The 72,089-nt window shown below is 36.2% G+C and overlaps 4 protein-coding genes across 6 annotated transcripts; 3 read left to right on the forward strand and 1 right to left on the reverse strand.

Moving 5' to 3' along the window:
- Positions 1-673: 673 nt before the first annotated feature.
- Positions 674-1,710, reverse strand: LOC147498019 (MDIS1-interacting receptor like kinase 2-like). Its single transcript, XM_086563101.1, has 3 exons — positions 1,531-1,710; positions 1,153-1,429; positions 674-1,038 (listed from the first exon to the last, which is right to left on the reverse strand). The coding sequence occupies exons 1-3, from the start codon at positions 1,708-1,710 to the stop codon at positions 674-676; spliced, it is 822 nt and encodes a 273-aa protein (XP_086419227.1).
- Positions 1,711-10,264: 8,554 nt separating this feature from the next.
- OVA2 (tRNA synthetase class I (I, L, M and V) family protein) lies at positions 10,265-24,958 on the forward strand. Of its 3 annotated transcripts, none has more exons than XR_015195355.1 (22): positions 10,265-10,425; positions 10,532-10,718; positions 10,802-10,956; positions 11,040-11,141; positions 12,082-12,151; positions 12,584-12,696; positions 12,810-12,878; positions 13,499-13,606; positions 14,314-14,464; positions 16,088-16,322; positions 16,479-16,765; positions 16,906-17,042; positions 17,542-17,689; positions 17,999-18,130; positions 19,087-19,215; positions 20,406-20,533; positions 20,608-20,772; positions 21,446-21,571; positions 22,490-22,563; positions 23,032-23,297; positions 23,992-24,171; positions 24,361-24,958. XR_015195355.1 is itself a non-coding variant. In XM_086560214.1 (22 exons), the coding sequence occupies exons 1-22, from the start codon at positions 10,309-10,311 to the stop codon at positions 24,598-24,600; spliced, it is 3,303 nt and encodes a 1,100-aa protein (XP_086416340.1). In that variant the 5' UTR covers positions 10,265-10,308; the 3' UTR covers positions 24,601-24,958. The 3 variants fall into 3 exon arrangements, 2 of the variants coding, with proteins under 2 accessions (XP_086416340.1, XP_086416341.1); XM_086560214.1 differs by having other exon boundaries at positions 23,048-23,297; XM_086560215.1 differs by lacking the exon at positions 10,265-10,425 and having other exon boundaries at positions 10,594-10,718; positions 10,794-10,956; positions 23,048-23,297.
- Positions 24,959-32,205: 7,247 nt separating this feature from the next.
- On the forward strand, positions 32,206-35,243 carry LOC147498021 (uncharacterized). Its single transcript, XM_086563102.1, has 3 exons — positions 32,206-32,548; positions 32,705-32,828; positions 34,865-35,243. The coding sequence occupies exons 1-3, from the start codon at positions 32,206-32,208 to the stop codon at positions 35,241-35,243; spliced, it is 846 nt and encodes a 281-aa protein (XP_086419228.1).
- Positions 35,244-62,732: 27,489 nt separating this feature from the next.
- On the forward strand, positions 62,733-63,302 carry LOC147498022 (uncharacterized). The gene has a single exon (XM_086563103.1). The coding sequence runs from the start codon at positions 62,733-62,735 to the stop codon at positions 63,300-63,302; it is 570 nt and encodes a 189-aa protein (XP_086419229.1).
- The last annotated feature ends 8,787 nt before the right edge of the window (positions 63,303-72,089 follow it).

Raw genomic sequence — 72,089 nt, forward strand, 5'->3', positions numbered from 1 at the left:
TAGGATGAACCTCACTCTTAAACAAACTTTTTGAAGTATACTCACCACAATCAAAAGCTCCAACGAGTTGACAAACAAACACAAACCATGCATAAGTCAATGGTATACAACACAATACTAGACCAGAAATGAACATATTTTGTAGTAATAACTGCTTATAAACTATCTTCCAAGTCGTCAGCTTACACCACTAAGAGTTAATACCAGAAATGAAGCTTTCTAGTTCAAAATTCATCTGTGAAATATATACTTACTTATATATTATATGCCTCAAGCAAATTATTCAAACCTGAAACTGTATGCAAATATGATCCTCTGGACACTGACAATTAAGCTACAGTGTGAAACACATACTCCATTCCAAAAGACGATAAATAGGATTTGTTAAGCTTCAATTGGCAATAGTGGTCTCAGTGGCCATATTAAGGTTGATGTGTTTATCGAACTGACTAAAGTCCCTTTAACTTTGAAGAGCTGGGTGTGGTGGTGCTTGTAATAGAGTTTGTGCTCATGTCTATGTAGTTGGATGGGCTAATCACAGAAGACAGTGTTGCATATGGTGCTTTCTTTATTAAACTAGGCAATTCACAAACCAAATATATATGAACATATGACCAAAGACAATGGCCACTTTGAGCAGGAAATTCGGTTGTAGTAAGTACTTCAAATACTATCAGACTTCTTCACCCAATAATTGTTCAACAGTTATCATATGGAACGGCTCCACAAGAGATAGCTCGCAACTTTCTAGTTTACGAGAAACATAGTCCATTGAGGGTCGAGATTTAGGACTACCATTTATGCATGAAAAAGCCAATTTTGCGTATACCACAACTTCCTTGACTAGCTCTGTAGTGGGAGTTTGAAGACGTTTGTCTAATATATCCATCAGTAAACACATTTGACCAACTTGTTGAAAATGATGTAGCAAGAGATAATAAAATTCTCTAGGATGATATCCCATTATCACTTCAAGTGCTAACACTCCAAAGATATACACATCACATTTTGCAGTCAACCTCATTGTGAAGGCCAACTCTACATGGAAAAAAAGTTATGCAAACTTGATCAGATCTTTTTAAAGAATTCAAATCGCAAGTTAGAAAACCATATCAAAAGTAAATAATGAAAAAGAGACAAATAAAGATTTACCTGGGGCCAAATAACCATATGTTCCGGCAAGTGCAGTCCAATTGGATGAATCAAGCATTATAACTCTAGCAATACCAAAATCAGCAACGCAAGCATCATATTCTGTATTCAACAAAATATTCTTACTCAAAATATCTCGATGAATCAATGGTGGTGTGCAACCATTCATGTAAGACAATGCATTAGCTACATTTTTTATGATGTCCACCCTCTTCTTCTTATCTAAACTAGTTGCTTCCTCTACATTGCTCAAAATTTGGGCCAAGCTACGCTCCCCCTTTCCAGAAACTCATATACCAAAACTGAGTGTCGAACATGTGAACAAAATCTGTAAAGTTTCACAATGTTTTGATTTCTCAATTCTGTTAATGTGCGTACCTCAATTTGAAATGATCTTAAATTGACCACTTCACCGTCCTGTGATGGGTGAATTTTCTTTACAGCCACTACTTGTCCTGTTGACAAAACCACTTTGTAGATGCTTCCATATCCTCCCACTCCAATGCAATACTTGTTGTCAAACCCTTCTGTTGCTTCAATAATGTCTTCGTATACCATTCCCCCGTTGTAATTACAAATGCAAAATAAATCATTACATCTTGCTTTTGTCTCTTCCTCTTGAACTCTTTTTTTTTCTTGTAAAACAAAGCACAAGTTCCAACGATTACAATAAAAAGAGAGAACAATCCCACAAGACAAAAAATAATGATCTTGATGAGTTTAACTCTTCCATTTACACCTTTGCTTATTTTGGAAGAACTGCAAGGAGGCAAAGCTTTTACTTGACCACACAAGCCTTTGTTCTGGAAAGCTTTGCTATTAGGAACCGGACCTTCTAATGTATTGTAAGATACGTCAATAGAAGTTAATGCAAGCTTTGCATTTCCACCAATGAATGTGGAATTGAACTAGATAACATATTGTGTGACAAATTCAAGTTCTCTAAGTTATGCATTTGAGCAAAGGAATGTGGAATGGAACCAGAAAACATATTCTGGCTCAAGTTTAGCAACTCTTGAATTTAAGCTAGATTGCCTAATTCAGATGGTATGCTTCCATTGAGTTTATTTTTTCTCAACTTCAGATGATACAAGTTGGAGCAATCGCCAATTTGTTTTGTTATTGGTTCACTCAGATTGTTGGTGGACAAATCTAAAGTTGCTAACCTACCCAAACTTTGAATTTCCAAAGGCAAATTGCCATAAAGGTGTCACTCAAGTTAAGATTCACTAACAAAGATAGATATCCTATTTCTTTTGGAATCTCACCATTTAGACGATTTGAAGAGAGATCAAACTTTTGTAGTTGAGTCAAGCTTCCAAACTCACGAGGTATGGTACCAGTGAGTTTGTTGTTAGTGATTTTAAAACTTGTTAGTTTTTTGCATTTGCTATAATTACTTGAAATTTTTCCATTTAAGTTGTTGTTCCTCAAATCAATGTAATCAAAAGTGGAAAGTATGTCAAATGAATCTGATATGTCTCATGTGAGTTGGTTTCCATCGAGTCAAAGTCGGGACAATCTTAGACAGTTTTTCAAGTTTGGGATGGACCAGTGAAATTATTGGAAGCAACATTGAAAACTTGAAGATGTCCACCATCACATAGTTTTTGTGGCAAATAACCAGATAAATTATTAAAAGATGAGCTAAGATTAGTCAGTTTCATTTTCATTAATTCTTGAGGTATAGAACAGAAAGGTTGTTAGACAAGAGGCCAAGATCAATAGTTAAGTTTTGTAAATTACCTAACGAAGAAGGGATGGGACCACTCATAAAATTTAGACTAATTTATAAGTTCTCAAGTGATTCCAAGTTTCCAATTTCCAAAGGAATGGATCCATAAGGTTGATTGTTATGAAGGATTAACCTGTTTAAATTGGTCAAAATACCTAATGAAGAAGGGATAAAACCAGTGAGATTGTTTATCTTTAGATTTAGGTCCACAAGAGATTTTAAGTTTCCAATTTCAAAAGGAATGAATCCATAAAGTTGATTGTTAGAGAGCTTCAATTTGTTTAGATTGGACAATTTACCTATAGAAGGTGGAATTGGACCAGTGAAATTGTTTTCATAAAGATATAGTTCCTCAAGGGACCTCAAGTTTCCTATTTCTAGTGGAATTAAACCTGAAAATTGATTTGAAATGAGGGCTAGAATTTTTTGGTTTCTCAAATCACACAAACTAGAAGGAATGGAGCCATAAATATGGTTTTGTGAGAAATCAAGGAATTGGAGACTTGTTAATTGGTTCATTTCCAATGGTATTTCTCCAGATAAATTATTGGTGTAAAAGTCGATGTAATTTGAACTGGAGTGATTCCATAGAGTGAATTAAAACGCATGGTACGTGATAGATGTGAAGTTAATGCTTTATATATGGTGCTGGATGTCACACCCCGAATTTCGACAGAATTCGGAAAAACATCTATTTGTTCCCGACTCTTCGATTTCCGAGGTCTGACGCACTCTCCACTTCCAAAAACCCATAAACAGTTTAAAATATGCGGATAATTAAAAACCAATAAAAATTTCCATTATACATAAGTCCTCTTCATTACAAAAATTCCCAATTAAGATTAGGTTACAAATCTCTTTTAAATAACTCTTTAATTAAAATATACAAATGAGAATACAAAAACATTGTCTAGACTGAAAAGCTATATCACCTCAAGGGAAAAACAAAACGTATCCGGAGATGTAACGTTAATGCAAACCACAAGCAGCAGCCAACCTTCTTCAACACTAAACCTGTCAAAACTTATCAACTATGTTCATTGAATGAACACACGTGTATACGCCAGTATACACATCTCAAAAAGAATACAAGTGTATACGCAAGTATACACGTCTCAAAAAGAATACACGTGTATACACATCTCAAAAAGAATACACGTATATTTTATTATTATATTCAATCTATTTCTAACTAATCACCTCTAACAGATTAATCTTTTACTTTAAAATATTATTCATCCATTAAAGTATACGAGTGAGGCGAGATAGTTCCTCCAACACTGAGGCAATTAGTTCCTTACTCAGTACGTCATAAAACCATCAGATAATACAACTCATTCAATATAGATCAAATATCTCATTATTTATTGAATAATAACATAACACTCAAATACAACGTTCACGCGGACATGTTCGCGACTTAATCCATAATCCATGTGAAAATGAACACAAACAATAAAACAACATTGTAACAGCACACATCATCTTGATCAAATCCATTAATAATTAACATATTACACATATAACCACTCATCATATGATAAGGAAAAATAAAAGCATTTCATATGCACTCCACAAGAGTAACTAATATAAATATACACATTACACGTACAAACAAATCAAGAAAAATATTGACTCTCTTTATTTCTATATCTCTTTCATTTTCTTTGTAAAAACAAAACAACTAGCGGAAATAGTTTTGAAAATAATACTTCTTAAACACTACCCATAAACCACGATCCGAGAATCACTTAGACTCACCTAAGTCTAAGCTAACCAAATCTTTCGATACCAAATCTGTCACACCGAATTTCGGCCGTAATTGGAAAAACATTATTTGTCCCCGACTCTTCGATCTCCGAGTTCGAGCCGTCGCGCTCCACCCTCCAGAAATCCAGCTTTCATCTCTGCCTCCATTTTCATTATTTTATTTTTCTCTAAACCCTATTTTCTAGAAAAATGTGTTTATATACTTGGGTCCGAAACCCAAGCCCAACACCGACTCGGGCCCAAAACCAGGCCCACGTATTCCGAGTCCAGTCCGACGAATTTTGAAAATAAATAATTAAATTAATTAATAAATGATAAAATACGTATTTAAAAATACGGACGTTACACTGGAGTAGCACTGATTGTGCATTATTCAGTGTATGGTCAGGTACATCAGAACATTCTCTTGTTAATCAACTGATCGTAAGACTTGTAGGTCAGTTAAAGCACCACTAGCTGGACTATGCATGCTTTCTGTGTGGGAAGGCTGTTCATTTTTTAGTGGGGCAAGTTCATTAAAATGTTTTGTTTTGTTTTTTTTTCCAAACATTTTGATTCATTAACAGATAACAAATAGTTCGTACAGACGGGACTGGACTTTAGAAAAACCAAGTTTCACAGGCATAAGAACTTGGTTAATACATACTAGAGGACTACGAAGGGTTGCTGAGGCTGCCATGAGATGGGCATGTCTAATCAACTCCCTCAGGCAAAAGACAATTTTGTAAAAACTAAAACTAGCTTTGAGATTAAGTCTCTCATGCAAAAGACCCTCACAACACCAAGACACTATAGCAGAATCTCCATTAAGCTCTTGAACAATACTCTTATTATTTGAACAGACCACCACCTTGCTAACACTTAGCTGACGAGCTTGTTCCAATCCTACTTTTACTGCTTGTATCTCTACCTCTTCTACTGAGCCTGTTGAGACGGGCCTGCTTCCTGCAAAACATAAATCAGAATCCCATTTATTTATTGTGTAGCCTACACCAGCTTGTGAGGAAATGGGGTCGAAACTGCCATCACATGCAAGCATAAAAAGGTCTGGAATATGTGATTCAGGTATCAGGTATTTTAAAGTCACTGGAGAATGAGCAGGAATAATACATTTTCGTGCTTGTTCCAGCACCTGAGATGGATTTGGGTTAACAGCTATATAACGAGGATAAAAAACCAGAAAATTTCTATCTACGACCCAAATTATGTAGGAAGTAGAGGCTAAGATAGATAAGTTAAATTTAGTACTATTCTTTAAGTGATAACTTTAGTAATCACATCACCAGCACTAAAATGTTGATTCCATTAATGAAATCGCATAGCAAGGGGGGAGGCAAACCAAATTTTATCGAGATGTGTACAACTGAAAAGGGCATGCTCAATGCTTTCAGTCGCAGAGTGACAACGAGGATAGGTAGACACAGGACAAACATGCATGCCGATCAAACAACACTTTCCTAGTTGGCAAAATGCCATTAAGAATTTTCCACATGAACATCTTGACTCGATGCGGGATATGAAGCTTCCAAATATAACACCAAGTAGTTTTAGCAACAGACAAAGGCCTGACAGGCCTACCAACCTTTGATTGATTGAGAAACCAACTATATGTCGATTTGACAGTTAAAATACCATTCTTTTCTAAGGTCAAAATAATTTTCTGAAAAAATACGAGTTTGCAAAATCTCATACCTAACATTTGTAGTGAACATCTCATTTAACAAGCTAATGTTCCAAGCATGTGTAATATTATCAATCAAATCAGAAACATACCTAACAGATCTCATAGGATTGGGTTTAGGTCCAAAAGGTTTCTTAAAAGGCAGAGAAGGGATCCAATTATCCTCCCAAATATCAATGTTTTGTCTGTCTGTTATCCTCCAACAGTGAAGAGAGGAGATGTCATTTCTTACCTTGATGATGTTTTTCCACCACTTCGAAGCAGAGTTACTTTTCTTGGCTTGCAGGAAAGAAACATGTCAAAAGTATTTATTCTTAATAATCTTAACCTATAACAAATCAATCTCAGTCATGAGCTTCTAACACAGCTTAGCTATAAGAGTTTTATTCTAATACATAGATTGTTTAAAACCTACCCCACCCATACTTTTCTTACTACAACATACATACCAATTTAACATATGCAACTTATTACTACCATGTTCATTATGCCCCCATAAAAAATTAACACTTATCATATCCAGGTTGTGACAAAAAGACAACAAGTTAGTTTGCATAAAGTAAATAGGGATAGCATACACTACACTTTTAATGAGAGTACTTCGACCAGCCATATACAAAAATTTTGTGTTCCAGTTTTGTATCCTAGATAACACATTTTTCATAATCCTAGGGGTAGTAATATGATTGAGTTTTGAAGGGTTAAAATCAATACCTAAATAAGAGTTGCTAGTATTAGTTAACAGAATTTTGAAAATCCTAGAGATGAGCTTCTTATGCTTATGGTGCAAGTTATGACTAAACAGCAGCGAAGACTTGTTAAAGTTGACCGATTGACCAGACATAGCACAATACTGGTTGATGCCATTTAAAATATGGTGAGCTTCAGCTATGTTAGCTCGCATGAAAATGAAACAGTCATCAGCAAACATGAGATGAGTTACTGGTACAGATGATCTAGAAATATGAATGCCATGAATATGCTTGGAAGTTAAAATGTTTTGTTGGTTAGTCTACTAACCAAGCTAAGTCTCGTCCGTTGCAGCGTTAAACACGTCAAGACTTGCAGTTAATTAGGATGCAAGACTTGGTTTGAGTGTTTGACACATCCTCCCAAAACAATTCTTACTTTCTTAGTCAAACTCGCATCAGAAGCGTCTTTCATGGGCCATTTGTTTTTGCCTCTTATAAGACATTGATGTCTTGTAACCTCTTATAAGATGTGGACCAGTGATTTTAGACATTTTTTTGGTTTGTTTTTTGCCTCTTATAAGAGGCATTCTATTAGAAATGTCTTATAAGAGGCATAATTTCTATAAGTACCAAAATTGGATCTACTACAATTCTGTAAGTCTTGTAAGTTGGAAAAAGACATAAACACCCCAAGCACACTACCCCTTGCCCTCGTTCTCTCTTTTGCCTTCTCTTTCTCATTTCTTCTTTGCCGCCATAACACTACCCCAAAGTCTGCTTGCCGTGACTTTTCTTTATCTTGTTGTTTGGCCGCTCCACTCGCGACTCGCTTTTCGACTTTTTATTTTGCCATCAAACAAAACCAACTTCCGAGAAGAAAATAGGTAACAACGATACAAATCTCTTCTTGTTTTTCTTTTTTCACTTATGATGAGATTCGCCAATAATTGATGTTATGTCCGAATTACTAAATTATTATTGTTTCTAATTAAAATAATTTTTGATAGATTGTGTTTAGGGTCATTTGAGGATAAACCCGAGAGCCAATATTCCTCTAATTACTGCCCTGGATCCTAACATGTAGTCATTGTTTCGATTTGGTGCTTAAGTTGATTAAAATCATGTGCTTTTGCAATAAAATATCATTATTTGATCATAATACCTGGAAGTAAGTCTGTCTCTATTGATTTGAAGCTCAGGGTGGGTATATCATTTGCATTTAAGGCATAACTAGTCTGAAAAGGCTTCTTATTGAAGAAGAACTCGGCCCCATATATTAGCTTTTAGCATTTCTTTTGATGTACAATTGCATTGCATATGCTACTATTCCAGTCATCGCATCATTCACCGTCTGCTCATATGAAATGCAATTATTTAGATCGAAATGATTAAAATTCAATGAACTTTAGTACGAACAGATAAACCTTAAGCATATATTGATATATATCCCGAATCGCAGCGAGGGGTATTATATGTAGTTCCTTGTTTTGAGTTGAATGCTGAAGATATATAATTATCCAAACTATGCTTTGAACAATGAACTATATGCATTGTTATTTAGATTTTCAAAGTGCTAAAATAATCTATAATGAATTGTTTTTCTTTTTTGTTTTTTTAAGGTGCTTGTTTGTTTACGTTAGAACATATATATCATGGCTAATAATGTCGACAATGAGGGTAGTACTGAGAGTAGCGCGGCCAAGGTTCACCATGTATTTATCAATGTCCCTGGATTAGCTCAAGCTTTCCTAGACTTGTGTTTGGAAGAAGTTACGAAAGGGGGCTACCAAGGTTCATCCCTAAAACCTATTAGCTGGAAACGCGTAAGAGATACCTTGAATGATAAGTTTAAGTTAAACCTTGAGCAAAAGGCTTTAAAAAATAAGTGGGATGCACAGAAAAAGAAGTATGTGGCTTGGAGGAATTGTGTTGGCAAGAGTGGTGGAGGAATCAATTTTGCCCTTGGGAGTATTAATTGGCCAGAAAAAGTTTGGGATGATGTTTTTCAGGCAAATGCTATATTGCATAATTTGTTTTGTAGTAATTCAAATTTTTTTTTAAATTTTTGTGTTAATTATGTTATTGAATTATTTTGGTTGGTCCAAAATAATATAGAGGAACTTGGCTGCAAATAATATATAAGAATAAGCCTCTGAGTAATGCAGAAGAGTTGTACAAGTTGTTTGAGGGCACTTTGGCGATGGGGGATGCTGCTTATGCTACTGGGGAGGTTGGGTTGCCAGATGATCACGTGGTAATTGATGACGATGATTCAAATATGGTGAATGATGATACCATTCCAATTCCAGTCCCAGATGTGGAGGTAACTGATTGCTACTGGGATAATGTACACATCAATACTCCTCCTGTTAGCGCACAACCTAGCACCCCCCACTTTGAACAAGGTGGAACTAGCAGTGGTGCTAGTGATGGTTCAAAAAAGGAGGATCTGATGGTGTGCAAGAGTTAATTGGTGTGGTGAAGAATCTAGTAACACATATGGAGCTTGAAAAGATTGAAGTGAAGAAGAACATGGAGTCCTATTCTATGTCTATATGCATGGGTATTCTGAATTATCTAAAAGAAAATGAGTAGATGACTATGGATGTGTATATGGGTGCAATGGTGAAACTTGCTGCAAATAAGGAGTTTAGAAAAGTCTTAGTTGAATTGGAGGATATAGAGGATAAGAAGATTTTTCTCACGGGATTGGTTAGCATGGGAGTTTAACTTAGTGGGGATGTCTTAAAACAGACTCAGTCTATTTTTTTTATTATGTTGTAATGTGATATTTAATTAGTTATGCATATGACAATGCACTATGCAATGCACTATTTTTGCTATAATGGAATGCTTTTGTTATATGCATTGTTATTTCATGGATGGATTTAAATGTAATGTAAGAATTTCTATTTTGACATGTTGCTTGTATGTGAAGTGGTTATGAAATTAGACGTGAATTGGTGCTATATAATGGTATGTAAAGCAGGATTATATTTGTCAAATAACCATCTATAAGATGTTGTATATTTGTTTTTTCCTTTTCTGCAAGTGCTTATAAGAAGAATTTGAAATAAAAAACAAACCAGTTTATAAGACCCTCTTATAACTTAAACCAAAAAAACAAATATTTCACTTTAAGTTCATGGACCTAAATAAATAGAAAGTGGGTTGGGACAAAAATCTTAAAAAAGCCCAATAGCTACATAGTTTCGGTGAAAGAAAGAAAAGAGGAGGAGCCTCATTATCCATTTCCCTCTCAAAAAAAAAAAAGAAAAATGTCAGTCCTGAAATCATTTAAATCATCATCAAACCCATCTTTCCTCTTCTTCACTCCAACAAAACCCAAACTCCCACTAAAAACACCATCTTCTTCTTCTTCCTCTTCTCACAAGGTACATATACATATACAATCCCTTCCCCTTCTTTTATTTTATGATGCTATATTATGCCATTGCTTTGGACTGCCTCGTGATTTGTATTGTTCTTCTACGTGTTCAGGTTTGGTCGCATAGAAGTTGCTCGTTTGTTGGCAAAACTAGTTATTTTTGTCCTAGAAAGATATCCTTTAACAAAAGTTTCACTCTTTTTAGCGTAAAACATTGTTCCACTAGCTCTTTTGAAGAGTGCAATAGAGTTTCTAGAAGATCTCGTGGACCTGTTATGGCAGCTAGAAAAGCATCTCAAGGTAGTTATCTGCACTTGTGTTGCTCATCATAAAGAGTATGAATGTTTTTGTGATTGATGATTGCTAGCGTTGAAGTTGTTTAGGTAAAAAGCAAGAGGATGGAAAGTATAAGCACACAGTTGATCTACCCAAGACAAAGTTTGGCATGAGAGCAAACTCTGTCGTAAGGGAACCAGAAATTCAGAAACTATGGGAAGATAATCAAGTGTTCAAGAGAGTTGTTGACAGAAATAATGGTGTAGGTTTGCTTTCTTGTCTCCGTTATTAGTTATTTAGCAATAAGCGATTATTTTTTATGTTGACATTGAATTTCTTTTGCAGGGAAGTTTTATTCTTCATGATGGACCACCATACGCTAATGGCGATTTACATATAGGACATGCTTTGAATAAGGTTCTGAAGGATATCATCAATCGTTATAAGGTATTCCCTCTCTCCTTTTTTTAGTGGTCTCTTCAATTTGGTTGCATGTCTGTGTGGGTCGTCAACTTGAAAAATTATGCTAAAGTTCCGTGGATTCACAAGGATGAGTCAGAAGCAGTCCCCTTAGCTCCTTTTGGGACCTATGGAAAGTTAATTGGAATACCTGATCCTGGGCCAGAAATTGCATCGTCCACAAATCAGAAGTTAAGAGTTTTGATCCTTTCTAAAGTAAAGTGTGTTTCAGGTGGTTAGGCTATTATTATGTTTGTCGAAAAAATGTGGATAAATCACGCCTTGAAATTTTGGAATGAGAAATTGATTTTCTCTTGGACGATCAGGTTCATTCTTTTTGGTGTATTATGTTTCTGGCTAGGAAGAACGCAAGAGAAGAACAGGCCTCCAAATATTGATCATTTAGAACACCGGATGATGACCAATTGTACTGCACGGCTTTCTCTACAGTGAGGCTTGTATTCGCAAATGAGCAAGCTGTAGGAAATGTTGGTGACATTTCCAAGAGTATACGTTTAGTAGTAATTTTTTTCCTCATGGTTACAATTGAATCAATGCTTGTTTAGATCACTTACACAAGTCTGTTACTGTCTTTAAATGGAGGCAACTTTTTGTACAATACATAGTTTGTTTTTGATAACATACGGTGTAGTGGGAAAATAGTCTGTTACTGTATTGATTGGTTTTGGAGGCGTAGGAAAATTTGGCAGGGCAATATAAGTTGTCCTCTCTTGAAACAAGAATTTATTCTTTTGGCTTCTCCTAAAAATTTCCCATGAGAACTCTACACAAGAAATCAAACACAGCCTTACTGATTGTTTGTTCTGCACACTCTCGAAACTGATTCACACATGTTTTTTAACATTGCTTTTTCTGATTTTGGATATCTCATAGTCATAGCTGTGGGTTTGTGTTTTATTTTTTGCAGCTTCTTCAAAACTACAAGGTCCGCTATGTGCCTGGTTGGGATTGTCATGGTCTACCAATTGAATTGAAAGGCAAGTATTACTTGGCTCGTATACCCTGTTCCATGCTTCCTTAGTAAAGGCATCTGGTCTTACCTCCTCTGGTTGTGTTTGGTTCCGTCAAGTGGAGTTATTATTCAAGTGCTATTTGATCGAGTTTTTTGTCCCCCCCTCCCTTCCTTTTTCATCTGTATTTCATACCATCAATCTTAATGATGAATTTGTTATTGTTCAATAACATTAACTTAATCCCCTTTGGATTAGAATGACTGAATGAGAGTGGGTTGATTATTCATTAATACTTCCAAAATGACTGTGTTTAAGTCCATCTCCACTTTACACGCCGTAATGGGGGTCCCTAACTAACCCCCTGGAAAATGTTGGAACTGCTACAGCTATTAATATAAAAGTGGCCCTGCATTTGTGATGAATTGAGTGCTCTAATATTGTTTTCAATCATATCAGTTCTGCAGTCTATGGATTATGATGCAAGAAAGGAGCTCACACCATTAAAGTTAAGATCAAAAGCGGCAAAATTTGCCAAAGATACTGTTAAGACACAGATGAAAGCTTTCAAGGTCATTTCTGAGCGTTGTATTCTCTTTTTGTGACAAACCATCTCTTTCACATTGTAAGTTTTGTATATACCTTTTGATTGGTAAATTGATATTATCCTCCCTGTATGTTTCAGCGCTATGCGATATGGGGAGACTGGGATAACCCTTATTTGACTCTCAATCCAGAATATGAAGCTGCTCAGGTTAGCATTACAAACTTCCTTCCCTTGACTCTTTAAATTTCTAAAATGTAATAGAAATTCTGTTCTTCCTACAGTTGAAACATCACCTCTGTGTATCTAAAGATGAACCATTGCAACTGAATGTTTTCATTGGCAAAAACACGAAGTTTCGCTATCGCGTTAAACCTCCCTTACAAGGAAAAATAAAGTATTACTGCTTTAATGTTGAAAAGCAAAAAGTACATATACATGTAGATCATAGTATGGTATGTGCATTTGTCAACAAGGTTTAACACTTGAAAATAAAATGGGCCATGTTGGCATTTTGGATAGACTTGTAATGTTGTAAAGAGGGTTTTTTATTGGGGAAAGGGATACCGAATACTTCATGTAGGTCTAGTACTCAAGTAGCATTTTTGTTGCAAGACCCAATTCTTGGAAATCTCGATATTTTTCTATATCAATATTTTGAACTTTACCGATTAAAAAGATGGAAATATGGCAAATCGGAAATTGGTGTCTGGAAAAATCTATTGTGTATAGCAGCAAAGAGTATTTTTTTGGGTATATGCCCCTGATTGTTTCTGTACTTGGCTGAATTTCTAATATTCGTTATCATTTTGCATTCATTGATTTGTTAGATTGAAGTTTTCTCGCAAATGGCTTTGCGTGGTTATATCTATAGAGGCCGAAAGCCTGTTCACTGGAGTCCATCATCGCGTACTGCTCTTGCAGAGGCTGAGTTGGAGGTTAAGTTGGTTTATCTGATTGCTATCTCATACATAAGTAGAATTAATGTAGAAAAAAGGAAAAGATGAAACCTTCATGCTATAAGCTATCAATGCTATTATTATTATTTTTTTTATCGGTAAAAGTATAGATAAACAGGAAATTGTAGCATGAGATATCCTGCATAGAACAAAGAGAAAAATGAAACTACAGGAAAAGAACAAATACAATGCTACAAGAAGAAATCAATGGACCACGCTATTATCTTTTAGATTCATGAATTCGAAGTGGGTTGTTTCCATATAAGTGTTTGTCTTATATTTACCAATTATTTGGCTAGCAAACTTGATGAACTTCATACTGTTTGTCAGAATTATCTTGAAATGGAAAACCTGTACTGGATTATCTTGAATGGAACAAGTTTATTATTATTATTATCCAAATGAAACACATTGATACTTTGCCCATATTAAACATGTTTTGCCATTTTAGAAAACCAACATTGGCAGGTAATTTATCTATTTGCTCATGTAAATTTATTGTTATATGTATTTAGTAATTTATTTATTTAATTGCTCTCTTTATTCTTGCTAAAACAGTTGACAGGTGATTGTTGCCATACCCCAAATCGTTATAACTACTTATTCTGGTGCTAAATTGCATATCCAACTGTTTCATTTCATTACAGCCTTTTAGAATTTCCTTCTGATGTATGGTTGCTATGCAGTATCCCGAAGGGCACATTTCAAGGAGCGTATATGCTATCTTCAAGTTAGTTAGTGCTTCTCCAGCTTCAAATGAATTATTCAAAGAGTTCTTTCCAAATTTGTGCTTGGCCATATGGACCACAACTCCATGGACTGTCCCAGCAAATGCTGGTAAGTGTAAAATAAATTCTGTAGTTAGCAAAACCTGATAGGGATCAAGGCAGAGAACACGGTTTGTCAGGCCTAATGGAGGTGACTAGGAGGTTGTATTTTGGTGAGCATAATCTTCTCCCCATTGAGTCCTAGTTGACCAAAAAGGAGGGTATTCTGAACCATAGGTGAAAGTGAAATGAATTAACAACCAGGATTTGTGGACCTTCCATCTCACCGACTCACCATAACTCAAGACATTCTTTTTTAGGGTAGAGCTGGTTATAAACGATAGGAAAAGAATAATCAATTTTTGTTGATTAATTTAGTAATTTTGTGAACACAAGGACAAAGTAGGTTACTATGTTGAGATAACCTACATCAAGAACGGGAAATATAGCCAGTCTTCGCTTTTCAACTTATCGCATGTGGTTGAGATTGAGTGCTATCACTTAAAAGATTCTTTGCAATTATATCCCTGTTTATTTGCTACGTGCTTACATGGAATATGAACCCTGTTTGTGGTACTGAATTGTTTATTTTATTGAATTTTTTAAACATTTGATAGCTTTATGTTTTGGATATGTTATGCTATCGAAAATTTTCTGTAGTATGGCTGATCGAAATCCTTGAAACTCAAATGCACAACAAAAAATATATTGAACAAAGAGCACCCACAGAATCGCATGTGGAAACCACACGATGCAACACTACCGCTTCTTAACCACACAATCCTTTGCCTAAAATACATTTAGAAAAGGAAATTATATTAAAGACATGTCAATCATCTCCAAAAGGTTTCAGTAGCACACATAAAATTAGTTCAGGAGAGGTGTTTAAGTGTTCTGGTTATTGAGATGTATAATTAGTGCTATTACATTTGGACATCCAACTTAAAGCCAATTGGCTATGAGTGGAGCGGCCCCAAGATTTATATATTCTAATAGAAGACTTTAGACACCGGATATAGGATTATTTAATCTCAATATGCCCCTTCATGTGTGGCGTATCTTGAGCCGAACAGCCGAACACGTAGAAAAACTTAAAAAATGGGTGATGTGGAGTATTTGGGCCCTTTGGGGCAGAGAAATAGACCGCTCTGATAGCATATTAAATTTGGGCATCCAATTCGAAACCAATTGGCCATGAGTGGAGTGGCCCCAAGAACTTTAGATAATTATGTGAGACTTTAGACACCCGGTATGGGATTATTAACCTTAACACTCCCCTCACGTGTGGCATATCTTCTTGAGTGAATGAACCAATTTCAAATTGGTGACGTGGAGGACCTTTTGGGCCAGAGAAAATAGCTTGCTTTGATATCACTTTAAATTTGGACATCAAACTCAAAACCAATTGTCAATGAATGGAGCAGCCCCAGGATTTAAATATACTAATGCGAGACTATAGACACTAGATGTGGGATTATTAATCTCAAAAAATGTCAATCTAAGTACAAGCTGCTCAAATAATAGCCCCTACTACATTCTATGCATTTTTTGTCATCTTTGTAACCTATGCATGCTAACATGTCAACAGTAGATTCTCCCACCTGTTGTCGTTTGGTTTTTGATTTTTTTTTCCTTTTGTTTTCTTAAAATCTAATCTTGTGCATATAATAAAAATTCCTTTGGGGTTACGCAGCTGTGGCAGTGAATGCTAATCTTCAGTATGCGGTGGTTGACTTGCATTCACTCTCAGAAGACGTTCCTTCTTCAGAGGGAAGTGGAAAAAGACTGGTAGGAAGTGCTTTGAAAAGTGTTCAAAGAAAGCCTTTCCTCATTGTCGCATTGGATCTTGTTCCTGCCCTGGAATCCAAGTGGCATGTGAAGCTCACAGTGAAGAAAACATGCTTGGGTTCAGATCTTGAAAATTGCAGGTTGCTTAGAATAGTAACTGAACTTAATGTGTCATAAAATTTGATTATTTGTTTCTCTTTTTGGTCGGTGAAGTTTTATTAAATAAAGTAATAAACTGTAGACACTATAGTCTATAGTGTATTTAAGTTTGCATCTGATATGAACCTTGGAATTAGGTATATTCATCCAATAGATAAAAGGGAGTGCCCTGTTGTTATTGGAGGAGACTACATTACAACCGAATCGGGAACTGGACTAGTTCATACTGCTCCTGGACATGGTCAAGAGGATTACATTACTGGCTTGAAATATGGGCTTCCTGTTGTATCGCCAGTTGATGATGAAGGGAAGTTCACTGAAGAAGCTGGGAAATTTAGCGGCTTGGATGTCCTAGGAGATGGTAATACTGCTGTCGTGAAGTACTTGGATGAAAATTTGTCGATTATAATCGAAGAACCATACAGTAAGTGGAATCCTACCGTATAAAGTTGATAGTGCACCCATGTAGTTGTGTCTTTCCTGTTAGAATTTTGGACTCACATATTGCATCATAAAAACGAACTGCTATTAAAAAGTTTTCATGCTAACTCATCTTTTCGGCAGAACATAAATACCCGTATGATTGGAGAACAAAGAAACCTACGATATTTAGAGCAACTGAACAGTGGTTTGCTTCAGTGGAAGGGTTTCGTGAGGCTGCTATGAATGCAATTGGCCATGTAACATGGATTCCCGCACAGGTGTTTTTCAGTCCTTACTAATGAATTTTCACTACCTCTTTCCTATCCTCTTCTTTGTGTGGCTTTCTGTGATAGATTCTAGAGGACGTTACAATTACATTATACTATTTTTAGTATGTTTGCTCATTATGCAAGTCTCATCCTTTTTGCCCTATTCACCGCCGATAATATCTAATCGTAGTTAGCATGTTGAGACATTTTAAATTTTTTTTTTAATGTCCTTCAGTTAAATGGTCATGTTGAGCCATTTTTAGTGGGTCCATCCTCTTGTCGTTTCATGGTTAGGGATTAATGAGGCAGAAAAAGAAAATTTACAGCGTTTGAGATACTGGGTCTGTCCCCATGTCCTCAACTAGAGATATATTCATGTTCTTATGCCCCTGTTCAATTGTATGTGCTGGTGCTCTTCTTGAGTGCCTATTACCCAAGAGAATCCCTGTTTTATTTCTTGTTTGCTATTGGTTGGTTTGTTTCTAATCAATATTTGAAATGGTCGCAGGCTGAAAACAGAATCTCTGCAATGATTTCAAGCCGCTCAGATTGGTGCATTTCACGACAAAGGACTTGGGGAGTCCCTATTCCAGTGTTTTATCATGTAGACTCAAAGGAGCCACTTTTAAATGAAGAGACCGTTGATCACATTAAATGTAAAAATTCCTTTTATCTTGGTTTTCATTAGTTCTTTTCAGTTCGAAAGAAATCAGTCATAATAAGTCATAGGTAATTTAGGCATCAGGTAAGCTTTACCTTACTGTTGATGCAAACTTAGTGTTCTAAAAACGCGTGATTCTAGTGTTCTCTTGCTAACTCCTGGAGTAGTTATCGGTTGCAAATGGATAAATAAAATTAGTTGGCTACCCATAGTTTATCGCTTATTCGAAGTGAAATATTTTATGTCAGAGTTAATACTATTCTTTGGGGTGTTTTGGTAATTCACATTGCTTATTCCTTTGCAGCTATTATATCCCAAAAAGGAAGTGATGCATGGTGGTACATGAGTGTTGAGGATTTACTGCCTCAGAGGTATCGCAGTAAAGCGTCAGAATATCAAAAGGGGACTGATACGATGGACGTTTGGTTTGACTCAGGTATCTATAGAAATATTAACATCTTGAATGGTGCTTGCTTGCCCTGCAATTTTGGCCAATCTCCTTTTTGAATGTGCGAAGGACTATTAGCAATGGTCTTGCAATATTTCGTGGAGTGGTAAGATACTAAAATTAGACATACCAGAATGCAGCAAAACATGATCAACAATCCAATAGGAAGAAAGAAAACTCAAATCCTAATTGTAAAGTTCAATGTCATATAGGACCAAATGGTCCTTTGCTGAAATATATATCTGAATTTCTGAACCAATTCACTTTAGATAGGTCAAAATCTTAATATGAATGTATTTATGGGTAATCTTTTCTTTTGGGCTCTGGTATATATTATAACATCATCGTTGAGAGTTGACAGGATACTCAATGAACCTTAAAACTGAAGAATTCATTTAGGATGAAAGTGTTCTGTATTTGGAGGGCATCACATGAGCATAAAAAGGCAAGTTGCAGAGTTGTTGCTTATTCTAGGCATGTCTGAGGCAAAAGAAAATTCTCCTTTCTTAAGAATTCACTTAGTTAAGCTAGTTCCTCGTTGGTCTGTTTTTGATGGACATTAGAATGTGAAGGCTTAATTTTTAGCATAGTTTGGCAGTTTCGAGGGCTAACCTCATTTTTATCAATAATGCACAAGAAGAATAAAACAGTTTGCATTGCAGCTGGTATCTATTTAATTAGAAATGAATGCAAGACACGTAATGATCAGTAAACTAGTTTTCAGTGTACCTAGTTTTGGCCACATTTACTTATTTGTCTGTACCCCAGTAATAGAATTCACATTTTCTTTGAATTTTAGACTCCCCTGACCACTTGCACTCAATTGTTCTTGCATCTGACATCATCTTATCTTTGCACATATCTAAGTTGGTATACTTGTAGCCTAAGTTTCCATCTAATATCAATTTGTGATCATTTATATTTCCATGCCCTTGTTCTTCCAGGTTCTTCATGGGCTGCTGTGTTGGGGAAAAGAGATAACCTTCGTTATCCAGCAGATTTGTATCTCGAGGGTACAGATCAGCATCGTGGATGGTTCCAAAGTTCTTTGTTAACAAGTATTGCAACCAAAGGTACTGAGCATCTGCATATACAATCTTTTCAATTTACTGCAAGTGGATTCTTAAGACATGTCTAGGTTTTGAGAGTTACAATGTAGCAATCACAGGGACTTGTCAGGCACGTTGACCCCCTAAACCGGATAAGTATGGGCCTTCTCTGCCCAGTAACTCAGTAAGTAGGGATATGATAAGGGGTTTGAAAACAAATTATCTAGAACATGGATTTTTGTTTTCTATAAAGGAAAATCTGAGTTTTCAGATTACATGCTGGATAGAACTGAATGTAAAGATAATTATTTTTATTATCTTTTGATACGGTAGTGCATCACTTCATCATTTTTCAAATTAATTTTGGATTTCAAGCCTCAGATGCCCTAGTAGTTCTTCACTTCTTCGAGAGTCAAAGTGGTGTTTAATTTGGTCAGTGGTGTGGTAAGTGGTAACAGGTCTGAAATTTTGACGATAAAACATTAAAACTCTATTACCACAAAGATGCAGGAATCACATCTGCACTCTTGACCACAACTAAGAATTTGGGTAGTACTCCTTTGGTGTAAATTCCCTGATGCAACAAATTGTTGTTTGAAAAATCATTTTAATCATCCTTCACGTGATTAAAGAGACATATTTTATTTTATTTTTATTTTCTAATCTTACTATAGTGCCACAGAGAATACAAGAGTGAAATTAAGTTGATTAATTAAGGAGAAAGAAGGCTGGAGGACACCATTCCAGCTTTGACTTTTTCAGGACTGACTAAAATGTTTTCCCAAGTTTCAGTATCTTCTCTAAGCTTACAAAAGTGAAGCATGCAAAAATTTTGTGAGATAAGACCCAAACAAAAAAACAAAAAAGAACTCCAGAAGAATACGTGTAAAAGCTTCAGCTTGCAAAGATGAAGGATGCATGTAGATGCTGCGTCCCTAATTTTGACTATAAAAAAGGTAGGGTGAGTCTCTAATAGGAAAATTTCCTGCTGCACGCCTTTATTTTACTTCTTACTAGTACTACATACAAAACAATTATGAAGTTGAATTTTGTGCTTCCCTATATGGTCAGTTCAATTAACTACGTGTTTGTGGGCAAAAATGACTTGATTTTAAATCCTTTCTGAGCTTTTAATTTTGATTGTGTTGGAAAGTAATTTCCAGCTTCTGACTTTATATATTTTTTTTCTGACTTTGTATTATTTTTATTTTTAGGGAAGGCTCCATATGCACGTGTTGTAACACATGGATTTGTACTTGATGAGAGAGGCCGCAAAATGAGCAAGTCATTGGGTAATGTTGTGGATCCAATTACAGTTATTGAAGGAGGGAAAAATTCCAAGGTTTGGCACTCATTGCTAATGTTTTGAATTGTTTCTTTATATGGATTAATGATAGTTTTGTTTCTTCTTGGCAGGATGCACCAAGTTATGGAGCCGATGTCCTCCGTCTTTGGGTTTCTAGCGTAGATTATACTAACGATGTGGGGATTGGGCCTCAAATCCTAAGTCAAATATCGGATGTGTACAGAAAACTCAGAGGGACATTGAGATATCTTCTGTCAAATCTGCATGACTGGAAAGTATGTTCGGCGCTGGTTATACATTTTGGATTTTTTAAGCAGTCTCTATAGGCAATATCCCAAATGAGGAATATGTATATGAGCTATTGATACCCCTAACTATATCTATGTTATTGTCGTAATGTCATTTTTATCATAAAACACTTCCCATTTTTCATTTAGTACCTTTTTTGTGTCTTTTCCATTACAAAGTTGAAGGATACATGGTTTGTAAGGAACACAGCATCTACATGATCTAAGATATCCGAAGTAGGTGGGGTCCCCTTAGATCACTGCTTACATATTGCCATTAACCAGAGGTGAGGGAGAGACTAACCCAAGAAAAGAGAATACTTCCTTAGTTGATTTCGGCCTTTTGACACACACACACACATATTACATCCAGAAGAATTCAAATGTTATGTGAGAAGTGCCTTTAGTTTCAAGCAGGTTAATTTCTTCTCTTTTTTGGCTATTGTGTCTTTAGGATGAAAGACTGAAGCCTAGTTATACAGTTTCTTTTTATATAAGTGACTTTAATCATGTAACGATTCCCTTGTCTCTCTTTATGTACAAGAAGCTTACATTACTTGATATGTATCCCTTGGGTCTTCCTTTAAACTTGTTTTCGTGCACTTTGTGTGCTTGATTTTTCTTGTTATATCTATAATACTTTGCTTTCCTTTATATGTAGACAGAGAATGCTGTCTCATATGGTGACCTTCCCATCATCGATCAATATGCACTTTTCCAGCTTGAAAATGTTGTGAACAACATCAAGGATGGCTATGAGAACTACCAATTCTACAAGATATTCCAGGTGCTATGATTTTTTCTCATCTAAGGTCTCTGATTTCTGTTTCGACCGAAACTTTGGCTGCTTGAAATTTAAGATGGAGAGAACTACATTTACAATAATAGTATGTGCATAACAGATGTGCCAAGTCTTTGTGCTCTTTTCTTCATAATACATTTTTACTTGTAATATATTCTTTTGTTTATCAAAATTGTAAGAAATATAAATAAAATACACATTGTTCAAAAGGGTAGAGGGGGGAGGGGGTTTAGAATTTCATATATTTTTCCTTTTACAAAACAAATTATTGTAAGTTCCTAGCAGCAGAGGACCACTCAGAATATCAGAATGAACAATGGGACAAACATGGAAAAGAAGTATACTCGGTATGGAAGTGGTAAATTTATAGTACTGCTAATGAAGAAGAAATTTTGGACTTTGGAGAGAAAAGAGAGTGACCGTTTTATTATTATATAATTTCGATCTTCTCTCACACATTGATGTAGGGAAAATGTAGGGTTTACATCAATTAAACATTGAAAAACTGTCCCTTAGAACTCTAACAGAAGTAACCCGAGCATTTTGTATGGAAGCTTTCATTTCTTTGAAGGCACTTGATTTGTCATATTCCTATGGATTGTGCTTAAAGGGAGCACCAAAAAAGAGCCTAGAGGAGCACCGAAAACAGCCTTGATTAGAGTGCACATCAATTGTGGTTAAATTACAGAAGGGCGAGATTTGAATTAATTCTGCTCCCTGTAACACAAATATATGTAGTTGGTTTTAAAAATGAAACGATCGGAAATTTCTCACTGTTAGAAACCTCTAGTTTATCTACTGATGCTGCCTCGTTAGGTTTGTAGAAGAAATGTTTGTACTTGCAGTGCATGAGTATCAAGTAATCAGTTTTGGCTTTGTTCTGACATATCTGTGATTTTTCAGATAATTCAGCGCTTTGCAACTGTAGATCTATCAAATTTTTATTTTGACGTTGCAAAAGATCGGCTTTATGTTGGGTAATTGTTTCTAACTCTGCATATATTACAGTACTAGAGTACTAGCGTATTAGGTCATCCTTGCCCTAACTGAGATACTAAATAAATATATGGAATCTCGTGCAAGAATATTGTTCCTCAGCTTATGAAATAGATTCATCAAAAAGATATAACCATATTTACACCAATCGCAAACATGACAGTTTCAGATCTTTTATGCTAATTTTTCTTTGCAAAGAACTTGATCTACTTAGTTATTGCCATGGATCAAATTATCAAAGTATGGGTAGGACTAAGATGCACAAGCATTTTAGATATACTTAGTCATCTCAGGAATTCCTTTAAGATCATTTATTGTTTGCTTTTCTCAGTCTTGATTGCTTGAAAGAATATATTAACAGCGTTATACCAGTATTTGTGATAATTTTATTTGTTTGGATATTAATCTTGTATTAAGAAGTCTCCTCTCCTTTATGTGTTGCTTACCAGGCCGGTAATCTTTCAGGGGTACAGGCAGTTACACGAGGAGAAGTTGCCAAACGGTTCTTGTGGCTCATCTTCTGTCTATTGTTAGGTTGATTGCTCCAATTTTGCCTCATTTGGCTGAGGATGTGTGGCAAAACCTTCCCTTTGAGCATACTAGTGAAGATGGTTCTGTTGCCAAATTTGTTTTTGAGTCAAGGTGGCCGCATTCAAATGAGAGATGGCTTGCAATGAATGCGGAAGATGTTGATTTTTATGGTAAACTTCTCGAGGTATTGCTCAACTAAAATTTTTGAAGTTTGAAATTACCAGTCTTTAGGCTTGCCTGCTTTGATTTTGTCTTTGTGTGTCTGGCTTGGCTGCGGCTTCTGTAAAACACAGTCCAGAAGTGAGCTGCAAGTCTAAAAAAAGCGTCCAATTCAAAAGATCAGTAATTCTGGAAAACTTTCAGAAACTAACAAAATATTAAACGTGATAGGACATACTTTAAGGTAGCAAAGTTGATAGGTGAAAAATCTGAATTAGCAATAATTATTTTTTGTAATTTGTACGTGTCGCGGTGTCAGCATCATAGTTCATTATGTGTTAATTTGGATCAGCTTACATTTGTCGATTTGTTTAATGGTTCTAGTGTTTCTTACGCTGGGAAAATCTGAATTTTGTGACTGTAGCTGTGACTGCCTAGAAATTATAATTGACTACCACCCATGGAGTTATGGACTTCTTAGAGCCAGTCTTAAGCAAAATACTTTCCTCTAGCACATTCCATCGTCATCTAACAATTGCCCATACTTTTTGGCACTTCCATAAGACTAAGAAACGGTCATAATCACGTGCCTCCAGTATTGATGATGTAAAGCTGTTGGTGAAAGCTTCAACTAATTGTGCTAGATATTAGTTCTGACAGTGTTTCTAGCATAGTGCCATATTATGTGAAAATTGATGCTATTTCTTATGTTTGCCCAGCTGAGAACTGAGGTAAATAAGGTTTTGGAGACTGCTCGCTCTGGAAAGTTAATAGGTTCCAGCTTAGATGCAAAGATTTATCTCCACAGTTCTGATGCTGACTTGTCCTCTAAATTACATGAGACGTGTGCATCCAGCAATGATGCTGATGAATTGCATCGCATATTTATAACTTCTCAGGTATGCATTGCTCTGCACCTAAATGCTTTTAACTATTTCGTGAAGCTTTCTTGGGGCTATCCTAAAATACAGCAGTAGAAGTACCATCAGATCAGTTGACTAGTTGAATTCTATAAGCTGAATTGCACTGCTTCTAGCATTCAAAGTCGGACCTATATCATGTTTATTCATTGATATTATGACCTGCAGGTTGAAATTCTTTCATCTATGGGAAATGGAATTGCTGAAAGTATTCCATATTCTGGAGATTGTCTAATCCAAGGGAAGAAAGTATGGGTTGGTGTATCCCGTGCAGACGGATCAAAATGTGAGAGATGCTGGAATTACTCCACCAAAGTTGGTTCCTTTTCTGAGCATCCCACTCTTTGCAGCCGATGTTATAATGTTGTTGGCGTCCAACCACTTCCTGTTGTGGCTGCAGTAAGCTAAATCATAAGAATGTAGAAGCCAGAGAAGTTCTATAACACTGAAGATTTTGACGGACTTCCACTCCATTAGCGGCCTACTCATTTTTTTTAATTTGGACAAGGAAATGAAAGAGGTTTATCAAGTTCAAATCTCAGAGCTTGTGAAACTTTATTTGGACAATGGCATCAATGTTCAACAAGGGTAGTCTTTCCTTATTTATGTGAGGAATATATCATTTATGTTTTTAAATTTATTTTGTATAGGCATCGAGTATTCCGGATAGAGAAGCAATCAATTGTAAGAAGGCACTTTGTATTGTACCGTACAATTCATTCGACAATCTTTTTTAGTTGGAAAAATAGTTATCCCAATTTATATATCACCTCTCTATATTAAAATGTAGAGTACATGGACAATCTCTTTTCTAGGTGGCGTATTCTTGAGACATAAGTATGCCACGTGGACACTCTTAATTAATTATAAGAAGTTTTATAATACAATATGAATTCTTAATCTTAAGAATTGAAGTTTTCTAATACAACATAACTCTAATTAGTCAATCAACATCTGACAAAAAAATTATATACGACTCTAATAAAAAAATATTGTTAAATCAACTCTAAAAACTTATACTAATAATTATCGATCATTGAATTCTTCACAAAAATTTAGGGGATGTGAATTTTAGAAATGATTCCGGCACGTTATACATAAGTATGCCATATGGCATGGTCTAAAACCTTATTAATATTAAAGCTCCTACAAGAAGTATTTTTCTAGCTCTCTTAAAATTCCACGTCATCAACTCTTATTAAAATGGGAATTCATCTCCTGTTGAAAAGAAAAATTCTAGTACTTCTAACTAAAACGGAAATCATTCTCCTAATATAATGGGCTTCCTCTCCTAGTGAAAAAGAAAAGAAATCTAGTATTTCTAATTAAAACGGGAATCCTTCTCCTATTATAATGGGAGAAGGATTATAATCTTATTCAACAATCATAATTGTACATATAAAATTTGAGCATGTCTTCAGTGCGCAAGATGTATGGCTACGCACAATTCCTGACCACATATTTTCCAACCCGTAACCGGTAGCCAAAGTGGCCACCTAAGGGTAGCGTTGACATTTCACATATTTTCATTCATCCCCAATTTATTGTATTTTCTATTCTTCTTAATTAGATTGCGCGCCCAAATCTTCACCCCTTTCACCTCTTCTTAAATTCATGGTCAATCATTTACTTCTCCCACTTTCTAAAGTTTATAGCAAGAAAGTAGAGCAAAAAAAGAGTGACAAAAACCAACAACACTACACGGCTTGAATACGTTCGAATATTGAGGTTAGTTTATCATCCAATCACTGAAGTCGATTTAATCTTTCCTCTTCTTTTTAAGGTACATTAGAATTTTTCATATTTAGGTCGTTTGTACTAAAAAAAAAGTTTTCTTTATTTAGGTAGGCGCTCTTATGACGAATCAAATAAGGCTCGATGATGACGAAGAGTTTCTTAGAAGTCTATGTTTCGAAAGTTTTGCGTATGATGAAAGTGATTTTCGGATGTGGAATCAACTGTTTTTTTCGATGGAGAATGAAAATATTGCCGATGAGTGATAGCGATCTTTGAAGAGTCTGATACATATAGGGCTTATATAGAAGACAAAGCAACATTTTTATCTATGCAGTTCAAGACTTCGGACGAGGCCTACACTATTTATAATGAGTATGCTAAATCAGTCGGCTTCGGTGTTCGTAAGGATGTTTATGGAATTCATCCAAATGGAGTTGCTATTAAGCGGAGATTTGTGTGTTCAGCCGAAGGTGAACGACATGTAGATAAACTCCAATCGATGACACCCAAAAGAACACCCAGACAAGTCACTAGGTTCAATTGTAAAGTCTGCATTGTTGTTGTTTTTTATTCTGAAGCAAAGTTGTGGACTGTGAAAGAGTTTATTGGGGAACACACACATCCACTTGTACCGTATCGGAGTTCAATGTTTCTTCGGTCACATAGAAATGTGAGTCGAGAAGCGTTGGAATTTGCTACGTGCCTAAATGATGTCGGTGTTCGTAAATGTCAAGTGATGGGTCACTTTGCACATATAGCTGGAGGTTTCCTTAATGTTGGTTTTACGAAAAAAAAACTTGTATAACAAAATGGGAAAAGAGAAGAGAAGTCGCTGTATTGATGGCGACGCTAACACACTGCTTGCCAACTTAGAGGACAAGGTGAAGTTAGATCCTTTATTTCATTACAACTATGAGTTAAATGCGAGTTGGCAGTTGGCTAGGCTATTTTGGGTGGATTCCACCTCCCGCCTGGATTATTGTAGCTTTGGTGATGTGTTGTTGTTTGATTCAATGTACAAGAGCAATCAGTACCAGATGCCGATCGTTGTGCTTGCTGGAATCAACAACCACCTACAGATTATAGTTTTTGGTTTTGCTTTGATCATAAGTGAGTGCAACGAAGCTTATAAGTGGGTATTGAAATCATTTATTGACGCAATGTGTGGTGAACACCCTAAATCAATCATTACTGATGGTGACGCAGCGATTCGTAAAGCTTTGAAATCTATTCTTCCAGATTTGAAACACCGGTTGTGCTCTTGGCACGTATTAAAAAATTGCATCACCAATGTCAAAATCCCTGGATTTGTAACAGATTTTAGCTCTATTATGTTTATGAAACGTTCTCGGGGAGAGTTCGAAGAAAGGTGGAGTCAGCTAGTGGAAAAATACAAAGTTAGTCATAGCACATGGGTGATGAAGGTATAGAAGAAACGGGCGAGGTGGGCAGAATCGTATCTTCATGGTGAGTTCTTTGGCGGTTGTAGAAGCAACCAACGTTGCGAGTCTATTAACTCTGTTATAAGACATCATGTTAAGCTCGGGATGCGGCTGTTTGAGCTATTTAGGAAAATGGAATTGGCAGTTGCAAATATCCGTCACCGAGAGCACGAAGAAGAGGTAAGGACTGCAATGACGAAGCCTTTCATTGGTAGCCACTTGATTGAATATGCAAAGCAGGCAGAATCCATCTATACTCAATCTATTTTTCTTGCTTTTATGAAGCAGTTACGGGAGGAATCGATGTACACTGCAGAAGATAAACGTGATGTGGGTGACAATATTCGTGTATACACCATCAGCCGTCATCTGAACATGCAAAAAAAGACGAGTGTGGAATACAACCTTTTAGAGCAGGATGCTAGATGTTCATGTGGGCTATTTTAGTCGTTTGGATTTCCATGTAGACATATCATTTCAGTTTACAAACAAGGACCTTCGTGAAATACCCCAGAGCTGTTTTTTAAGGAGATGGACACGAGTTGCTAAATCTGTCATTCCAAATAACGATCCAAGTTTTTCTTCACAAGCTGCTTCCATTATTCGTCACAGTGAGCTTATAAGGAAATGCAAGAAGATATGTTTGTGGGCCTCTCAAACAGCCAAAAACAGTGAAACTTTTAAATCCATGTTATCATCTTTTTCTAGAGCTTCTGAAGGCAGTCCACAAGTTCCCTTTGAAATACCTTATATTCTACCAGAAAGTGGTACAATGGATGGCATTCCGTCTTCTAAAGGCACCGCCGAGGTAGAGATGCCTTTCACCCCACCTAAAACCACCCATCGTCCATTTGTTAATGATCCACCACACGTAAAATCGAAGGGTAGGCCGCATAAACGTAGTAGATTGAAAGGTCAGAATGAGACAAGAAAAAAGAAGTGTGGCCACTGTGGTATCGTCGGGCACACAAGGCCCACATGTCCACTTTTGCATCCAAATGATGGGGGTAAGTTTCTTATACCGTTGTCATATACTCAGGTCATTAAATAGTTACAAAAGTTTGTTGATTCTGATTTGTATTCGTCAATATCTTTCTTATGGTCGCTTTTACAGGTCCAGTGTGCTAAAAACTATGTCGAGCGTGTTGCAGGAGTTGCCGATGTGAGTGAGGATGATGACGGGTTAAATAGAGATATTGGATGTAAGTGATAATTTTGCGCGTTATCTTCTTTTTATAAACGCAAGAAAATATTTCTTGTTTGTTATTTTCATGGGGTTCAAAGTAATGTTGCTTGTTTGGTGGGCGTAGTAGAAGTTGGTAATGAAGCAGGAGGATCTCGAAAGACCAAGCAATGTAGCAAGTGTCGATCTACGGAGCACACAAAGTGTAGGTGTCCTGATTTGGAAGGTATGACATAATTTTTACCGACATAATTTTTCTAGTAGGGAGTAAACTAAACTTAGATTGTACCATTAGAGTGACTATTTTTCTCTTGTTGAACTTATAGCGTTTCCCGTGGATGAAGTTGGGAGAAATTTAATGTTGGAAAGTTTTATAGTGACGACGGGAGAGTCTTTTTCCGTATTACGGATGGTTGACGTTAGGAAAGAGGAGTACAATGCTGCTAAGCTTTAGAGCAATTATTGCTAATCTTCTAACAAGATTTTTGTAAGCATTTTTGTAATAGTTAGATCAAGTGGAGCATGCGCTATTTGTCGCACAATGGTGAAGATTTCAAGATTGGCTTCTAAATTATTTTGTAGCGGTATCTATGGTGTTATTTTCTTATTTTCTTTGGTTTAATCAATGAAATAGAGCAATATTCTATACACTATATTAACAAGCATTGTTTGTATATTCTGTTGTTTCTTATTGTTGGGATGTTGGGGTTGTCCCTCACCATGAGACAAGACCATCAAAAGACATATGTCAGTTAGTGTGACATTGATATGTTCATAAATGGATCTGTTCGTTCTTATAGCGCCAAACAGAGGAATATGTCATAAACAGTAACATAACATTCTGGTATGACAAATATAGTGTCATATCTATCTGTGATTCTAGATATACTACCAAATGTATATATATTATAAAAAGTCACATAACATTCGAGTATGACATATATAGTGTCATATCTATTAGTGAGTCGCTTATGATACTCCTAGGAGTTCAGAAGATCTAAAATTATTGTGAATATACCTGCTGGTTCCTCCTCGTATGATGAGGACTTGCCTGATTAGTACTAATGACAGTAATGAGATTAAGAAACCAATTCTTGATTGTAATGCGTGGGGAGAAAGGGAGTGTGAACAGAAACATACCGGAAAGTAGAATTGTTTATAGTTCGGTAGCTATGAACAATGAGATGTTCATAGTCCATACTGTACGTACTACGAACAATCAATGTTCATAGTCATGAGCTATGAATATTCTTTGTTCATACCACAATTCGACTATGAATAATGATTGTTCATAGTTCGGTAGCTATAAACACTCAATGCTATGAATAATGAGTGTTGAGCTATGAACAATGAGTGTTCATACCACAATTGACTATGAACAGTGATTGTTCATAGTCATGAGCTATGAACATTCTTTGTTCATATCACAATTGGACTATGAACATAATAGAAGGTTGGAGCGGTTGCAGAGGAATATGTCATATGTTAACATAACATTCTAGTATGACAAATATAGTGTTATATCTATCTGTGATTCTAGCGCTTATGATATACTACCAAACGAATATATTATAAAAAGTGACATAACATTCGAGTATGACATATATAGTGTCATATCTATCAGCGATTTTAGCGCTAATAATATATAATATATACTACCAAAAGTATAAAACTCTTATTAGCATATATTATAAAAAGTGACATAACATTTGAGTATGACATATATAGTGTCATATATATGTGATTCAACTACTGAACGTATAAATCTCTAATTCACATATATTATAAAAAGAGACATACCATTTGAGTATGACATATATAGTGTCATACCTATCAGTGACTAGCGCTAATAATATATACTACCAAACGTATAAAAAGTGTCATAACATTCGAGTATAACATATACCCAACGTATTTTATTGACTTATGTTATAAAAAGTGACATAACATTCGAGTATGACATATATAGTGTCATATCTATCTGCGATTCTAGCTTATGATATAGTAACCCACCGTATAAAACTCTTATTAATATTATAACCTTATAAAAAGTGACATAACATTTGAGTATGGCATATATAGTGTCATATATATCATATAAAACTCTTACTAGCATATATTATAATATCATATATTATAGTAACATAATATTCGAGTATGATATATATAGTGTCATATCTATCTATGATTATACCCAACATATAAAACTCTTATTGACATATCTTATAAAAAGTGACATAACATTCGAGTATGACATATATGAGTATAGTCATATATATTAGTGATTGTAGCGCTTATGACATACTACCAAACGTATAAAACTCTTATTGAATTAAACAATTGTTTTACATTGAACCATTGGACCACCCATAAAGTATGATACACTTTCTTTTTATAGAACTATTAATTACATACTACAGCCTATATGACATTTTTTATAATATATATCCATGTTATTACAATGCAATCTTATGTACCGGGTAGTAGGTCACGTACTCTGTACTCTATGAAATTTTGCATAACATACTATACTATGTATGTTACTCTTATGAGTAAAACTCGTCAGACCCCAATTGTCTCTCTACACACGGCAAGTTACTCATAAAAAACTAGTGCTCTCTCCACACCCCATTTTTTGTTAATATGACCATTATAACCTTAAATAACTCTCTCCACACCCCATTGTAATTCAAACAAGCTCTTCACCATACTTAGTACTCCACCAACACTCCTACCACTCATGCTCTCTGAAATTTCTCCCTCTCCCTCTCTTGTTCTCTTAGGTTAGTCTTGAGTCTCCTACAAAATTGTTGTTATTCCCACCAAATTTTCACTTTAAGAATGGACTCATGTGCTAGAAGCAACATTCAAGATAAATTCTCCCGCCAAAATCAAAATGATAACTTTCAAGGTTCTCCAAGTGACATGGAATCAACTTTAACACTACTGCAATCAAATTATTATTCCGATGATGAACATTACAACAATGTTGAAATTAGCTATCCCGATATGACCAAATCATTTACAACAATTGAGGTAATAATGTAATTTGAAAGCTTGTATTTTTTATTTATTTTATCAATAACTTAGCAAAAAACAATTTTCGTCAATAGTATCTAAGATCAAGGGTTTACGCAGGTCTTCGAAGATCGTCACTCATTGATCCGATGGTGTTCGACAGTTGGTATGACTGTTGGAGTTGTGGTTGTGATATCAAGGTCTGATAATTCGGGACTTGGGTGAAGACCTAGAGTTTTCTTAAGTTGCAAAAGGAGTGGAAAATTTAGACCATCCATAAAGCCGAAAATATTGAACAAAAAAACGAAAGAATATAGGCAATCTAGTTCGAAGAAATGTGGCTATCCATTTGTGTTGAAAGGGGAATTACGAAACGAAGGTGGATGGATACTGAGTGTTATGTGTGGAACTCATAATCATACTATTGGGGAGCATCTTATAGGTCATGCATTCATTGGAAGGTTAAAAGCTGAAGAAAGATTGATTGTTCAGGATTTGTCTTTGAGTGGTGTTAAACCGCGTGAAATTTTACCCCTCTTGAAACAGAGAGATGACAATAATTTGTCAAACAAAAGCACTTTATATAATTATCGTCACAAGAATCAGTTGGTTCGGTTGAGTGGAAGAAACCAAATGCAAGAATTTCTAAGAAATTTAGATGAATTTGGTTACACAGAGTTTCATAGGGATAATCCAGTAACAGGTGAATGTAGAGATTTGTTGTTTGCACATCCCCAATCAATTCATTTGGCAAAGTGTTTTCCCGAGGTCATTGTCATGGATTGCACATACAAGACGAATGTGTTCAAGATGCCATTATTTGAAGTTGTTGGGTTCACATCCACGATGAAGACATTCTGTATTGCTTTTGGGTATTTGGAGAGTGAGAAAGAAGGTTCTTACCTTTGGGTTTTGAAGAGGTTGCGTGATATTCTGGACTACAAAGCTACTTCTGTAAAGATAATTACGACTGATTGTGAGTTGGCACTTATGAATGCGATAGCTATAGTGTTTCCTGAAGCTGCGCATTTCTTGTGTCGAGTTCACATCAGGAGGAACATCGAGACAAAGGCCAAAAAAACATTTGAGAAATTTGTTGAGTATGAACAATTTATGTTTATGTTCGAAACAGTGATAACAGCTCGTACTGAAGTTAAGTACTTGGAACACCTACGTTGTTTTAAACTTGAGTACGGAGATCATTATGGTGTTGGGGAATACATAGAAGACCAGTGGTTTTCGAAGTTCAAAGAAAGGTTTGTCTCGGCTTGGATAGATCTCCATATGAATTTTGGTACTTCGAGCAGTAACCGAGTTGAAAGTATGCATTCCTCTTTGAAGAGGCATTTGTGTTCTAGCAATAATGGTAACTTCTGCCGAAACTTTAATTTGATTAATAATCTCCTGACAAACCAAGTGACATAAATTGAAAGTTCTTTTAATAGGAGCTTGAATCTCTGGGATCATCGTTACAAACAAAACACATATGTGCAACTTAGAGGGTACATTTCTAGAGATGCATTGGATTTGATAGCAAAAGAGCTAATAAGGTCTATTAGAGTTGGGACAGATGAAATTCGTTGTCGTTGTGTTTACAAGAGTATGTATGGGCTTCCTTGTGCGCATGAGTTATGTGAAATTGTTCTAATTGGTAGGGGAAGCATCCCCTTATCTTTGATGTGAAGACTTGTAAAGATAAAAGTGACACAAAGAGAGAGCCTTCAGCTTTCGAGTATGCACAAACAGTTGAGGAACAAATTGTAACTTAAGAAAGCAAGAATAGTAAAGCCAAGAAGTTGGTACCATGCAAAAGAAAACCAAGAAGAACTCATATTCAAGTGTTTGTAGATTTACCTAAAATTGGGATGATGGGTTATGTGACTTAAATCCATTGATACGAGACTTCATTGTGGATTGGCAAGATGTTGAACCTGATAGGGTTATATACTAAAAGCATTACTATTGTATTAACTCTAATTCTTTATATTTTGAATGAGAATCATATGGGCAAATGGTATGCATATTATATATGCTATTAGTGATATACATGTGTCTAATACTTTATGTTGTAGATGATATGGTGTGAACACACAGAAGATCATATCATCAATACCTTATAAAGTATAAGTAATCGTTCACAACCTAGATTGATTTGGACAAACCATTAGTACGGTTGTAGTATAATCTGGTATTATTCTATCTTGATTATAGGATTAGACTAGTACACTTTGTGTGTATTGAACAAGACCAAGTGATGTTGTTTCTCCTTATATTGATTATATAAGAGAACAAACGCCTATGTTATTATGGATGCTTGTCCTCCTAGTCCGGATATAATAACGGGCACTTACATGTATTGTACATTGCTTTAAATCATCAATGGGTGAGATTCATTTGTGAATCAACAAACTCGATGGATTGGGTAATGACATTGTATGTAAGGTGTGCTGTTGATTATAGAAGGAATCCGTGTCCCGCAAGAAGTCGGGTTGATGATGTCCCCTTGAGGAGCTAAAAAAGATTGTCATGTAAACCCTGCAAGTGGATTTATTCTGATATGACAATGAGGTTGAGTGGTACTACTCAAGGACATAAGAAGTTGATTAATGTAGTTGTCAGTAATTTGACTTAATCAACGGACATTCGATATCTTAAACACGGGGAGATCAACGAGCATATAATATGGAGCCCATAAACGCTGACACGTAATTTGGGATTAGGGCGGTAGTGCAACAATGGCCTTTAGTGGAATAAGCCATTTGTTGACGGACTTGGGCCGTGTGTTCTGGGTGAACATGGGAAACCCAAGCCCGTCAGGAGGCCCAACCCTAATTTCTCCTTATGGTCCCTGTTGTAGCCTATAAATTGAATACTCTCTTTCTGGCCGAAATTCACTATTCATCTGAATAGAAAAAGAGGCAAGGAAAGATAGATCCAAAATTAGATCTAGCTTTGTGAGAAAGAAGGGGATTGGTAGATCGTTGTCCACACAACGTCCAATCTATTCTAAAGGAATACAACAGAAGATCAAGGGGTTGATTGTTGATTCGGATTCATAAAGCTTGGATTCTCAGAGTTATCAAACCGGATCTAAAAGGTATGTTCTCTATCACAAATCGTGGACACCCATTGATTTCGCTGCGCGTGGTGTTCGCGGTTTGTAGAAATAGTCATTCTGAAATAACGGTTCCTACATAACCGAATGGACATTGTGGATTTAGCGTGATTGCACGATGCTTAGGGTCTAATAGAGATGATGCATGGATTACTGTGAGGGCTCTTATGTTGACAGAGTTGATTTCCCATTAGGCAGATTATACTTTAATGATGGGTGGAGAAGAACGAAAAGAAGTTTATCAAGACAAATTCCACGATGTACAGTTCCATATAGGATGAACCCCAAAGAATGGTTTGAACTTCCTTCAATGGGATTTTTAGCTGCTAATACTTTTCAGTGTGTCCTTGTCATCATTGGAGAGAAAGATTGTATGTCATACTTTCCTTTGTGGACTCCTCCTGATCTAACTCGTGTCCAGATAGCGGCAATAGGCCACATTGGAGGAGGTACACATTTTGTGAAACTCGTGCTTGAGATGATAGTCCTATTCCGCCACTTACTCCAGGGTGGGAGTCATTTGCATGGACAGAAGCTTGGGATTGGGCAACTATAATGGAACCAAGGACCGTGAAGTGGTATAAAAGGATTCCAAAAAATGTTATGGATTTAGACCTTTTCAGAACTATCCTTGTAATCGAGGATTTTTTGGCTTTAATATCTATTTTGTGTGTGTATATACTGTCATAAATTGCAGAATGTATTAGAATATGTCAGAAATGGTATTAACTAGTTTTTGTTAAGTGCTCTGTAAATAGTATTAAAATGTCAGAATATGGTAAGTGCTTTGTCGATTTAAGGTAGGAACCAAAGGCATATCGAGCTTCAGGTGAGCTTTATCACTTGTGTTGTGTCAAAAGAACACCAGCTGCCTTTACAGCACAAAGTGAACGAGGGACTGATGGGTTCTAGAACAAGCTATCTTAATTCGTAATAAGAATTCAGGACTGGCGAACTAGCAAGGATATACTTGTCAGATAGTAAATGCAAAGAGATTTTTTTCCCCTCTTGTAAACATAAGTCAGAGTATGTTTATGATGCTCTGCAATGTACTATGAATCCTATTTTTATAGCTAATTTTGGCACTTATTTGAAATTGCATTAATTTAGTGAATTGGCAATGGAACAAGCAACCCAGAGTCCAATACACATCTTAATCTCTGACAAATGTTTCTTAATCACGTTTTGCACAAACTTTTGTTTCAAACATTCTCTTATAACATTTTTTATAAAGTTTGGGATATCATATGTAGCAATGACTTCATGGAGATTACACTTATCATTAAACCCTAACTATCATTGTTCTAAACCGTCATTTTAAACATGCCTCCACGAACACGAGGAGGATCAAGCACCCAAACCCAAAAAAGAAAATGTAATGAAGTGCCACCAATTCCCATTGTTGACGAACCCGATGAAGAAATCGCAAAATCCACAACTCCTCCACTAGAAATTTCATTGCCAACCATCGTAGGCTTAGAGTAAGTTCATCTCTCTTTCATTTTGATTTAGTTATGACATTTTTCATGCTTGTTGAATGTTCTTAGAATTTGTTGTTCTCTGCCAAAATTTTATAACTGGTCGAAATATATTTTATACCCTTATCTTATCTTCACTCTCTTATCTTATCTTCAATGCTACTCTATTGTCCTCCATACTACATAGTGGACTTTAAGTGTTCATACTCCTAGTGGCTCAAACAGGGGGGTGTCTCAAATTGACCCATGAACATTTTGTGTTCATACTCCTAGTGGACTATGAACACTGAATGTTCATACTCTTGTTGGACTATGAACATTCAATGTTTATACTCTTGTTGGACTATGAACATTCAGTGTTCATAGTTGATGCAGTACAGTTTGCCAATGCATATGTCAATGAACTTGGCATATGATGCATATGTCAATAATGAACTGGAAAAGTGGGCAACAAAGTCGGAAAGACATGGACGCGCCCATATTTTATTGGAAACATCAAAATAAGCATAACCCACAGCGAAGCACTACCCTCTCTCGGACCCTAAATCCATCGTTTAGGCCTTCAAAATCACGTTTTTGTCGTTTTAGAAAAGTTTTGTTTTTGCTATATCTTTTGATAAGAGAGTCCGTTTTCGATTTGGTCAGTTGGGTTAGTTCTATTTTGATTAGTAGTTTCTTAATATGTGGTTATCCCAAAACTTTCCATTTTTGGAAAATTTCGAGTTTTGTGGTAATTAGGGTATTTCGCCTATATAAAGGCTGGTAGTCTGTATTAGGGTTTTTCGTTTTGGTTAGAGTTAATAATATTAAGAGTTACTTCTCTTGTTTCCATTGTGTTGGTATTCCTTGTGTGTGAATCAACAAACCTTGAAGCCATTAATCCTTGGTAAGAAATTCATTGTTCATAGTCCAATAGGAGTATTTCACAAGAAATCAACATGCTTTAGTGTAGGTTGTGAAAATCTGCAACTTATAAGTTCTTCTCTACATCAATATTCCTATTGGACTATGAACAATGAATGTTCATACTCTTGTTTGACTATGAACATTCAGTGTTCATACCATTGAATTATGAACAGTGAATGTTCATATTCTTGTCAGACTATGAACAATGAATGTTCATACTCTTGTTGGACAGCTTATACATTGTCGTATATAAACTTTCTTTGTTATATAGTGTTGTGCATAGATTATACAGTGTCGTCCACAGCTTATACATTGTCGTATATAAGTTTTGCGAGTAGATATGACACTATAACTGTCATACTTATATGTTATGTCACTTCTTACAAAACTGATGAGTCGATATATCACTTTAAGTGACACACTTTTGCAAGGTAAAAACTTCAATCGTTGACATCTCACTGCATATGTTATAATAAATAGCATGCTTCCACAATGCCATTTCTAGTTGCATATATTTGGCATAAAGTATGATATATTTTTTGTTTACAAAACTATTAATTACATACTACAGACTATATGACATTTTTTATAACTTATATCCATGTTTTTACAATGCAATCTTATGTACCACGTACTCTGTACTCTATGAAATTTTGCATAACATACTATACTATGTATGTTATTTAGAAGCACATATAAAATTATTTTTACATAATACATTTGTACCGCATTGGGTATGTACTTTGTTATGTATGACGGTATGCTATGATATTTTCCATGACATACTATATTATATATGTTATTTATAATCACATACATCGTTAATTTTACATAGTACCTTCGTAAGGTGTTACTTATAACATACTTTCTTGGTTATGACTATTCGGATGACATACTATCATGTATGTCAAACATAATGATATAGACAATTATTTGTATCTAATTTTTAGTGAAGCGTTTTTAATGACACTTTACTACGTATGAGCTAGGATTTTGCGGCTGATAACAGTTATTTTACGTATTCTAACTATCTATGCGTAAACACAAATAATTAAAATACGTAAATACGTGTTTATATCAATATTCCTACTCTCAATAATGAAATAATATCAGAGAGTCAGGATTCGTTCCACTCTTAAACCTTCAAGACTTAAATAAAATTCAACTACTCGACACAAGGAACAATGGTGAGAGTAATGTGTTATATGAAATATCTATTCTATGATTATACTATGGATTCAATTTATACTAACAAGATACGATAATTCAACTACATAAATACTAACTGGACTCTATGATAAGGAATTAGGGGGATTGATTCCGCCTTAACTCTACTTAATCTACTAACCAAGAACTGTCAAGACTCCAAATTGAAATGCTATCGCATAACAATTGGTAAATCTAATCCCTAACTATTCATGGCAATCTCTACCAAGTAATAACTAGCATGTGAAGCATTAAACCCATTCTCATGGTGAACTAATTACTTCTAGAATTGAATATATTATCAGGACAAATTCTAAGCTAACAAAATCAAGTTTTCTTCAAGGCTTCCTCAACCCCTCTAATGGAGGGTTAGCCTAGAGTCATTAAACTATCATTTCTCATGGAATCTAAACAAGACATAATATAAAGATTTTAATTTTACTTGTTTAAACTCAATTCGAAACTACTCATGCAATAATTGAATTAAACTAATAATGACAAATAAGTAAATCTAAGGATTTAAGCTAATAAATAAATGAAAATAAAACTAAATTATGGAGAACTAATTAACTTTATTTATCTAATGAATAGCAATAACAATAATTTAATACTAAATTTAAGACAAGAATAAAAACTAATTAATTAATGTAAAACTAGATCTAGAACTAAGGTTTAATGGCTACTTTTCTTATCCTAACCTAATTTATTTTCTAACCTAACTATCTACCATGAACAAAGAGCTAAGCTTTGGTTTTTATATGTTCAGATCCAAAAATCGTGCATGGGCTTGGATCCATGTTTTGGGCCAGAGAATCAGGCCCAAAACCCAATTCTTTCAGTCCAAAAAGGCCTCTTCAGCTGCAGTTGGCTTCCACAGACTTTTTGTCTACTTCTGTTCCTCTGATTGGGTCAAGGCTTAGACCATTGGAAAGCTCTTTCCGAGCCGGTCGTTTTGACATAAGGTAGGCCCAATTCTGAGGTCTGAGTCCAAAGATACGGCTTTCGGAAGTTCTGCTGACTTGTGTGCTGTTTCAGCCCGTGTCGACTTTTCAGCTTTTGACCGGGCTTTAGGAAAGCTTTATCTTCTTGAATCTTGGCCTTTAATCACGGAACTCCTTAGTAAATGACCTTTTCTCCTTTATCTCACTAAAGTGGCACATTTCTGCACATAATGGACTTTGAAGCCTGGAATGCATAAAAACACGTAATCAGTATTAACTCTTACTTATTATTCACATAATTGGTCTAAAAGTACGATTGTTAAGGGGTTAAAACTACAGTTTTGGGCTCTTATCAAACCACCCCCAAACAGCATTTTGCTTGTCCTCAAGCAAATATGAGAAATTAGAATAAGTGACCAAAAATGGAGTTCTAACTACTCTCATTTCATTTGAGTCGCGATTGTATTGACCATATGCAACAAGGCCTTAAACCACTAGGAATTCCCTAGTGGACGAGTTATAGCCTCGTGAGAGTTTTCCAGTGAAGGTACTCACAAACTTCATCTATACTACAATGACTAAGAAATAAAACTATTGTTTCCTCATTCATGTCTCAACTATCTATACATCTCACTAGCAATTGAATAAGAATAACCAAGTCAAAAACCTAAACTAATATATGCATAATAATCAATCATCTATGATACAAATATATATACTATGAGTAATACTATGAAATGCCTAGCAGGTTCGTTTCTGAAAACTCGGAATAGCGTCCTTAAGTAGGTCCTCACAAAAATGTCAAGACAAAAACCACTCTGATTTTTCCGCTCAAGTTTCGCTACTCCAGTGTGCAGTGGGCACACTTTACCTTACAAACTCAATGACAACAAGGAAGCCGGAGTCGATCAAACACATCTGCCACTTACTATCAAACTAACCTATTCCTAATTGAGCTAGAGGTCTTTATTAGGTGTTATGGGGATTAGGAGATGGTTTAAGAAGGAAGGAAATGGATATTCAAAAAGGACAAGTCTGAGATAATAGAGTCTTCATATTATGTAACTAGAGAAAACCTTGTTATTTACTTTTGCTTCTACACTTTGTTTCCATCCTTGGCCATATTTTTTTCTTTTTCTTTGGCTTTTGACTCCTTTTATTTATTTATTTTTTGGAGTTTTTATTTATTTCTATTTTCTTTTCTTTGGATGGAAACTTCTTTTCTTTATTTTCTGAAACAACTAACTAATTTTTATTTACACAGGTTTTTCTCTTCTTCTTTCTTCCTCATTCTATTCTCAGACTTATTCTAAATTGGGTAGGTTGATTTATATATATTTTTTTATTTTGTTTTGTTTTTGTAATAGGGTAAAGGAATTGTGGTTCATGGAAGGCTAAGGAAAGGCTCAGAGGGGCGACTAGCGGAAAATAATTCATAGGTTTGAATTTCTGGCTATATCGATCCAAAGAGGGCCTAAATTCTCGCTTAGGATATGGCATAGTGATCAAGCAAGTGGACGTGTGATATCTCTATCCGGATTTTACTTCTCCCTTGTGTCATTTCTCGAATGTTTCGCTCATATAAGGCTTTAGGCTATATTCTCATAGGATTTGTAGAATAAGTACTCTAGCTTAGATTTCAGAAACTTACTGCTAACAATCATAGATACTCATATAATATATTTATTGATAGATGCAAAAATTATTACCTACATATTAACCTAAGTTTCTAACAATTATTCTGATGCAAAAGCTACGTGAGACTTCTAGATTGTTAAGAGCATAGAGAAAGAAAACAATACCAATATTCCTAAGTGTATAACATAACTTATTTATTTATATTTTTGAATTTTTTAAAATTCTAACTAGAAAACAAATGCATATTATACCTATCTATATCCTAACAGATGCATCAATTACACGTGTTTCTATGCCCCCCCCCCAAACAAGAATCATGCTTTGTCCTCAAAGTATTGTAAATAAAGAGGGTAGGAAAAATACCATTGAAACGTGTGAAATTCAGGAACATCTACAAAACAAAGTTAGAACGTACTAATATAGGAAATAAAAACTGACTCAACTCTATAAGAGTTCTACCCTTTATGGGGTTAACAAGAATGAAATTGCTTGGGACATAAGCAGACACTAACTGAAACTAAAAACTTACCTCCACTCCAGCGTTTACTCGTCATCCTCCTCTTCTATAAAGAAGTGAGGTTCCTTCGCATCCTGCCATGCCATTATAATTTGCCAAGCTTGCCGCCATTTATCATCTACGGATGCTAACCTGTTAAGTGCCACTTGGTCGGATGGGGTGTAAGGTGCAACCTGATGAGGTTGTATCCTCCACCATTGCCAAGTCATTGCACGGAAAGATCGGATAATACAATTGGTGGGTCTCACAATTTCAACCCCAACCCAATCCATGAAACGAGCACAAAAAATAGGGAAGAAACATAGCATAATACGGCAAACTAAAACAGGCATAAGAAGATACTTATGCCTCATGCTATGGGCTCGTGCTAAACTAGACATCAAGGTTCTGGGAAGGTCATGACACATACGTCCCGTGTCTAAAGCAAGGAAGACGCTGCAAGTGGCATCATTCACAGAAGAAAACACGCCATTCCCCTAAAATGTTTAGCATGATCCAAAACATAACAGTTCCTATGTTCATGGACAAGCTACCAAGGGCGACGTTATATTCACCTTGGTCCTCGATACAGAAAATGCCTGCCCCATAAGCCTCATGCAAAAAGTCATAAGTGTAGACATGCATATTATCTACCCAATAGCATCATGGGTCTTGTATTTCAGCGGGCATGGCAAGTCCAAGAACAAATGCTAGCAAGAACCATAAGCGGTTCCCATTTTAACGTATGTGATCGCCTCATGAAACCAAGCACCATAAGTAGTGCTTTGGAACAAATCTTCGAAAAAGACTGTTCGGTATCAATGTTGGAGATGTCATCTCAAAATTACGCTTTGGAAAAGCTGCGAATGATCCGGATACTACTCGCTAAAAAACTGGAATTTTTTCGGTCCCGGAAGAAGTCGTAGCGAAAGCGCTCGATAGAAGAAATGAGTCGCTCGAGTATTTGGAATTTCCAGTGTTTGAGCTGGTCGCGCTTATATGCTTGCATGAAAGTTTCTAACAAAAATTCAGAAAAATATACAGAGCCGACGCTTTTCGGAGTTCTTGAAACTTCGGAAAATGATTTGTGAAAAACGAGGGAATCGCGGGAGTGAAAGGTGAGTGGTGAACGTTAGGTGTAGTGTGGGTTGTGAGTGTAGAATGAATGAAGTTTTTATAGGTTTTGAATTGTTAAAATGAATCGGTAGGTTGCCAAAAGCTTTAAGGCAATTTCGGAAACAATAAAATTTCCGAACCCAAGCGGAAACAACTCATATTCTTGATTCTATAACAACCCTAATATCTTTTATACTGGATTTAGACAAGTAACTTCTAAACTCTCTTAGATTTCATCCTACCACCACATCTAATCATAGGTATGCCAATTACGATAATATTCTCAACCTTCATTCCAAAACAAACTCTAAAATGGAGGATCTTCTACAAATCATGATAGAATAAATAATACCACCCCCAAACAATTCGGGAAGGTGGGATTAACAATAAAATCCATGCACAATTTGAAAAGAACAACATTATATTAAAATTGAATTTCAAACAACATTTAACTACCAAATTCAAAGTTAACTACGGAATTTAACAACGTAACATCCTATCTACTAAAAATAATAAAAAAAAAAACAACATCAAAACAACAAACAAGAAGAAATCTAGCTACTCTTCAAGGGGAGAGGTGGGGGGGGTAAGAATAGGAATTTGAGTGATCAAGAATGGAAAAACCAAACACCCACCCCCAAACAAATTTTTGAAAACAGGTTTGTAAAAATTTGTTTTAAAACGTCGGGTATTTTAAAGTCGATTTCGAGACTTAATGTGGGGTCATTTTACGTCGATTCCCTAGGATTGCACACCCCAAACAAGCATGAAACTGGGGTGGTACAAAGTGGATGATGCGTGGTCAACTATAAACAAATAGTCGGAAGAGTTGGGGGTCTAGCCATAAAAACATGATACTAAATGCACCCCCAAACAGAATAATGTTGTATAATTGGAAGCAAACATGTAAGCGAAGGAATGAAAACTTATGCATCCTATCAAAGAACATATGCAAACCATCATGTTGTAATTGTTTTAAATAGTTGGAATGACCAAAAAGATGAATTAGCGATACTTTAGGTGAGAAGGGAATGCAGTGTGGATCCTGATGTCTTTCATGAAGCTCAGATGAGGAATAATAAGACAAACTAGGTTTCTCACTACACTCGGTCAGAGCTTGTCTCTCAATTACCGGAATGGTGTACTCATGGGATTGTGTGCTAGGCAAATATTCTTCACTGTGAGGGTTGAAAAAATTATAGATGGTCTCTGAGGCAATTGGCTCAAGGGCAAAATCGAGGTTCCTTTTAAATGGTGGGTGAATGGATGGCTTAGTTGTGGTAGATGGTTGGATTATAGGAGGTGGTAACTCAGGTGGATGGTGGTTGGTTGGTGGTTCATCGGATGGTGGATCCTCACATGCTCTTAAGAACTCTACATCTGGCTTAAATTTGAATCCACAAGGTTGTGGTTCGTGGCTTTATCTTTAAGATTTTCCTCTATTTCTTTCCTTGTTATTTCCTCACCGCCAAACTGAATTGAGATTCACATTGCTCTAAAGATGTAACTTCCTCGTTTTCTTGCACATTAACTTGTTCATGCCTTAGATTTGAATTGTTAATCTCCATGTCCTCACCCTCTTCCTCTAAAACACTACAAGTATCATCAATGGCCTCATTCGAATGTGTCGAGACATCATCAAGCCGAGTCCAGTTAGCAAACTCAAAGGCCTGGACATGCTCAACAGGAGGGTCCATATTACGAGAATGCCAATAGTTATCAAATTCTTCCTTCGTCACACCTTTATAAATATCTTCTAAAGTGTAATCATTATATTCATCGTCAGGTGGATCAGTGGGAAGTTCCTCGGAGCCATCGCTCAAGTTTGAGTGGTCATCCGAAACTAGTCCTAAAGAGTTGTCTACAAGAATTTCCTCATCCAAAAGGGTGTGGAGTTAATATCATGGTTAATGGGAGGGTCTTCTGGAAGGTAATGGTTCATGAAATGTAGGGTAGGTGTGAACTAGGTTGACTGGGGTTAGTTATGGGAATAGTGTCGATCTCTGGCATGGTAGAAATGTCTGGCGTAGGTGAACCTAGTTTCTTTAGGTTCCGGTTTATTTCCTAAAGTATTATTTTGTTTTGGGCCATTATTTCATCGAATGTTGTTTGCTGAGGGGAAGCTTGGTGGTGTGGGTCTGGTTGGTATGGTGTTTGATAGTCATAGTTATTGGTGTTTGAGTGACTCGGTTGATGTAAAGATTGTGATGGGTTAGGTTGAGGCTAAATGGCTGGTTGATTGTTATTGGTGGAATTACATGAATAGTTTGGATGACTAGAAAACTCTTGATTGTATGAGTCACTATAAAAATTTGAAAATTGAGGCTCATAATTATTATTATATCCTATAGTAGGCTCAGACTCTTGATATGATGGGCATTGAGAAGCCCAATGGTTAGGACTACCACAACATGAACATGGTGAAGGGTTCCCATAATAATTACAAGATTGCTCTTGATATGATGGGCATTGAGAAGCCCAATGATCAGGACTACCACAACATGAACATGGTGAAGGGTTTTCATAATAATTACATGATTGCTCTTGATATGATGGGCATTGAGAAGCCCAATGGTCAGGACTACCACAACATGAACATGGTGAAGGGTTTGCATAATTATCATATGATTGTTGGTCTACATATTGATATGCCATATTGGTTTTTCAAATATATTATAGGGCAACTAATATGCAACCACAACTCTAAGCATACATTTCTAGATAGGCGTGTGGTATTTATTTCTATGAAAAACAAGCCTGATTATACTAGAATTAAAACTCCTCTGACAGAAGAGGCGAGGAGTGGAAGAAGGAGTACCTGAATGCCTCCTTGCTACGCGTTTGAATAGCGTCTTGTATACGCGATCTCAGTGTATTTAACAAGTTAGAAACACTGAGTAACTTGAAGACATAAAAATTTGCATTTACCTATGAAAATTGGGCTGTTCACACTGAATTTTCCCTTGAGGGAGCGAGTGCCCTCTGTTATGTCGAATGTCCAGTGTTTTGGGCGCGGTCGCGCTCGGTTTGGGCGCGGGTCGCGCTCCAGGGTTTTCAAGTTTTAGGCCTTTTATCGTACTCCAAAAAATCTGAAATTTTTACAGTAATTTGCTAAGACGTCTATCAAGTAGCCTGTAAAATTTCAGATCAATCGGAGCTGTGCAAGTCCCTCTACAGCCCTTCAAAGTTTGCGAAACGGTTTTCGGACACAATACAAACAACCGAATAGTTAACCCATCAAAACAAATCCAAAAATTACCAAACTTTTACTGGAGACTCCTAACAGATCCTACTTGTTCCTGTAAAACATTTAGAGCAATTGGAGTTCTACAACCTCTCCTTATTGGCTGGTATTTTAGATATTAAGTGTTTGCAACACTGCAGAAACACACTGGAAACACTCTACTATTTAGGAGGTCAAAACAAATAAAAAACTCATCAAATTTTTACTACAAACTCCTTAGTTAGGATAGATACTCCTGTAAATATTATAGAATTTTTAGAACTCCCTAAGTAACCTTACTCGTCTGTTTTTCAAGAACATACGGTGTGAAAACTGAAATGCAGCACTGTAAAGATCGTATTTTTTTCACAAGGTAAAACAACTTTGAAAAATCTGAAAATATTCCAATAAATCAACAACACATTAAATAATATGTATGAAAATTTTCAGAATTTTCGAAAATTTAGAAATACCTTCACCGCAATGTTTTTCTCTGTGAATCCGCAGCCTCTATGCCTGAAACAGTGAACAGTTCCGAAAATTCAAGAAACAAGAATGAAAAATTAAAAGGGTGGGTGGGTAGAGAATGGGGGATTGCCCCTTGGATTCAAGCAATTGAATTCTTGTCTTGAACGAGATTAAGATGGCAGCGGCGCCATTTGATAACAGTTATTTTACGTATTCTAACTATCTATGCGTAAACACAAATAATTAAAATACGTAAATACGTGTTTATATCAATATTTCTACTCTCAATAATGAAGTAATATCAGAGAGTCAGGATTCGTTCCACTCTTAAACCTTCAAGACTTAAATAAAATTCAACTACTCGACACAAGGAACAATGGTGAGAGTAATATGTTATATGAAATATCTATTCTATGATTATACTACGGATTCAATTTATACTAACAAGATACGATAATTCAACTACAGAAATACTAACTGGACTCTATGATAAGGAATTAGGGGGATTGATTCCGGCTTAACTCTACTTAATCTACTAACCAAGAACTGTCGCACTCCAAATTGAAATGCTATCGCATAACAATTGGTAAATCTAATCCCTAACTATTCATGGCAATCTCTACCAAGTAATAACTAGCATGTGAAGCATTAAACCCATTCTCATGGTGAACTAATTACTTCTAGAATTGAATAGATTATCAGGACAAATTCTAAGCTAACAAAATCAAGTTTTCTTCAAGGCTTCCTCAACCCCTCTAATGGAGGGTTAGCCTAGAGTCATTAAACTATTATTTCTCATGGAATCTAAACAAGACATAATATAAAAATTTGAACTTTACTTGTTTAAACTCAATTCGAAACTACTCATGCAATAATTGAATTAAACTAATAATGACAAATAAGTAAATCTAAGGATTTAAGCTAATAAATAAATGAAAATGAAACTAGATTATGGAGAACTAATTAACTTTATTTATCTAATGAATAGCAATAACAATAATTTAATACTAAATTTAAGGCAAGAATAAAAACTAATTAATTAATGTAAAACTAGATCTAGAACTAAGGTTTAATGGCTACTTTTCTTATCCTAACCTAATTTATTTTCTAACCTAACTATCTACCATTAACAAAGAGCTATGCTTTGGTTTTTATATGTTCAGATCCAAAAATCATGCATGGGCTTGGATCCATGTTTTGGGCCAGAGAATCAGACCCAAAACCCAATTCTTTCAGTCCAAAAAGGCCTCTTCAGCTGTAGTTGGCTTCCACAGACTTTTCGTCCACTTCTGCTCCTCTGATTGGGTCAAGGCTTAGACCATTGGAAAGCTCTTTCCGAGACGGTCGTTTTGACATAAGGTAGGCCCAATTCCGAGGTATGAGTCCAAAGATACGGCTTTTGGAAGTTCTGCTGACTTGTGTGCTTTTTCAGCCCGTGTCGACTTTTCAGCTTTTGACCGGGCTTTAGGAAGGCTTTATCTTCTTGAATCTTGACCTTTAATCACGGAACTCCTTAGTAACCGACTTTTTCTCCTTTATCTCACTAAAGTGGCACATTTCTGCACATAATGGACTTTGAAGCCTGAAATGCATAAAAACACGTAATCAGTATTAACTCTTACTTATTATTCACATAATTGGTCTAAAAGTACGATTGTTAAGGGGTTAAAACTATAGTTTTGGGCTCTTATCAGCGGCTCCCTTGGAGCCTTTGAGGAATGAATGTTGCACGCGTCAATGAATTGTACGAGTTAGGAAAATTTTCTAGTAGGGTGGAGTCCAATAGCTAACACAATAGCATTTTGGATAGTGATGGATAAATATAATGATCTATTTTGGATGATACTTAGGCACCTAGCTTTTCGGATAAGTGTGTAACTTCAGAGCTTATAAATAACTATAAATAATTCCAAAATATAGTATTTGGTTGAATATGGATTTTGTTAGTTGGTTCAAATTTGCGTTTCATATGATTCTTAGGAAATTCGAAGAAAAGAGTGGAATCCGAAAAAGAGAAGCAATGAAATCTCATGTAATGGCATCAAATTTAAAGAGAGAGAGAGAGAGAGACTTTTTCGTTGTGAGAGAGTTAGATATGACATTTTCTTTCCTTTGTGAGAGAGTTAGAGAAAACTTTTCGATGGTTTCTTTGAGGTCTTTGAGAGAGAACGTAACAACAAGAAGTACCAAATCCAAAATAAATTCTAACTTCATTAAGTCATGAGTATCTCCCAATAATTACATAGTCATAAAAACCAAAGCACCTAATGAGTAATGAAATCCTCATGAAATTATCCTTAACAAAATTGACATTTTCAGCAACATGGACAAAATGGATCATCACTCTTGTCCCCACATTCTAAAATCTAAATGGGATTCATAAACAACCAAAGCAACTAATGATCCGAACAAAATATACATTTTCAGCACCATATACAAAATGGATCATCACATTAGCATCTAGTATCCACATTCCAAATTTATAGGCAAAAAACTAACTAAAGCACCGAATGACCCCTGAAAAGATATGCAGTTTCAGCAACAAACACAAAATGGATCACCACTTTAGTTCCCACATTCCAAATCATTTTTTGGTTAGATGATATAGCAACCATTCCCTACGCCTCTCCAGCCTTAACGCCATGAACACCCTTGCTTTTTTGTCATCATCAAGGAGCTCTAAAGCTTTAATGAAAGTAATGCTATCTAGGTCAGGCACATTTTCTAATTCAGCAATGATCTTTGCTTCTTCTGTATGTTCAACACTAGAACCAGTAATTTGTTTCTTCATATTACGACCCTTTTCAGAAACTGCAATAGTTTCCATGCCATGAATTGCCTCTTCCATACCCTCTCCAGTGATTTTTTGCAGTTTCCTAGCATTGGATTGATTGCTTGATCGCGTTGATCGATTCCTCTTAGCATTAGTTGATGGGACTTGAACACTCTTCATCACCTTTTGCCTTCGTTCTAAATAAAAGACATATTTACTTAATCGATCAGTTGATAACCTTAATACCTGACAGTAGTACGACATAGAAAATGACTCCAACAATACATGTGTTTACCAAGTTACCAACTAAGTTTGTGTATAGTTCATTTATCCTATTCATACTCCATAAACCAAAATGACAACTGAAAAGGGACTGACCATTTTGATCCTTACCATGGCCCAAAGCAGCTAATTCTTCATCTACTAAGTTGATCACTACTGCATTTGGGGGAGGAGTCACAGTGCCTTGGGCCGCTCTTGCTATCTTTGTCTGAAATTCTGATGCCTCGAGAATCAGCTTTTCGTACATAGCTTGCCTATTACGCATGATACGTTGACGCACTGTCTAAGCCATATGAAACCTGAGCCCCATGTCTGAGCCATTGGATTGATTGCTTGAGCCACATGTCTGAGCCATATGAAACCTGAAATAAAAAGTTTTTATAATTCTCTGAGGTATCAATCAACCACTCTACCTCTACTAAAGCTCAATAAAGCTGTACAAATGCTCCAAAATAAAATGATTTCCAAAATGATATATTACTTAATTAAATAATAAAGCTCTACAAACTACTGCTTTTTTCGACTTCTAGTTCCAGTATGAAAGCAGCTTACCAGAAAGACATTTTTAGGTGGTGGTGTTTTGTTCGAAGGTGGAGGCTAGACAGGCGGTGGTGGTTGGTGGGAAGGGACTGGGGGTTTGTACAGTTGGAGTGAGACAATTTTGTGTTCGAGAAGTTTGGTGACGTGGTGGAGACTGGAGAGAGAGAGGAGTGAAATTTTAGTGATTTCAGGGGAAGGAAATTTTGCAAAATATCAAGTGTCAGAGAGCTTGTGGGGGAAATATGCGTTGGTTAATGGAAGAAAATTTACCTAGAATTTTTTGATTCTTGATTTAATCCTAGGAGTTCGGAAGATCTAAAATTATTGTGAATATACTTGCTGGTTCCACCTCGTAGGATGAAGACTTGCCTGATTAGTTCTAATGAAAGTAATGAGATTAAGAAACGAATTCTTGATTGTAATGCGTGGAGAGAAAGGGAGTATGAACAGAAACATACCAGAAAGTAGCTATGAACAGTGATGTTCATAGCAATGAGCTATGAACAATGAGTGTTCATAGTCCATACTGTATGTACTATGAACAATCAATGTTCATAGTCATGAGCTATGAATATTCTTTGTTCATACCACAATTGGACAATGAACAATGATTGTTCATAGCTAATGACTATGAACAATCAGTATGGACTATGAACAATCAATGTTCATAGTCCAATTGTGATATGAACAATGCTGCTAAGCTTTAGAGCAGTTGTTGCTAATCTTCTAACAAGATTTTTGTAAGCATTTTCGTAATAGTTAGATCAAGTGGAGCATGTGCTATTTGTCGCACAATGGTGAAGATTTAAGGATTGGCTTCTAAATTATTTTGTAGTGGTATTTATGGTGTTATTTTATTTGGTTTAATCAATGAAATAGAGCAATATTCTATGAGATACGGATTGACAAGCATTGTATATTCTGTTATTTCTTATTTTACGCACGTATTAGCAATTCAGACGTTAAATCACAAAGGTCAACTCAAGGGAAACTCAACCTTAAGGCTTAGACCCATTTATAATGATATAAACAAAGAAATATGATGAATTAATATCCTTCCTTACATGGATTTCTTTTCTTCTGGAGTTTTCTCCACTTCAAATATATCTGGTATGAAAGACCGGAGAAAACCATTATGACACTACTCTACTGCTTTTATGACAGGGATTACCACTAAGCACTGAAGCAACCACGATACTCACAAATTTCCAAGTAGTTGTGAGTACTGTAAATTGTTGTTGTTAATAATAACACACTAGGATGATGGAATGTAGTGAGAACTTGGTCTATCCTACGCATGTGTTGGTAAGGCTTCTCGTGGTCTAAACCATGAAAAACCGGTAACAAGTTAAATATATTAGGGGGGATTCGAAAATCCCCCACTAGGTCTGCAAGAACGATGCGACTTACTTAGGGCCATCGTTTAGGGCTTTATAAAAATCGAGAGAGGAGTCTCTTGTTCTTTAGCCATTGATGCAAGTGTAGTGTGTGAACTTCTAGATAGGTGTGTTGTATTTATTTCTATGAAAAACAAGCCTGATTATACTAGAATTAAAACTCCCTCACGGAAGAGGCGAGGAGTGGAAGAAGGAGTACCTAAATGCCTCCTTGCTTCTGGCGTTTGAATAGCGTCTTGTATCAGCGATCTCGGTGTATTTAACAAGTTAGAAACACTGAGTAACTTGAAGACATAAAATTTGCATTTACCTATGAAAATTGGGCTGTTCACACTGAATTTTCCCTTGAGGGCGCGAGTGCCCTCTGTTTGGGCTGGGTGCCCTCTGTTTTGTCGAAAGTCCGGTGTTTTGGGCGGTCGCTTCGGTTTGAAGCGGGTCGCGCTCCAGAGTTTTCAAGTTTTAGGCCTTTTATCCTACTCCAAAAAATCTGAAATGTTTACAGTGATTTGCTAAGACGTCTATCAAGTAGCCTGTAAAATTTCAGATCAATCGGAGCTGTGAAAGTCCCTTTACAGCCCTTCAAAGTTTGCGAAATGGTTTTCGGACATAATACAAACAACCGAATGGTTAACCCATCAAAACAAATCCAAAAATTGCCAAATTTTTACTGGAGACTCCTGACAGATCCTAATTGTTTCTGTAAAAAATATAGAGCAATTGGAGTTCTACAACCTCTCCTTATTGGCTGGTGTTCCAGATATTAAGTGTTTGCAACACTGCAGAAACACACTGGAAACACTCTACTATTTAGGAGGTCAAAACAAATCAAAAACTCATCAAATTTTTACTACAAACTACTGACTTAGGATAGATACTCCTGTAAAAATTATAGAATTTTTAGAACTCCCTAAATAACCTTACTCGTCTGTTTTTCAAGAACATACGGTGTGAAAACCGAAATGCAGCACTGTAAAGATCGTATTTTTTTCACAAGGTAAAACAACTTTGAAAAATCTGAAAATATTCCAGTAAATCAACAACACATTAAATATTATGTATGAAAATTTTCAGAATTTTCGAAAATTTAGAAATACCTTCACCGCAGTGTTTTTCTCTGTGAATCCGCAGCCCCTATGCCTGAAACAATGAACAGTTCCGAAAATTTAAGAAATAAGAATGAAAAATTAAAAGGGTGGGTGGGTAGAGAATGGGAGATTGCCCCTTGGATTCAAGCAATTGAATTCTTGTCTAGAACGAGATTAAGATGGCAGCGGCGCCATTTGATAAATGTAAAATAGTAGAATCCTAAATATTAATGTTAACAACACTAATCGTAATCCTACCGTTCTTACGTTTAAATCAATTCTTCTTACTCTCAAAACATAATCATGCAATATAATGAGTAAGGATTCGTCCACTCTTAACTCTCTAGACTTAAATCGAATTCAACTAATCAAACCCAAAAGGAACAATGGTGGGAGTAATGATTTGATGTGAAATTTCTATACTACCATTCCCAACACAAGAACAATAATAACAATAAGACATAATTAAATTAAACTGAAATTAAAACTAATTTAGAACTAAGATTGTGAATAACTAATTATGAATTTAAGACAACTAAATCTAAATAAGAATTTAAACAATAATCTAAATTGAAATGAAGAACTAATACTTTTCTAAAAACTAAAATATGATTCTAAACTAACTAATTGAATGAATGTAAAAAAACTAGATCTAGATCTAAAAACTAATCTAGATCTCTCTTTTTCTAACCCTAAACTCCATTAATATTAGCTTCCTAACCTCACCGCCATTAACAAAGAGTCAAGCTTTTGTTTTTATACTTCCAGATCCAAAAATCGTGCATGGGCTTGGAGCCATGTTTTGGGCCGGAAAATCGGGCCCAAAACCTAATTTCTTTAGTCCAAAATAGGCTCTTCAGCTGCAGTTGGCTTCGATAGATGTTTCGTCCACTTCTGCTCCTCTGATTGGGCCAAGGCTTGGACCATTGGAAAGCTCTTTTCGAGCCAGTCGTTTTGACATAAGCTACTCCCAATTCCGAGATCTGAATCCAAAGATACAACCTTCGGAAGTTCTGCTGCCTTGTGCACTATTTCTGCCCGTGTTGACTTTTCAGCTTTTGACCGGGCTTTACAAAGGCTTTGTCTCCTTGAATCTTGGCCTTTATTCACAGAACTCTTTAGCAACCGGCCTTTGCTCCTTTATCTCGCTAAAGTGGCACATTTCTGCAGATAATAGACTTTGAAGCCTGAAATGCATAAAAACACGTAATCAGTATTAACTCTTAATTATTACTCACATAATTGGTCTAAAAGTATGATTGTTATGGGGTTAAAACTACAGTTTTGGGCTCTTATCATATGTGATATCCCACTTAGGGTAACTATGCACGTAGTGGTTCATTATGTGAGGGGAGGCATGTGGATGTATATGTTCGGCGTTGGGAAGCGATTGTGGTAGCCAGGGAAACTAGATAAGACATAGAGACGATGTGATTCACGAGACACTTGAAGAAACTCTAAACAATAATTGTGATGATATATCAAAGTGTACGTTAAATCTATAATAAATTATTTATTGTAACTTATGTTGCATTCACAATGGTTTTGCAGTAGTGGGATATTATTTAGTTAAGAAGGCTTCTTTGGGTATGTTGGTTTTCCTTTTTGTGGTGCACAACTCTTTTAGAAACTTGGCGTGTCTAGGTAGATTTTTTATAACATCTAGAAAAGGTAGGTTTATATTTAAATTTTTAAACACTTCCCTAATCTCATCAAAAGTTTCGTCTTTTTTAAACATAACTAGTCTCTGGGGAAATGGTGGTTTTTCTCTATACTTAGCATAAGGGTCAACAATATTATTAACCTTGTTTTTATCTTTTGCCGCTTTCCAACTAGGTTTCAATATTGGATCATTTACAGGTGTAGAATCATCAATTTCTATTATGGGGTCTTTTAAGGTTTTACCTTTTGGTTGAGGTTGGACTGGAACTTCTACAATTGTAGGGTCTCCAGTTTCTATGATAGTATTTGGTGTGGTTTCATTTTGAGCTTCTGGTTGTGGGCGATCGTCAGGCATAATCACTTTGTTATCAACTACTTTTCCAGAACGAAGGGTAGTGACTACATGTAGTTCCCTTGGGTTATATTACTATTTCATTGAATACTGTTTACTTCGAAGGTGATGTTTGTATACTTAGGATTAGGCACTGCTTGACCTGGAAACATGCCTGTTCGATTATTATTTTGGTTAGGAGACAGATCAAGTACCTTTTGGAACATATTAGGATCATATTAGTTTGTTGTTGTTGGCTTTGTATCATGGTTAATAATAAGTCATCTTTTGATGGGTTAGCCGGTTGTGCGATAATAGGAGGGGTGATTGGAACTAAGGTTTGTTGAGTTTTTATGTCATGATTTTGATAGTACTTAGGTATGTGCACTAAACTTCTGTTCGGGTCACCTAAATCTCCTTCTCCTAGATGTTGGTTAAATTGGTGGAAGTTTGTAGTGGGCCTAACGTTTTGATAATTAAAGCATGGAGGTATAAATTGTTGTTGTTGATAATAATTAGTGTTCTACATCCATTGTGTGTTAGCCTTACCAACACATCCATTGTTTTCTGGGTGAGCAAACACACAAAAATAAGTTACTCACAACAACAAAATGTTTAATGTGATGGAGAAAATTCATTTACTACTAATTCTCAGTACAAATAGAATCTATACAACCGTTTTTAAGTTGCTTATACTCTGAGAAATATTTTATGTTATGTGAATTTGCATATATAATTTACGTACCTTTGAAAGATTTTGCAGTTGGTCATATATATATCCGCAATCCACCGAGGCCAAGAAGCTCTACGCCAAGGGTAAATATAAAAACAGCACGTGTCTACGCCACGTAATTAACAATCCCAACTGAATGCAAATTAGGATTAAACACCTATGACTTAAAACAAAAAATGGCATTATCATTAAAAGACATACTTGCACTAAACTGAAGATGACTGTAAGACTAAAAAGTATGATCATACACCAAAAAAGAAAGCATTCTAATCCCAATGGATGTCATATTTCACATTATGCTATAGAGTTCCAAAATTTAATGTATAAAAGGAGGCTCACACTAATCAGTTAGTACAGTAACGTGAATCAACTCCAATTGTCATTTCTGCATGGGTAGGGTAAAAACATTAACAACATTGCTTCTTACAAAAAGCTGGTTGCATCGAGAAATGCCAAATGCCTAAAAGTTCTCCGCTAATGCTATGTCAATTGCATTCATATGTTGTTGTAGCGGATCTAGAAGATGACCATACATGTGATGAAGAGAATATGTAAAAATGAAGTAACTTTGCAATCATATGTAATAACAACTGCAATACGCCAATACATCTGTTCATCATCTTCCCCACTGAGATACGTACACAAGAAGGTTAATTATAAATATTAAATATCAACGAACTTACTTTTTCGGATCGCCATTGTTGATTTCTGTCACACCCCAAATTTCTAGACAATATTTAAAACAATTATATTCAATTATCTGGAAACCCGAGGTGAAACAAAACCCAAAACCCTGTTATCAAACACGATATATACAAAACTGAAATCAAAAGAAAACTAAAAAGAACAATCCTTAAATCACATTATTAAACTACAAAGAAACTAACCAACTCTATTACATCTGTCTCAAAACAAACCGTACCCTTAAGAAAATCTTAAACCAGAAGACTCCAAGAGCAACTCCAAATCACGTGTCCTTATCCACTGCACTTCACCATCTATGTTCCCAAGAACACACCCACGTTGCAAAACAAAGCAAACATGGATCAGCAAATTGAATTTGCTGGTATGAGTAGACTAACAACAAAATATATATAATAATCTTTCAAATTAATAAATATAACATTACCAACCATTTCAACTTGGAAGACAATATAGTTCCGTTTTCCAAAACGGCGTATAGTTTCTTCCCAAGTAAGAATTCCAAGAATCTCATATAACAATACTCATCATTCCCACTTTCCAAAATAACTCACAACATAAATACCACTTACATTCTATTTATTAAATGCACATAGGATAACCTAATTAAATATGAGTTTGGTATACCTTACCTTTAAGCCAACACGTCGTCTTAGGGTAGGATATTACGTCCCTGCAGAAAAGATTAATAGATCCTACCCTCCTGCAAAACAGAGTTAGACATCACAATAAAATGATTTATCTTAGTCAGTCAAATTTTCATTCATAACCAAACCTCATTTAAGACATTTAAGTCTAATTGATATAACCTGGTTCGTCCCGCATATTCAGGGAATACCACTTATCATAATACCTATATCAAGGGTAGTCATTCATATGACATCATTACGTCATAAAGTTTCTGCATGCATAACCATAGATCTCAGACTACCACAAGTCATTAATATTTTCGTAATAACATATCAAGTTATAGTCATTTCGCAGTCACATAGAAATCACAATCATTTACTAATATTATTCACAGTCACACTTCACATCCATAACATCACATAATTCATATAATTTTACTTAGGGTTAGTTAGACTTACCCCATTTTCAAAAATATTAATGATACCCCCCCAATTGCAAGATCCAACGGCTGCGAGATGATTTTTTTTTTCAGATGAAGAAATCTGTATCACTAATATTTTTAAAAAAAAAAATCTATCTAACCATTTTACTTAAAAACCACTCGTCTACTAATGAGAACGGGAAAATATCACACCCAAGGAGTACATTCATCCCTTGTGAGTATCAACTCATACAAACCACGTATATATTTCTCATAAGAAATTATATACATCATAAGCAATAACTCCATCACACGTAAAATCAATATTTTTACTTTGCTTATTAATTATCTTGTTGACTCATTTATTCAAAGACACAGCCCAACCTTTAGTTCCTACTCTACAATTTGCATTACACACATTTGCCAAATCACACATATTCGTGTGCCTCACTCACACCGAGTACCACTACAAGACATATGTCCCAAGCGGGATATCGCCTCCAGGAAACATACTTTCATCATGTAAACTCGTAACTTGTGAGTCCAGCAGCCATCTCACGGGCTTTCCATACACATAATCACAAAGCCTCCTTTGGGCATAACAAAATATCAGGTCATTCATGGCACATTCAATGAATACCTTGGGTCATTCCCGCCACATTCAAGGAATACCCATCATAACACTGATAAGCCATTCATAGCACATTCAATGAATGCCCTGAGTCATTTCCGCCACATTCAAGGAATACCCAAACCTACATTCCCGTACATTTAAGGAATACGACCAACCCGCAAGGCGAATACCTTAGTTCCTCTCTAGGGCAGTCTAGACTATTGGGTCATTCATGGCACATTCAATGAATACCCGGGTAATTCATGGCACATTCAATGAATACTTATCTATCACATGACATCACAAGTCATAATATCTCATTACCAAATCCTGAGGCGTGGAGAGTTCTAAAGATGTGGGCGATACATTAAAACATTATTATCACTTATAATTATACTAGCATTACTCATGTCAAAACAGACCACACATGCAAAGAGAGTCATTTTCGCGCGTCAAGGCAAATCAAGCACTTAAATATCATTGAATGTAAATAGACTTATAATTAAACAAATACAATTTACATAACCACACTCATATACACAATATCGTAAACAAATAGTTCATCAGCCCAAATTCAAGTCCACACACACTAATGTCCAAAACAGATCCACATATACTAAAGTCTATATTTATATACAACTTCTATCTCACACATATATATTTATGTAGTCTCAAAACAACAGTAATTTCTAACACAATCACATAGTTATCACACAAACTAATATATATATTATAGATATAGTGGCTGCACTTTTGTTCAAAGCTGCCTGCATATCCAAATCTTTCAGGATTGGAATCAAGCCTTCTTAGTTCTTAACCAATTATCCAAATATTTTAATAATTACGATAAAAGAAAACATATAGGCTGTGTTTGGTTCAACGAATTTTGATTCTCAAAGAAAGAGAAAATCCAGAAACTAATTTGCTAGAATCCATTTTTGAGGAATGTGTTTTCTAGTTGTTTGGTTCACAATTTTAAAAACGGTCCTTTGGATCAAACCCCACCTAAAAACGATAACGATAACTCTATACACGAAAGTGATTTTCTAGTTCCTCTCGGCGGCGAAGATGGAATAACTTCAGCAAATCTCGGCCCGACGGACAAAAGGAAAGCAACTTCTCTCGTTTTAAAAAGGATGTTGTTTTCCCCAATAGTGGCCCTGAATGGAAAATGTTTTCTCTGTTTATCATTTTCCGTGGTCTACCAAACACCTAATAGAATTTAGAATCCAGGAAAACATTTTCTTTTCTCCCATTTTCCGTGAACCAAACGCAGCCATAGATATCTTTTCATTCCACACCAATATTTCCACAATAGTAAGAATATATCGAAAGTATAATAACCACTGACCATCTAATGCCATCATGTAACCACCCAACTATATCCATTTTAAACTTTAGCTAATTCTAACAACCTTGTTAATCCGTGCCTTGACAGACAACCCACCATTGGATCTTCCTACAATTTGTATATGTCATTTAACTGGATATCAAGAATCTACGGATTTAAATTTGAGGTCAATCTGATAAGAGGTTGACCTCCATCTAAGCAGAAACAAAGGACTGCGCCCATCAGTTTTCTGGTGTAATTTCTACTACAACCAGTCCCTCTAATGGAAGCCTCGACAGATATCAAGCCGTTGGATAAATCTAAAAATATAATATGGAAGACTAAAATGTGTCAGAAAACTATGGATAAAATTTCATACAAATCCGAGTACGGAAAGGTCACCATCTAAGCAGAAACAAAAGACTGCGCACAGTAGTTTTTCTGGTGTAGAAACACTAGGACCTGTCACGCTTATGCGCGCCTCAACAGAAATCCAACCGTTGGATCTGTCTAAAGTTTTAATATGTCAGACTACAATGTCTTATAAAACTATAGATTAAATATGAAGTCAATCCAATAATAATTTGACCTCCATCTAGTAAGAAACTTCTGATTGCGCAGTGTAGTTTTTCAGGTCACCCTTTTTCAGTTCATCTTCTTCTCAAATATTCCTAGTTAATATAAGTAACCAAACCTTAACAAAACTTAAGAGGAGAAATCCAGCACGCACAAGATAAGTGTATTAATACATACGAAATTATCCAACAAGAAACCAACGTGGAAAGTATCCATTGTATTTTAATTGTTAACCTTGACACCATATCAAACAAAACTTGCATCATCCGTTATAACCGATCTTTTGTACAACCACAAGACATTAATAATTACGATAATAGATCGTAGAAGTGAATATATATCAAAGAAAAATAAAAAGAAAAATTCACTCACTTCTATTGTGTTTATGTGCGACGTGAATGAATATAAACTTGAGAACGAAAAACGCCACGCAACAATCGTCAGAAAGCAATCCCAATCATCTTTTCCTTTATCTCTTTTCCACTCTGTGTAAAACTCCCTCTCTCTGTTAAAACTCCCCGTGTAAAGTCTTGTGTAAACTATTTTTTTTTCAAAACCCCCAAAAAATAGGGAATGAGGTTTATCCTCTTTACCTTATCTATTTCTAATCTTTATCCTTTTATTTTATTTTATCTCTTATTATTATTATTATTTTTTTTTATTATTTATTTTATTGGGAAAATATTAAATAAAAACACGGGCTGTTATAATTTCTTTGTTTCAAAACTGAAACTTTGATTTTGAAGTGTGCTGAAGTACTGAAGTGAAGTTGTGAGAATATATGAGAACTAGTGTGACAATGAGAACTAGTGATTAGTCAAGGATGAGTGGGCCTAAGAGGGGCACTTTTTACGAAGAGTTGTATGGTTCAGATGATGATTCTTCACCGTTCACCCCAAGGGGCAAGTCTGTTGTGAGAAGTTTGTGAATGGATATGGCCTTTAATGCTAGGCGCGAAGAAGAACAAAGTTGATGGGAAGTGTTTGTGTTGGTACTGATGCAATGCTAACGGTTGCACGATCTAACTTTATTACACTGATCTAAATGAAGGAAAATGTGCCAGCAAACAATCTCATCTAAAGTACTTCCCACATGGTCTTCATATAAGTTACTAGGTTAGTAGATCATTTGGTTCCTGCTGTAGCATATCATTCTATAATTTTGATTGTAATGATTACATGTCCAATTACATACTCCCTATTGTCTGCATATGTCAGTTAACTAGAACTACTTACCACGTCCTAACCTAACACGCACCCAAAATGCCAATCCTTTTGACATACACTCTCTTCCTAGTTGAAATCGTACATATGAATGCTCTACTTTTAGCATAGTTTAGTTTGTAATATGTTGGTGATGGCAAAATAGATACTCAAGAGACTAGTCAAAATTTAGTGACCATTTTTTTAGATTAAATCGAAGTCATAAAGCGACTAAGCAAGAGGACCACAGGCATTATCTCAAGTTATGCACATACATGCATTCCTTCAAAATTATATATACATGACAAAATTCAATTGATAAATTCATTTCGAGAAGTAATCGTGTATAATTCGAGATCCTGCACAAAAATTATATGCTAGGTTTTCGGTTTAGGGCCTATATACAGTCTATAGCATATACCAAGGACCGAAATATCGAATTTGGTGAATATCTCGATGTACCAAAAAACCTAGATATTTCGGAAATATCAGAGATATTCATTTTTTTGTTGACCAGTCAAAATTTTGTTTTGTATGTCGATGTATCGGATATATCGTCTATTATATTGGAAATATATAGTCAATATATCAGTCAAAGTCAACAATATTCGGTCAAAGTCAACAATATCTGTCAAAGCCAAAAAATTATATCGTATATATTGGTCGATATATATCGTTATATCTGAAATTGCGAAATATATCGGGAAAAAATAGATTCAATATTCGGTTGAGATATATTGGGTATTTCCATCTCGGTGTACCCAAAAAATGATATATATATATATATATATATATATATATCTCGGCAATTATTTTGGCCTGTTCAATTACATACCCTTCTATCAAGTAGACTATGAACGAGGCAATCTAAGAAGGAAAAGATGGAATTGGAGAAAGCATGTCATCAAGCTCCAAGTGCAAAACGAGTCGAGCCGGGAGCCGTGTTGAGCTCGAGCTATTAGTAGCACTGGACGAGTCGAGCTTCAGCTTCAATATTAAGCTCGAAGTCTAATTCGAGTCAAGCTTACGTGATGTGTGAGTCGAGCCGATTATAGCAAAACTTCGATTTCGGTTTTCGGGTAGCTCGATGACCAGCCCTAGAATATTCTTTGTTCATACCATAATTGGACTATGAACAATGATTGTTCATAGTCATGAGCTATGAACATTCTTTGTTCATATCACAATTGGACTATGAACAGTGATTGTTCATAGTTCGGTAGCTATGAACACTCAGCTATGAACAATGAGTGTTCATAGTCCATACTGAATGTACTATGAACAATCAATGTTCATAGTCATGAACTATGGCCATACGAGGCAATAATTCGTAAAATATCGATATCGGTTTGCTAAAAAACAGGCATATATTGTCATATTTCACGGCAGTGCAGGACTATAACATAATATATGTCATACGTCAAAGTTATGTCACTCCCTGTGACATAATACATTGACTTTTCATAATCGAAACTCTACTGCCGAATAGACACATTGGTACGTGTACGGCACCAACAGTGTCATACCCCAAACTCCAATCTCACATTTAGCTCTGTTCGACTCTTTAGCGCCGAACAGAAAAATTTCAACATATGTGATCCACACTGGCAACAGTTTGTACAGTAGTTAAATGGAAGAGTAATATGTATGATGTATCTGATCAAAATGGTGAGTGGTTCAAACAATTATACCTAGGCTATATGATCCTTGACAAATAAAGATTGAGAGTAAAATCATTTGTATATATACAGAGGAAATTAATGATAGAGAGTAAAATCTGTTGACTTTAGCTCTACTTTTAAGGGGATAGGGAGCCATTAAGTATGCCATCCTCTAGGCTTAAAAGAGAAGCATCGGTTTTTGTGTTAAATAGGTTGTTAGATTCAAATATCAAATGAGAGCTTCCTGAACACGCCACAGGAATGGATAGGACATGATAAGTTTACTATAAGACGGTATGTATCCCATACTCCGGTAAAAAACGATTGAGTTAAATATTAAATGCAGAAAACTTCTAGGCATTGAGAGAATATTAAAGGTCCGAATATTAAACCAGAAAACTCCACACTTGAAATTAAATCCACTCGAAAGAACAACAATGGAGGGATCTACTTCACATGGAAAGAAGAACAACAACAGCATCCAAACCAACAACACCAACAAGGACATGCCAGCAGAAATTTGTGAAGAAATTGTCAAACGTGCTCCACTTCCTTTTCTAAAAAAAGCCAAGTTAATATCCCAAAAATGGGCAGTCTTTACAAGTTCAAGTTCCTTCACCTAGGAGCACACGTTGATGACGGGATCTTTTCTTGGTTACGTCATAAATACGGCAGACAAAAGGGAAACGACGATATCTTTTGCTTCAAGCATTGCAAACAACCCACCAATTCCATTTCCAAGTTTGGACTCCAGACCATATGGTACATCGGTTATTGCCTCGTCAATGGAAGGTATTGTTCTCTTGAACACGCCTTATGAAAGATACCAACAGTTTTACATATGCAAACCAACGACTAGAAACGTTCATCACCTAAATAATCATAGGAACAAATTCTACACTGAAAGTGTGGGCATGGTGGTGAATTCTGTGGAACCTTTGCGATTCAAAATTGTTAGGATTTCAATACCGAGGTATGATTCTGTCCGGCCTTCCCGAGAGAACAACAGGAAATTATGTATCTATCGTCATGTTGAATTATTTGATTCCCAAGTTGACAAATGGAAAAGGTTGGACGATCTGGAGTTGTCTGTTAATAATCCTGAACACATTAACCCGAAAGTCGGAGTTGTTGCAAATGGAATTCTGCATTGGTCTCTTTGGCATGCAGGAATATTGGTTTTTAACATTCGCCAGGAGCAATAGACAAGGATTAGGCTACCGGAGACTGAACGTCCATTTGAAACCAACAAGCTGTTACTCTATGATGGCTCTGTAGATGTTATGTTTTCCTTGTGGCCAGTGGGCAACACATTTACTCAAAAAATACTTGAACTATGGGTTTTGCAGCAGTACGAGAACAGCCAGTGGAGTGAACCCAGGAAGTTTATATTGTATGATAGTTTCCACCATGCAAATTTCGTCGACCTACTACCATCAGACATTGGAGTTTTTAGTTGGAACAACAAGCTCATATGGTACAGTTTCATGGAGAATAAGGTCCTATCAGACCAAATAATCCCATCAAGTGGCATTCAATCCATTTTCCCATTCCTGTCAGACTTTGCCAAAATCTAATTTAACTAGTCGTTTATATATGTAATTATTTATTTCCTGTTAGCCAGTACGTTTTAATAGACGGGGTACTTATGTATCAAGAGTAGGAAGCACTGCATTGTGTTATGGTTCTGTTAAATTATTACTTATTAAATTAATTTCATAGTTATGAGCTATGAACAATGAGTGTTCATAGTCCATATTGTACGTACTATGAACTACAAACACTAATCGTTCATACCTCAATATGACCTATAAACACTCATTGTTCATATGAACAATCATTATTCATACCTATTTGGGGTATGAACAATCAATGTTCATACCTCACTGTATAAGCTGTGCACAACACTATATAACAGAGAAAATTTATATACGACAGTGTATAAGCTGTGCACGACACTGTATAATTTTTGAAAACTGTTTCGGAAACTCATGCAGTGGTTGCTCGGGTGGACAATGTATAGCGTTTTGCAGTCTTGCTTTTACATATCTTTTTTTACTTTTTAGATTGTATTCCATTATTGTGATAGTTTTTGCCTTATTGATATGAAATTCACCTCCCTTCAGGGGAAGAATGTTTTTGCAGAAAGTACCAGAGGCATGTGCGGTGACGACTACACTTGCTAGTGTATCATCGAAAGTACCATATTTGAAACATTGTTGGGGAACAAAAGAGAACAAAAAAGTCATTGGTGCATCTTCTTTAAACATTTAAAATAGAAATGGAGTATGATGGTCAATATATAAGAAACTCTACATTGTTATCGTAAAATGGTATGCACATCCCAAGTAACACCATGCCAAAAAGTATAAGGGAACAAAGATCAGTACAACTTTCCTTTCTAAACAAGCTAGACTTTTTGCTCCATCAGAAGTATAAATTAGTTAAAAGTCCCAAAAAGATCTATGCACAATAGCCAAATGACTTGCCGTGAAGAGGCAGTGACTAACAAACCTCACTAGCCAATTTCACCAAATGAGAAGAAAACACACAATTTGATATGGCAATGCAATGGACAAATGAGATGGACAGTGTTCTTATCGATACATTCCATAACAAGCTACTTCTAGGTGATAAGAATGAGAATGGATTTCTTCCAATACCAAAAGAGCGTGCAAATGATCGACTTGACTATTAGTCATGTAACAAATGAATACCTTACGATGGATAACACACAGTGAAGACCTAGCGCCTAGACTAATTTTTAGAATAGTAAACATATTCCATTGCCAAATGCCTTGCTGCCCATTTTACTAGTTCATGGGCTTGGGTATTAAGATTCCTAGGAATCCAAAAGAAGTTACAGGGAGAACAACTATCTAGAACACTGATGGTGGCCTTGACAACCACTTGCATCCTCCAGTTGGCTTTCTCTGGGTTTAGTAATCTCAGGATCACTTGCTGGCAATCTCCTTGTAGTCTAACAAACTTGATCCCTTCTTTCTTTCCCATCATCGCCCCCACCTCAGCAGCCATGTACTCAGCCTCTTTAGGAGATCCTGCATTGAACTCCTTGCAAACTATTGCCAATATCCTCCCATCTCCATCCAATAGAATGGCTCCAGCAGCTCCCTCCCTAGTATCCCTATAATTTGGTTCGTTGTGCCTCCCAAAATTTCAATATCGAAGTCCTCCTTCCACAAAATTGCCAAGCCCCCTTTACTACCATCATCATCCACACAAAAGCTTCTCCCATATTTAATCATCTTCCCTACAACTGCAATCCTTCTACTACCCACCTTTGTTTCCGCTAAACTGATAAACATAAAAAGATAGTCTTACTCACAAATAAAGCGATGAAACTCAAAACGCAAGTAAAACTATAAACTGAACTGTTACTTATCAAAGATATTTGTTTTCTACTCTCGAATCCATTGACGTAGAGTTGGAATAGAAGATTCGTTCCACTCCTAGTCCTTTAGCATTCAAGTTTTCTACAAATTGACGAGTCTATCCAAAGTTTAATGAGAGTAATGATGGAATTTATACTACGATGTAAATTCAAATAACAAGTTACGAATAAACGAAATGACAGGATGCTAAGGGTTTAAATCTAGATAAAGAATTAAAGGGAATTGAATCCACCTTAACTCGACTTAATCAACTAACAAGACTAGTCGTGATCCAAATTGCAATGCTTCACATATCAAAATGGCAGTTCTAATCCCTAATTATACATGGTATCTCTACCAATTAATAACTAGCATGTGAGGTCGTCCACTCATTCTCATGGCGAATCAACGACCTTCTAGAGTAGAATAAACTCTCACGACGATTTCTAAGTTAACAAATATCAAGTTTCATCAAGGCTTCTTCAACCCCTCTAATAGAGGTTTAGCCTTTATTCATCAAGCTATCATTTCCCATTGAATTAACACTAGACATAATATAAAGATTTGAACTTTACTAATTTTGATTAAACAATACTTCAAATCAAATTAATAACTAAGAATTGAATAACAACAAGAATTGAAATTAGATCTACAAATTTAAATGACAAAATCGAAATGAACAAGAATAAACTATTTTATTTATCTAATCAATGAAGAACAATGATTCAAAGAATTAATCTAAACCAAAGAATGAAACTAATTAATTTAACTAATTGAATTTAAAAACTAGATCTACAAGCTATTTTAATGGCTACTTTCTATACTAAGCTATCTAACCCCCTTTTTCTTAAGAGCTAAGTCTTGTTTTTTGTAAAGAAGGAGACCAGATCCATAATTTCATGCATGGGCTGAGGTCTCATGTTTTGGGCCGGAAAATTGAGCCCAAAGCCCAATTTCTTCAGTCCACAAAGCCCGTTTCAACTGGCTTTGACTTCAGCAGACTTTTCATCCACTTCTGCTCCTCTGATTGGGTCAAGGCATGAACCATTGGAAATCTCTTTCCAAGCCGGTTGTTTTGACGTAAGGTAGGCCTAAATCTGAGGCTTGAGTCCAAAGATACGGTCTTCGCAACTTCCTAACTTGTGCACTGTTTCTGCTCGTGTTGACTTTTCAGCTTTTGACCGGGTTTCATAAAGGCTTTGTCTCCTTGAATCTTGGCCTTTATCATAGAACTTCTTAGCAACCAACCCTTTGCTCCTTTATATCACCAAAGTGGCACATTTCTGCACATAATTGAGTTATATGCCTGAAATACATAAAAGCACGTAATTAGCATTAACTCTTATTTATTACTCGCATAATTGGTCTAAAAGTAGTATTATTAAGGGGTTAAAACTACAGTTTTGGGCTCTTATCAAACCACCCCCAAACAGCATTTTGCTTGTCCTCAAGCAAATATGAGAAATTAGCATAAGTGACCAAAAATGGAGTTCTAACTAATCTCGTTTCACCGAGTGTGATTGCATTGACCATATACAACAAGGCCTTAAACCACTAGGAATTCCCTAGTGGACAATTTATAGCCTCGTGAGAGTTTTCCAGTGAAGGTACTCACAAACTTCATTTGTACTACAACGACTCAGAAATAAAACTATTGTTTCCTTATCTATGTCTCAATTATCTATACATCTCACTAGAAATGAATACAGAATAATCAAGTTGAAACCTAAGCTAATATATGCATAATAATCTATCATCTACGAATAAACATATTTACAATGAGTAATACTATGAGATGAACTAGCAGGTCCGTTTCTGAAAACTCGGAATAGCGTCCTTAATTAGGTCCTCACATAAATGTCAAGACAAAAACCACTTTGATATTTCTGCTCAAGTTTCGCTACTCCAGTGTGCAGTGGGCACACTTTACCTTACAAACTCAATGACACACAAGGAAGCCGGAGTCGATCAAACACATCTGCCACTTACTATCACACTAACCTATTCCTAATTGAGCTAGAGGTCTTTATTAGGTGTTGCGGGGATCAGGAGATGGTTTAAAAAGGAAGGAAATGGATATTCAAAGAGAACAAGTCTGAGATAATAGAGTCTTCATATTATGTAACTAGAGGAAACCTTATTCTTTACTTTTGCTTCTACCCTTTGTTTCCATCCTTAGCCATATATTTTTTTTCTTTTTCTTTGGCTTTTGACTCCTTGATTCTATTTTTGGAGTTCTAACTCTTTATTTTTTATTTATTTATTTTTTATTTGGAAGGAAACTTACTTTTCTCTTCTGAAGCGACTAACGAATTCTTGATTTCAAAGGTTATTCTCTTTTCTATTCTTCATCTCTATTCTCAAACTTATTCAAAGAATTGGGTAGGTTGATTTTTTATTTTGTTTTGTTTTGTAACAGGGTAAAGGATTTGTGGTTTATGAAAGGCTAAAGAAAGGCTCAGAGGGGCGACTAGCGGAAAATAATTCATAGGTTGGAATTTCTGGCTATATCGATCCAAAAAGGGCCTAAATTCTCGCTTAGGATATGATATAATGATCTAGCAAGTGGACGTGTGATTTCTCTATCCGGATTTTACTTCTCCCTTATGTCATTTCTCAAATGTGTCACTCATATAAGGCTTTAGGCTATATTCTCACAGGATTTGTAGAATAAGTACTTGAGCCTAGATTTCAGAAACTTACTGCCAACAATCATAGATACTCATGTAACATATTTATAGATAGATGCAAGGATTATTACCTACATATTAGCCTAAGTTTTTAAAAACTATTCTAATGCAAAAGCTACGTGAGACTTCTAGATTATTGAGAGCATAGAGAAAGAAAACAATACCAATATTCCTAAGTGTATAAGATACTTTTTATTTATATTTTTTTAAAATTTTTGAATTTTTTTTAGCTAGAAAACAAGTACATATTATACATATCTATATCATAATAGATGCCTTAATTACACGTGTTTCTATGCCCCCCCCCCCCAAACAAGAAACATGCTTTGTCCTCAAAATATTTTAAATAAAGAGGGTATAAAAATACCATTGAAACGCGTGAAATTTCAGAACATCTGCAAAACAAGGTTATAACATACTAATAGAAAACAAAACTGAGGCAACTCTATAAGAGTTCCACCCATTATGGGGTTAATGAGAAATAGATTGCTTGGGACATAAGCAGACACTAACTAAAACTAACACTTACCTGCACTCCCGTTTAAACATTTTCCTCCTCATTTCCCTCTTCAAAGAGATGAGGTTCCTTCGCATCCTGTCGTGCCATGATAACTTGCCAAGCCTACCGCCGTGTGTCGTCAACTTGTGCTAACCTGTCTATTGTTACTATGTCTGATGGGGTGTAAGGAGCAACCAAATGAGGTTGCACCTGCCATCCCGGCCAAGTCATTACTCAAAATGAGCGAACCACCCAATTGGTGGGTCTCATGACTTCAACCTTTTTCCAATCCGTGAACTGGGTACATAATTCAGGTAGACAACTGAGCATGATGCGGCAAACCAAAACAGGCATAAGAAGATACTTATGTCGCATGCTTTGGGCTCTCTTAAGACTAGCCACTAATACTCGGGGAATGTCATATCGGTAACGTCCCTCAGCTAAAGCAAGGAAAACGTCACCAGCGGTACTATTTTCATAAGTAAAATGCCACTCCTCTAGAATATTCATGAGGATGAATAACATGGTGGTGCCTACATTTAGGGACAGGTTACCAAGGGCTATGTTGTAACACCCTTGGTCCATTATACGAAATACCCTTCCACCATAACACTCATGGAAATATGTATAGTGATAGAGGTATGAATTATCGGTCATATATCCCCACGTGTGAATAGGATCAGGTATTGGTATTCCCGAAACTAATGCTACCACATACTTACTGAATTCTAGGGGTGTGTCATCAACCGTGACGGAGAATTCTTGTTCTCCATCCTGGTTACAATAGAACTTAACATTATTGTAGAAAAATTCAGTTAGCTTAGGTGAATACGAGTCATCTTCACTTACCAGAAGATGCCTCCATCTGAACTGCATGATCCTCTCGCGGAACCAATGTCCATAAGACTCGCTCCCCAACAAGTGTTCGAAAGACCGCTCTGGTATTACTATAGGAGAAGTCATCACAAAACTACTCTCTATAACAGCTGCAATTATCCTAGAACAACCCTCGGAAAACTTGAAATTTTTGGTGCCCACAGGGGTCAGGGCGCAGGTGCGCTCAAGGTATGCCTGGGATAGGTGCGGGTGCGCTTTGTTGAGTTTCGAATTCCAGGCACTTGGGTGCAGGGTGTGCTCACCTTTAGCCTGGGATGGGCGCGGGGTGCGCTCAGGATGAAAACTGTAATTCCAGTGTTTTGGGCGCAGGTGGCGCTAAGGTTTGTCTTTGGAGAGGGCACAGGTCGCGCTCAGGGTAGAATTCCTCTGACAGTGTTGAGGGCATAGGTGGCGCTCCACGGGGGCGCAGGTGTGCTCGGGAAGTTGTGAGGCCAAAGTGCGAAGGAAAAATAAGGTAAAGTGGGAATGAAACGTGAGAGATGAATGTGAGATGTAGTTGGGGTTGTGAGTGTAGAATGAATGCAATTTTTATAGGATTTAAGTTGCTAAAACGAATCGGGAAGTTACCAAAAAGTTTTAAGGCAATTGCCAGAAATAATAAAATTTCCAAAACCAAAAACGAAAACAACCCATATTCTCTATTCCAAAACAAACCTAATATCTTTTAGGTTGAATTTAGGTTAGATACTGCCTAATTTATCGAGATTTCATCCTAACACAATATCTATTTATAGCGATGCCCATATCGGCAATATTCTCAACCCTCACTCCAAAACAACTTCTGAAAATAGATGATCATATAACGAATTATGCTAGGCTAAATAATACCACCCCCAAACAATTCGGGAAGGTGGGATTAATGATAAGAACAACGCATAATTCGAAATTAACCAACTTATATTAAAATTGAATTCCAAATAACATACGACAACCAAATTCAAATTTAATTACTGAACTAATCTTTTTACATCCGTACTAAGTAAAAACAAATACAATAAAACAAATCAACTCATTAGATCCCTAAACCACTCGCTGCTAGTAGTGGAATGCGCTCGAGAAGCAGATGGCCCTTGGGTTTCCGATGGGCCAGAGCCATCCATCTTCTTGGCGGCGGCGTTCTTATGCCCCGACATCGCTCCTCCGAGAAGAAGAACCCCTGGGGTGGGAAGTGTGCAAGCATGTCGTCTCGGAACTTACGTTAAGCTTCCATCTCGGTCATCATCTATTCCCACCGCTCATCCTCGCGCCGGGCATGAGTCTCGAAGTTATGATGCATGGTAGCCTGCCAAGTTTGGAGGTCTTCACAAATAGTATTGAGAGAACGCATTCCACGGTGAATCACAGCCATGTGTTCTGCATCTGACCTACACCTCTCCAAGGCATTGGCATCAAAACATGCCGTGTCATCCTCATCCTCCGAGTCAGTCTCCTCGACTACCCTCTCTTCAGGCAACCTCCAAACTTTCTAGATACACTCCATATAAATATGATGATTTGGGTGCTCCTTCAGGCAAATCCTATCAGACCTCGGAGTCACTCTCAAGGTTATCATGATCTTTGTTATCAAAATAGGGAGAGGTGCAATACTCTTTCCAACTCCCATAATCATGTTACGCAAAAACTCCAAAATACAGAACTCATACTTCTGCTTCTGGAGTATCCATAAAACGTGAAGGCAGTTCAGACCGATATCGCTGACTTTCTCCTTCCCTATGACATTCCTACCAATCCATCGAAGCTCTGACCGGTTGGTTGGTTCGAGAAAACGATTGGCGAACACAATCGCGAGATCGCATTGTAGTTCCCTTCCGCAACGATCAGCGTTCATCAAAGGTTCTCTGAAGTAAACCGGAAATCCTGTAATGTGGCATCGAGATGGTGTCTAGGTGGAATGCCTAAAATCTCGGCCAACAACCCGGTAGTAACCTCTCCTCCTCCCACCACCTTAACAAAAATTGATCCCCATTCAACTCCCTCATCCTATAAAACTCTTGGACCAAATCTTCGTGGTAAAAATTGTCTGTCGAGTACCACAAACCACTCCAGTCTCTCCTAACTATCTCGTCACCGTAAAAGCGGTAGCGAAGTGGTCGCAGAAGAAAAGCGTGCTCGGCAATATCCGACGTCTTTGAGCCATTGGAGTTTTTATAAGATGTGTGGGTTTGAATAAGGTAGGGGACTTGTTTTGAAACACACTAACTAAAAATAATGGCAGGAGGCGTGGTGGTGGTGGTGGCAGTCAAAATTTTTGGTGGTGTTTGGTTGTTTAAGATGGTGGAGGTGGTGGTGGTTGTAGTTAGGAGGAGATTTGGGGTGGGTTTTAACTTTGGGCGTGGGTGTATTTAGGTTTCTTATTTTTTTTTTAGGTTAGGTGTTTGAAGGTTTGTAGTTTGTTAATGGCGGTTTGGAGAAGATGAAATCGCGACTGTTGGTGTGAAGGAAAGAGACGCACGTGTGCGCGAGGTTGGGCCCAAGCCCACTTGATTTTCGGATTTTGATTTTTCGATATTTCGC

The sequence above is a fragment of the Coptis chinensis genome, chromosome 5 (genome assembly GCF_015680905.1).
Source record: "Coptis chinensis isolate HL-2020 chromosome 5, ASM1568090v1, whole genome shotgun sequence".
NCBI lineage: Eukaryota > Viridiplantae > Streptophyta > Magnoliopsida > Ranunculales > Ranunculaceae > Coptis > Coptis chinensis.

Excerpts from the sequence above, each read along its gene's own strand:
- LOC147498019 (XM_086563101.1), bottom strand. The coding sequence starts at position 1,710 with ATGGTATACGAAGACATTATTGAAGCAACAGAAGGGTTTGACAACAAG. Across the intron at positions 1,430-1,530 it reads TAAGATCATTTCAAATTGAG|GGGGAGCGTAGCTTGGCCCA; the intron begins GTACGCACATTA and ends GTTTCTGGAAAG. Across the intron at positions 1,039-1,152 it reads ATATGGTTATTTGGCCCCAG|AGTTGGCCTTCACAATGAGG; the intron begins GTAAATCTTTAT and ends TTTTCCATGTAG.
- OVA2 (XM_086560214.1), top strand. The coding sequence starts at position 10,309 with ATGTCAGTCCTGAAATCATTTAAATCATCATCAAACCCATCTTTCCTC. Across the intron at positions 21,572-22,489 it reads AATTCTACAAGATATTCCAG|ATAATTCAGCGCTTTGCAAC; the intron begins GTGCTATGATTT and ends GTGATTTTTCAG. Across the intron at positions 23,298-23,991 it reads TTTATGGTAAACTTCTCGAG|CTGAGAACTGAGGTAAATAA; the intron begins GTATTGCTCAAC and ends ATGTTTGCCCAG.
- LOC147498021 (XM_086563102.1), top strand. The coding sequence starts at position 32,206 with ATGCAAGAATTTCTAAGAAATTTAGATGAATTTGGTTACACAGAGTTT. Across the intron at positions 32,549-32,704 it reads AAAGATAATTACGACTGATT|TGATAACAGCTCGTACTGAA; the intron begins GTGAGTTGGCAC and ends TGTTCGAAACAG. Across the intron at positions 32,829-34,864 it reads TTTTCGAAGTTCAAAGAAAG|AGTTGATTTCCCATTAGGCA; the intron begins GTTTGTCTCGGC and ends TTATGTTGACAG.
- LOC147498022 (XM_086563103.1), top strand. The coding sequence starts at position 62,733 with ATGACGGGATCTTTTCTTGGTTACGTCATAAATACGGCAGACAAAAGG.